Source organism: Lindgomyces ingoldianus (genome assembly GCF_010093535.1).
Source record: "Lindgomyces ingoldianus strain ATCC 200398 unplaced genomic scaffold BDR25scaffold_19, whole genome shotgun sequence".
Taxonomy (NCBI): Eukaryota; Fungi; Ascomycota; class Dothideomycetes; order Pleosporales; family Lindgomycetaceae; genus Lindgomyces; species Lindgomyces ingoldianus.
In genome coordinates, this window is record NW_022985180.1 from 607332 (window position 1) to 678070 (window position 70739).

The 70739-nt window shown below is 36.5% G+C and overlaps 7 protein-coding genes across 7 annotated transcripts; 3 read left to right on the forward strand and 4 right to left on the reverse strand.

Annotated features, from left to right (window-relative positions):
- Nucleotides 1–18937: 18937 nt before the first annotated feature.
- Nucleotides 18938–22611, reverse strand: BDR25DRAFT_288315 (heat shock protein 70-like protein-like protein). The gene is made up of 2 exons (XM_033688381.1): nucleotides 20348–22611; nucleotides 18938–20298 (listed from the first exon to the last, which is right to left on the reverse strand). Exons 1-2 carry the CDS (start codon nucleotides 22390–22392, stop codon nucleotides 19182–19184), a joined length of 3162 nt encoding a protein of 1053 aa, XP_033546709.1. The 5' UTR covers nucleotides 22393–22611; the 3' UTR covers nucleotides 18938–19181.
- Nucleotides 22612–22842: 231 nt separating this feature from the next.
- BDR25DRAFT_304267 (sideroflexin-5) lies at nucleotides 22843–24448 on the reverse strand. Its single transcript, XM_033690174.1, has 5 exons — nucleotides 24230–24448; nucleotides 23971–24104; nucleotides 23817–23911; nucleotides 23235–23766; nucleotides 22843–23179 (listed from the first exon to the last, which is right to left on the reverse strand). Exons 1-5 carry the CDS (start codon nucleotides 24331–24333, stop codon nucleotides 23031–23033), a joined length of 1014 nt encoding a protein of 337 aa, XP_033546710.1. The 5' UTR covers nucleotides 24334–24448; the 3' UTR covers nucleotides 22843–23030.
- A 1758-nt stretch (nucleotides 24449–26206) lies between these two features.
- Nucleotides 26207–29319, reverse strand: BDR25DRAFT_343534 (uncharacterized protein). Its single transcript, XM_033693836.1, has 2 exons — nucleotides 28589–29319; nucleotides 26207–28525 (listed from the first exon to the last, which is right to left on the reverse strand). Exons 1-2 carry the CDS (start codon nucleotides 29108–29110, stop codon nucleotides 26456–26458), a joined length of 2592 nt encoding a protein of 863 aa, XP_033546711.1. The 5' UTR covers nucleotides 29111–29319; the 3' UTR covers nucleotides 26207–26455.
- Nucleotides 29320–30044: 725 nt separating this feature from the next.
- On the forward strand, nucleotides 30045–32335 carry BDR25DRAFT_304269 (PLP-dependent transferase). Its single transcript, XM_033690175.1, has 4 exons — nucleotides 30045–30892; nucleotides 30946–31343; nucleotides 31547–31862; nucleotides 31920–32335. The coding sequence occupies exons 1-4, from the start codon at nucleotides 30383–30385 to the stop codon at nucleotides 32115–32117; spliced, it is 1422 nt and encodes a 473-aa protein (XP_033546712.1). The 5' UTR covers nucleotides 30045–30382; the 3' UTR covers nucleotides 32118–32335.
- A 743-nt stretch (nucleotides 32336–33078) lies between these two features.
- BDR25DRAFT_263294 (pectin lyase-like protein) lies at nucleotides 33079–36640 on the forward strand. The gene is made up of 2 exons (XM_033686810.1): nucleotides 33079–33493; nucleotides 33827–36640. Exons 1-2 carry the CDS (start codon nucleotides 33242–33244, stop codon nucleotides 36224–36226), a joined length of 2652 nt encoding a protein of 883 aa, XP_033546713.1. The 5' UTR covers nucleotides 33079–33241; the 3' UTR covers nucleotides 36227–36640.
- Nucleotides 36641–36877: 237 nt separating this feature from the next.
- BDR25DRAFT_288331 (tRNA pseudouridine synthase D) lies at nucleotides 36878–39442 on the forward strand. Its single transcript, XM_033688382.1, has 2 exons — nucleotides 36878–37450; nucleotides 37500–39442. Exons 1-2 carry the CDS (start codon nucleotides 36926–36928, stop codon nucleotides 39357–39359), a joined length of 2385 nt encoding a protein of 794 aa, XP_033546714.1. The 5' UTR covers nucleotides 36878–36925; the 3' UTR covers nucleotides 39360–39442.
- Nucleotides 39443–43208: 3766 nt separating this feature from the next.
- On the reverse strand, nucleotides 43209–44094 carry BDR25DRAFT_288333 (uncharacterized protein; the record flags this gene model as incomplete). The annotated part of the gene is made up of 2 exons (XM_033688383.1): nucleotides 43209–43768; nucleotides 43824–44094. The coding sequence occupies 2 exons, from the start codon at nucleotides 44092–44094 to the stop codon at nucleotides 43209–43211; spliced, it is 831 nt and encodes a 276-aa protein (XP_033546715.1).
- Between the last annotated feature and the right edge of the window lie 26645 nt (nucleotides 44095–70739).

The following is a 70739-nucleotide window of genomic DNA, read 5'->3' on the forward strand; positions in this document are numbered from 1 at the left end:
CTAACGTTATGTAGAATCTAGCAGTATTTCCTAGAGTTGTTGCGCTTGCTGTTAGTGTTAATATAGAGCTCTAATTTACTATTAAGAGATATTACACTAAAAACACTAACTGTAGTTCTTCTAGACTTAAATGTAGGCTTTAAGTAGCAGCTCTTGTACCCACGCCCAGCTCTTTAACGTACCTATAGAGGCGTAGTATCTAATCCAACCTTAAACGTAGCCTTATTACAAAACGCTATACAAGCCATGTCTTTGTCCTTGTTAAATTAGTGTATTTAGGCAAATTAGAGTTGCTTTTCTTTGTGCACAGCTAACAGCCAAGGCTTACAGCGTAGGCAGAAGGCGTAGTACTTGTTTTTTGCAAGGTATTTCCTTACAGTGCAGGCATAGATCTAACATCTAGTCTTTAATAGCGTCGCAATAGTGTTAAGCGTAGCAAAGGGATTATTTACTGCCTAGCAAATAAGATGCCTCTTAGCGCGTTTGTTAAGCTTTAGAGGCCTGCCTGTACGCAGGGCTTTAGTATAGATGTGTTAGGGCTGCTTTCGCAGCTTCCTAATGTTATACGTAACTGTCGACTTTAGTATGCTAAGATAACGCGTGATTTTGCCAGCGCTCACCTTATAAAGGTGGAACTGCTATATTGTATTAACAGTACATTCAGACAGCTCTTTTCTTAAGGTTTTATTTAGCTTTAGACTTATTAAAAATGGGGTTCTTTTAATAGAGTTATGGTGGGTTGATTTTAGTGCATTTGTGTGGTGGGGGAAGAACTCAGCTAAGTGGCCAATCACTTATGCGAGGGTACTGTACGTAGGATATCAGAAAACTACCGAGCTAGCTACAGGGGCGAGGTGCGACTAAATACATGAGGGAATAGGGGTAACTGCGGGGGACTAGGTCGAGTCATGGTCGGGGCCGATACGGGGACCCTTCGGATAGGATCCGAGCGACCCGAGATGGAACGATTCGTAGAATCGTTACAAAAGTAAGTAAACACTTATTACTATAAATAATAAATTTGCTATATTAATAACTACACTGCTAGTTACTACTAAATAAAAACATTATAACAAAGGCATTATATTAGTATTAGGGTTTTAGTCTATTTCTTAGTAATAAGAAATTTTAGTTAAGATAGTTATACTTATTATATCTTATCTAAATTAGTTTTAAATTAGTTTTAAATATTTTCTATACACTATAAATAAAAACTATTAGCTTATAAAGAGAGGGAGTAGTGTAATAATTCTATAAATTATTCTATCTTAGGTTGCTTAGATCCTATCTAAAGGGTCCCTATATTAGCCCTAACTATAACTTAACCTAGTCCCCTGTAGTTACTCCTATTCCTTTATATATTTAGTTGCATCTTGCCTCTGTAGCTAGCTTAGTAGTTTTCTAATATCCTTTTATATAAGGCCTATAGGTGTTAATAGCATTCCTAGGTTTAGAGTCCCTACGCACTTCTATATGCCTCTAAGTAGATTCCTACTGCATTTAGACCTATTATCTTGCCTGCGCTGTTACAAGGCGTGTGTTTAGTAAAGTAGCTTTGAGAGAGCTTAAAGGTGTCTAAAAAGTCTCTTACTATTAGTGTAGTAAAGGTAATTTAAGATATTATGAAAAGTAATTTAGTAGTTAGTAGAAGTTAATTAAGACTAATAGTTTTTAATTTAGTTAGCTATTTAATTTATGCTTTTAATTAAGCTACTTAGTTTTTTAAAGCTATATTACTATAGTTTAACTTTAAATTTAGTAGGTTTTTAGCTTTAAGTTCTATAAAAAAGGTTTAGCTGTTAAAGTTAGTAGTTATTTAGCTTTTATAGTAGGCATCTTACTTTAGCTATAGCTAGAGCGTGTTACTAATTTTATACTAAGGTCTAAAAGTAGTTAAAAGTTAAGCATTAGTAGTTTTTAAGTTTTTACTTTAGCACACTTTTTATAACTTTTCTATAGGTAATTTTAATTGTAAAGAATAAAAAGTTTTAAACTTAAAAGCTTTAGTTAATAAAAAGTTTTTAAAATTTTATTTATAATAACTAAATAATTTAATATAATAGTGTGTAAAAACTATAACTTAAACTAAATTAAACACTTTTTAAAGTTAAACATAGTTAAATAAATAATTAATATAATATTATTAATAAAGCTGTTACTAGTAAAAGTAAGTTTTCTAATATAATGTAACAGCATAGGCAAGATAATAGGTCTAAATGCAGTAAAAATCTACTTAGAGGCATATAGAAGTGTGTAGGGACTTAGAACCTAGGAATTTCTATTAACACCTATAGGCCTTGTACAAAGAATATTAGAAAACTACTAAGCTAGCTAAGAGAAAAGGTGCTACAAAATACTTAGGTAAATAGGGGTAATTGCAGGGGACAGGGTTAAGTTATAGTTAGGGCTAATACAGGGACCCTTTAGATAGGTTCTAAGCAACCTGAGATGGAACAATTTGTAAGAATTGTTACAAAAGTTTAGTTTATTTTTATATAGACTAAGTAGCATTCTAGCTTTCTGAAGAGCTGCAATACTAGTTGTATATCTTACACTATATATACCTCTACTTCTGTCCATTAGACTGTTTGACCTAGCGCCTATACCGCTGTCTAAGGGTAAACCACGATTCAGCCTTCTTCCCTCCTCCCTACCCGGAGTCACGCCAAGGACTGTACACCTAAGGAAGTCTCCCCCTTTTTCCCTGTACCTAACCTAGGCTCGTGTGCTCAGAGCATCCCTAAACAGGACCCTCCCGAACAAGGATTGTAACAGTAAGCAACTTGCCTGTGGTGTACATTAACTCTGCTAGAGGTACTGATCGCCACTAAGACTCTGCATGAATTTGCCCGCAACAGCACGCTTAAGGCCAGTGATGACTTAAGAGCAGTAGAACAATGTTTAGGACCTTATATAGAGGCCTCCTAATGTACTTTATAGGCAAGTTGCTTACACACCTAAGTTGCTTACTGTAAGGCCGGATGTCCCAGAACGGGCCAGTATGGCCTCACCTGACCTGTTTGGAGGTCGTATGACCTGTGCTTCGTATATAAGCATAAATCCTAACAAGCAAAGCTTAGCAGCAATTTATCTCTCTTACAATACACTCTTATCTTTCTTTAAAAGCTTGCTCTTAGTGCTATCTATGCTACCTACTATTCTATCTTTACATTTAAATTGCTCTATAAGCTAGCATACTGCTTAAAAGCAACATTCCTACATAATAGTGTTAAAGTAAAATGCTAGAGAAGAATTAGATGCAACTAGCGCTTAAAGACTACTTAAAAAGCTAGCTAAGACTACTACTTTTAGTAATACTTAACTAGGGTTAACACTAACACAGGGAGAAATAGAGTAAAAGATAAGTAAAAAAAATAATAAAATTTTTTATAAATTAAGCTTATTAAGCTATCTAGAAGGCGTTTAGGGCCTAGAAGAGGTTAGAAGGGCTAGTGCAGGACTAAGCAACGCACAGTCTACCCCCGCAAATTAGGCTTTAACAGAAGCCTGCGCCTAGCTGCAAGAGCAGCAGGAAGTGTAAGAACTAGCTAAGATAATAAAAATCTATTATTAATTTAAAGTAAGTAATATAGACATGCTTAACAAGTTACTAACTAAGGCATTAAACATTATTATACTAAAACTTACTTAAGACTAAGTAAACCTACTGCGTCCTAAACTACTACACTAATATAAAAAAAAATAAGGCAGACTACAACTAGTAGTGTAAGGATAATAAAGACTATTTTTAAAAAAGTCTATTAAGCTTTGCTTAAAAATTATAGAAAATCTTTTTTAGCCTATAATACATTAATAAGACACTATAATTACTATAGAAAACACACTACACTTATTTAAAGCTTATTAACTTATTATAGTTACTAACATAGCAAGATCTTAAAAATAAGATGCTTAATACATTAAGTACTTTAGCAGAATAAAAAAGAGTAGCTTATAACACTATAAAAAACTATAAATAATAACTTAATTAGTTTCTAACTAAACTTCTAGCCTACCTTAGGCTATTATAGACTAAAGTTAACAAAAAGAGCCTAGATAAGATAATAGCAGACTTTAGTAGCACACTATCTAACAAGATTAAGCATAATCTAATGTATATTCTATAAAGTAAGCAAGAGACGCTAGCTTAGGTAAAAGAGCAGAGTAACATATTCTACTGCTGCCTGCAGAAGGGAAAAGAGCTAAAGTTAAAAAAAAGAAAATATAAAAGTGTTCTACTTTACCTCTAGCTAATAAAGACCTAAAGAAGCTTAAAAAAATAAAAAAAGCCTTTAAGCTAAAAAAAAGCTACAAAAAAGTAGAAATTTATTAAAATAAAAGTTACTTACTAGAATTATAAGCAGCTAGGTTATATTTCCCTAGATTATCCTATAAAGGATAAAAATAAGAATAAGTTTAATAAAAATAAGCAAAAAAAAAAGTAAAGCTAAAAAAACTAAGCTTTTTCCTTCTAGCCTATATTACTTTAAAAAGTAATAAAAAAAAGCTTAGAAACCTTTAAAACTTATTATACTTAAAAAAGTTAACTTTATTATTAGTAATAGTAAGCATAAGGTTATTAGAAGACTTTTAAGCTGTAGTAGATAAAAAAGCTTAATTAAATATCCTATCTACTATAATAGCTAAAGAGCAGAATCTTAAGATTAAGCCCCTACTAGGTGTCTTTCTAAAGGCACCTAATAGATTAGACTTTACTGTCTATAGCTTTATAGTTATAAATATAAAAATTATAAACTTCTAAAAAAAAGTCTAGACTTATAAAGTGCTATTTATAGTAATAAACTTAAAAAAACTCTTAATATATTTAAGTTTACTTTAGATTAATTAGTTTAATTTAAAGCTAAACTTTTATATAAAACATTTGTTATTTAGGGGCGTAAAGAACTATAGTGTGCTAAAGTATGCTAAAGTAGCCTTAGAAGACACAGCAGAGTTTAAGCAAACTATATAAAGTCCTAATATAAATGTCTATGTCTACAGCGTGCTATCTAATAACACTAAAAATTCTTTAGGACCTATAAAGCTCAAGTTAAAACTAAAGTATAAAAAATATGCAGACATAGTTAAGTCTAATAAGATATTAAAAGTACTACTACATAGCCTACAAAATCTAGCTATTAAGCTAGAGGAAGAGACAAAGCCTTCTTACTAACTACTATATAACTTATTAGAGTATAAGTTATAGCATTTTTATAAATATATTAATAATTATCTATAAAAAGAGTAGATTTAGAGGTTTAAGTTTTCTATAAAAGCTTTAATTTTATTTATAAAGAAAAAAAATAAAGGGTTAAGGCTTTATGTAAATTATAAAGGGTTAAGGCTTTATGTAAATTATAAAGGCCTAAACTAAATTATAATAAAAAATTATTACTTACTACTACTTATCTTAGAATCTTTTAAAAGACTTAGAAAGGCAAAGTAGTATATAAAGCTAGATATCTATAATGCATACTATATGTTACATATTTGTAAGGGAGATAAGTAGAAGACAGCATTTTAAACTTAATATAGTTATTTTAAGTACTAAGTTATACCTTTTAGTTTTACTAATGCTTCTATAGCTTTCTAGGCTTATATTAACTAGGCCCTAGTAGGGTTTGTTAATGTAACATGTATTATGTACCTTAATAATATTCTAGTTTATTCTAACACAAAAAAGAAACAAGTTGTTTACATTAAAAAAGTGCTATAAAAATTACATAAAGTAAAGCTTTTTTTAAAACTTAGTAAGTATAAATTTTACACATAAAAGACTAAGTACTTAGAGTACATAGTTTACCTAAAAAAAGTTAAAGTTAACTCTTTAAAAATTAAGATAATTTAGAAGTAGCTAATGCTAAAGACTGTTTAGGATATTTATGTTTTTATAGAGTTTATAAACTACTATAAGTAGTTTATTGCTAACTTTTTCTTAATTACTCTACCCTTTACTAAGCTAACCTAGAAGGGCCTAGACGCAGCAAAAAGTAGTTAAAAGTAAAAGTAGAAAAAAAGTTAGAAGCTTAATATTAGTCTTAAAAGTAAAGCAGCCTTTTAAAGGCTTTAAAACTTATTTCTTAAAGTTTCTATATTAGCTTATTTTAATGCTAATAAAAAAACTAAGGTAAAAGTTAATACTTTAAGAGGTGTAATTTATAGCATTTTAAGCTAATTAGTTTTAAATAAGACTAAAAAAGCTTAATAAAAGCTAATTAGCTTTTTCTTAAGAAAGATAAGTAAAGCTAAGTATAATTATAATACTTATAATAAAAAGTTACTTACTATTAATAAAAGTTTAGCACATTAGTAACATTACCTTTAAAGTCTACTATTTAAACTTTTTATAAACTATAATAATCTTTACTAGTTTATAGAAACTAAAACCTTAAACTACTAGTAAGTCTAAGCCTATAAAAAGATAATAGAATATAATTTTATTATTACGCACTGTCTAGAGAAGCTAAACTTAGTAGATAGACTCTTAAGAAGACCTAACTACATTAAGAAGTTATAATAGCCTTCCTAGAAAAAAAAATGTAGTGTATATAATAAACATGTGTAACCTTTTAAATTAATAAAATTATAATAAGGAATTAATAGTTATAGCTATTACATATTCTTAAAATTCTTTAGGCTTAGCTAGAGACTACTTTAAAAGAGAACAAGGGCTAAAACAGCTAGATTCTAAAAAAGCTATAGGTAAAGAACTAAAAAAGAATAATAATAAAGACCTTATATTAGGTATTAGAGAAGACTATAACAAAATAGACTTATTAAACACTAAAAGTAAAACAAAAGATAAAAAAACTTTAATAAAAACACTTATCTTTAAAATAAGCTAAAACAACATGCTATAGCTAATATAAAAAAAACTCTAATAACAGACTAAGAGAAAGCAAAAGTGTTCTAAAAGTGCTATAACAGCTTATTAGCAGGCTACTTTAGTGTAAAAAAGACGCTTAAAAAGATTATATGTTAATATAATTAAAAAGGGCTTAGAAAAGATATAAAGGCATACTATAATAACTACTTAAGGTGTAGATAATTAGTAGCTCTACAACACTACTTATATAGGCTTCTTTACCCTTTGCTACTGCCTAATAGGCTTTAGCAGGATGTTATAATAGATTTTATAACGCAGCTGCCCTCTTATAAATACTTAGGGTTAGTATACAATGCAATTCTTATAATAGTAGACTGTCTTACTAAGATAGCCTACTATGTGCTAGCTAAAGCTAATTAGGAGGTGTCACGATTGTGCACGAGTAAGGTTATAGAGCTTCACGGAGGTCTAGTTTAATTACTATGTGAGGTATCATAGTAGGTACAAGACGTTGTGTAAGGAACAGAAAAGTTTAGAAAAAAAATTAGTAATTAAATACTTAGCTTAGAAGTCTAAGCGCTTTAAGTATAAATTAAGCCTGTTCTAGGTTTAGTTAGTGTTAAAGTAGTTTATACTTAAGTTTATGTCTATGTTATGTTGTGTTTATGTTAGACATGCACTAATAATACTCTAGTACACGTCTAATATAGTTATGTCTAGGATCTAGAGAGGATACTGTAACAGTACCCCCCTCTTATTAGGAAGGGAATCCTTTACATTAGTAGTTCTAGCATTAGGTTGTCTTTATTAGAGTATAAGTTTAGTTTAGATAAGTATTAAGTGTAGAATTAGGTTACTATAGAGTTCTTTTATAAAGCTTTTGCAAGTTTCTATAATAGTTTGTTATATCTAGTCTATTTTATAAAGTATTTATAGATATGTTTTTTTATTAAACTAGATTTATTTAACATTTTTTATAACATATTCTAGTTTATTATTTATAATAACAAGTTTAGGTAGCAAGTTTAGCTGTTTAGGTAGATAGTTAGATTTAGAGGCTACTTAGCGCAGTAATAATATATAAAACATAGAGTGTATCTTTATGCTGTTAGGTAGAATTAATTAGTAAGTGTGTAATAAGACTATATAAGCTACTGTAAAGAGGCTAAAGTTCTTTTAATTAAGTTTCTTTAATTATTAGTTTATTTAGATATTTCTAGTGTCTAGCTAGACCTTCTTACTAGCTGCATACGCAGGGGCAGAAGTTTAGAATTAGTTTGTGTACTTTTATTAAAAAGCTTAAGCCTATGTAAGCTTTTTATAAACATATTTAGATATGTTTTAGATCTTATTAATAAGTTTATTTATATCTATTACTTATATAAATTAATAAGTTAGTTAGGGGGTATTTAAAAGTAGTTTAAATTTTATTTAAAAGTAGTATCTATAGTTTGCTAAAAACAGGGATACTTATGTTAATTTAGATATTATGTTATTAGCTTTAAACTATGCTATAGCTAACTATTTTACCTAGTTATCTTACTAGTAGTTTATATACACTTATAAGACTTATTTTATTACAGTGTTTATGTTCTTAGTCTAGCTGTTAGTCTCTAGGTAAAAAGCTATAGATAAATAAAAGATAATTTAGAGCTATTTACAGAGTTTGTCCTAAAAGGCTAAGACAAACTGCGTACCTCTGTCTAATATAATTATGTTAGGCAGGCTATAGTAAACCTATACATATTAGTAGAATAACTAGGCTATATTAGGGGCAGTTATAAAAGAACATAGTATTAAGTGTTAATACTTAGTTAAGTAATTAATAACTACTATAATATTTATATACTTTTTAGATAGAAGTAGGTTTATAATAAAATTAATTAATATATCTTTCTAAGCTTATTTAAAGATTAGGAGTAGTTTAAGCAGGCTATTATACTTTTCTTAAAAGGCCTTTACTTTACAGCAAGTATAGCAACATAATATGTATTAGCGTACAGTATAGAACATGTAGGGCTAGTAGTACTCTCTCTATAGTAGGTTAAGAGTCTTTTCTCTGCCTAGGTGTCCTTTAACAGGCAAGTTATGTATAATTTAGAGTAGTTTAATTCTTAGTTTATTAAAATTAAAGATTATAAGTTAGTTATAGTAATATAGCTTACTATTTTAGTTTTTATAGTTAGCTAGTGTTACCTTCTTTAACTAACTAGCGCTATTTTAGAGTAAGTTTAAGGTTTTCTAAATAAATTTATTATTTAGATACTTATTAGTAATAATTTAATTAATTATTTAATTTAATTTATTTAAGTTAAGGTCTAAAAATAGCTTAAGTTAAAGTAGAGTTTAGTGTTAAGCCTTTTACACTTCTTTTTAAGTAAGAATGTTTTAAGATTACTTTATAAAAGCATTTAGTTTCTCTTTATTTTAACTAAAATAATAAGTAATTTTAAAATTAAAATAGAACAAGTATTTAAACTAACAGGCTTATTAGTAGCTAAGTTGTTTTATAGTTGCAAAGTACTATAAGTTCTTATAGTTAGATAAGACCTGTATTAGATGCGCTGCACTTTTTAGTTTAGGTTACTATTATTTAAAGTAGTGTACTATAGCAAGTAATTTTTTATTATAGATTTTATAATTACCTTCTATAGGACTTATTCTTTTTAAGAAGTATATAATAGGCCTAATAGTCCTGTCTAGCTTAGTCTAGAAAAAAACTCTTGCTACTACATAGTCTAAGGCATTAGCTTCTACAAGTATTAGTAGTTTAAAGTTAAAGTAGTAAAGTATTAAGGCTTTAGTAAAGGCTTTTTTTAGCTAGTTAAAAGACTATTAGTAATTTAAGTTAAAGTTAAATTAAATTTTTTTTTTAGTAAGTGTAATTATAAGGCTTACTTACTATAAAAAGTTATTAATAAATTATTAGTAAAAGTTAGTAAATTTTATAAAGGCTTAAACATTTTTTATGTCTTTTAGGTATTACTAATCTAGCATAGTCTAAACTTTAATAGGGTTTATTTAAATGCTATTTATAGAGATTACATATCTTAAATATATAACCTTTAATTAGTAGAACTTGCATTTGTCTATGTTAAGTTACAGACCTGCTTCTTCTATAGCTTTTAGCACTAAGTGTACATGCTATTTATGCTCTAAAAGGCTATTACTATAGATTAGAATATTATTAATATACATAGTGCAGAACATGTCTAGGTAGGGTTAAAGCAAGTTGTTTATAAAATATTAAAAAGTACTAAGCATGTTAGCTAAGCTAAAGGGCATTACTAGGTACTTAAATAGTCTATATTAGGTCTAAAACACTATTAGCTACTTATTACTTTTTACTATCCTTAGCTTATTAAAGGTAGTAATAATATCTAACTTTATAAAATACTTTACTTTACTTAGTTAGCTTAGAGTTTTCTATAAAAAAAGAATTAAGTATTAGTTTTTAATAGTAATAGCATTTAGTCTTTAGTAGTTAATATAGAATTAAAGCTTACCTCTAAGTTTCTTTATAAATAGTATAAGTAACACTACTAGTAAGAAGCTAGCTTAAATAAACTCTTTTTCTAAGTTTTTATTAAAGTATTTTTAGAGCACTTTTAATTTGTTTAGTAACATCTTATATAGTAGCCTATAACTAGGTTGTTTACTAGGCTTAAGAGTTATTTAGTAATTATATAAACATTATATTAAAAGCTTATTAAACTTATCTTAGAAAAAGACATGTAATAAGTTATAGTAGTCTTAAGAGACTATTATTTTTAAGTTAGTACATTTTTAAGAAGCTAAAGCTTAGTCTATATTAGAAATTATAACTGCGTAGATTTTATAATCTAGTTATTAAGCTAGAGTTATAAATAGAGCAGGTTCTATGTAGCAGATGTCTATTTACTGTTTAAGTCCTAGTTTATGTCTAAATTAGGTAAGTAAAGATTTTATAAAGGCTTTCTTTTTATTAAGTTTAAGTAGTTATTAAATTATTTTATGTAGCTTATTTTAGTAAAAAGCCTAGCTTATTAGCCTTACTTAAGTAGTTCTTCTCTAGGTTATTAGAAAGTAAGTCTAAAAACCTTCTATATTAAGTACTACTTAGGTGTTGTTTAGGTGTAAGCGTAAGCATATATCTTAGCATTAAAAAGAGTTAAAGTTTAAAACTTACTTTTAGTAATTAAAAGCAACCTTATACTAATACAGCTATAGTTATTCTAGATTTAGGTTATAACATTTTATGTTTATTACATAGAGCTTAATCTACTCTTTATAGTGTTAGTAAGTAATTATAATAGTTATAGTATAAAAAATAAAACTTTTTTTAAGTTATTTTTTATTAAATCTAGTTAGGTAAATTATTTAAGTAAGCAGTGTTAATTAAAGATTTAGTTTACACGCTAGTTCTTTATTAATGTAACCTATGCTGTTTACTTTTAAGTTAATAAAAGCTTATATTAAAGCTTATATAGTTTTTTATTATAAATATATAGAAATATTAACTTAGTACTTTTAGTTATTAGTAGAGGACTTAGCTTATAAGTTAGTAGAGATCTAGTGTTAAATTAGTCCTAAAGGGCAACTTAGCCCTAGAACAAGCCTTTTTGTAGGCTTCTACTGCTATAGCTGCAGCTATGTTAAAAGTAGTAAGAGAGATTAGAGCTTAAATACAAGTTAAAGCTTTTATAAAAATAAAAATAAAATAGTAAAAATCTTTAATAAGTACTAGCTGCGCTACTTATGTAAACTTAAAAAAAAAAATAAAGTAGTTTTAAAAAATATAACTATGCTTACTATACTTAAAGTATTAACTTTTTTTCTTATAATTTTTACACTTTCTAGAACTAACTAAAGCATAATTTAAATTAATTTTTATTATATTAAGGTTTTTATTTGTAACTATGCTAGTTTAGAGGTGTATTAGGGCTTGTATAGGGAGGAACCTTATGTTATTATTATAAGTAGTAATTAGGTTTACATATGTGTTAAAGTTATTTAGAAGGGGTTCTTTTACTATAGCGCGTTATAGTTTAGTTAAGAGGGAGTTATATAAGGCTATAATTAGACCTATCTTATTTAGGCCTATATTAAATGCAAGTTAGCAGAACTTAGTAAAGTGTAAAGTAAAGCTTTTTTTTTTATTATTATAAAGTGTTTAGGTAACTTAAGGCTGTTAACTTTTTATTTAAGTTTTTATAAGTTACTTATAAAAACACTATAAATTAATCTAAGTTAATAATATTTTTATTTATTAGTAAGTTAATTAAGGCTGTTATATTATAGTTAAGTTAAAAGTAAGCATATAGTAACTAAAAGTGTTTAAAAAGAAATTAGTTTATGTTTCTTTTAAGTTTATATTAAAGCTTATGTAAAAAGAAAGGTAAGTTTTTCTATTTTTTATTAAATAGTAAAGGATTAGAGAGTTAGTTAGATTTTATTACTAAGTTAAAAAAGTTATAGGTTATAGGTAGTGTTAAGTAAAAGAAAGTTAAGCTATCTTTAGACTTTTAAGTAAGCTTTACAGCTAGTAAGTTCTTAGTTTCTACTACTATAATAAAAGTTAAGGCAGAAATAGACTACTTAATAATATAAAGCTGTTTTTTAAAGTCCTTTTAAAAAGCTTTAAAGTTTACAACATAGTAGCTTTTTTATAAAGTAAGCGCTTTTTAAAAGGCTTTTTAGCTTACTTTAATAGCTTAAAGTTATATAAGTACTAAGCTTATTAAATTAGATTTAAAGGCTATTCTTAGCTAAAGTTTTAATATAACATAATGTTATAATTATGCACAAGTAAGGTTATAGAGCTTTATAGAGGTCTAGTTTAATTACTATGTAAAGTATTATAGTAAGTATAAGACATTATATAAGAAATAAAAAAGTTTAAAAGGAAATTAGTAATTAAATACTTAGCTTAAAAGTCTAAGCGCTTTAAGTATAAATTAAGCTTATTCTAGGTTTAGTTAGTGTTAAGGTAGTTTATGCTTAAGTTTATGTCTGTGTTATGTTGTGTTTATGTTAGACGTGCACTAATAATACTCTAGTACGCGTCTAATACAGTTATGTCTAGGATCTAGGGAGGATACCGTGACAGGAGGCTTTAAACCTAGTAAAAGTTTAGTTACAAAAAGTTATTTACTTTTATAAAGTTTTAAAGAACATTATTTTTAATTAAGAGCTAATAATAAACTTAAAGTACTAAAATAGTTTTTATTACTATTTTAGCACATAAAAGATTCTCTTGTTAGCCTACTATCCTAAGACTAATAAGTAGACTAAAAAATAAAACTAAACTTTAGAATAGTACTTTAGATGTTACTATTGCCTAGAATAAGATAATTAAGTAATGTAGTTACTAATAGCAAAGTTTATGTATAATAATAGTGTGTAAGGACGGAGCTCTGTACCACTACGCCAATACAACCAAAAAGGTGCGAATAATCAACCAACGTTAATTATTGCGTACAGAATAGTATATATACCCGTCGTACGTAAGCACCATCTCAGCCTTACACGTAAGCGCCATCCTGGCCTTACATAGTGTACATATAACTACAGAAGTTACTCCTTTCTAAGCATACTACAGAGCAAACCTAAGAGGGCCAGATTAGCCTAGAGAACCCCTAGGTTAGGGGGAATCGCACATAGTAAACAGAGTTGCTGCGAAAGCACTTGCTCTACAGTTAGAATGCTGCTAGAAAATTATTACTATAAATGCGTATTAAAAAAAGTATATAAATAAATAATAAAAGCATATATAGCTACAAGTAAAAGATAAGGTATTAGTCTCTAATAAACACATAAAATTAATAAGGCTAAAGAAGAAGTTAGACTAGAAGTTTTTAAAACTAAAAAAAGTTATAAGCTAGATTAGCATAAAGGTGTATAAAGTAGACCTACCTAATCTAGAAGAAGTTTATCTAGTGTTCTATATTTTACTCTTAGAGCTATATACCTAGAAAGGGCGTCTTAAGTTGTAATTAAAACTAATTATAAACACTCTACACGCTATAAAGAATAATATGTACTATGTAGAGAAAATACTTAACTAGAGATAAAATTTAGTTAGAGTATAAAAATATTTTATAAAATAAAAAAGTTATCTATTTAAAAAAAACTTATAAAAACTTAAACCTAACATTAGCTTAAACACATTAAAAGTGTTCTAAAAAAGCAAAGAAATACATAGTAAAAAATTAAATTATGCTAGTTTAAGTTAAACTTCTTAGAAAAAAAAAAGTAACTTAATAAATTAAGTATAGCTACTTTTACTTTATTTTTTCCTTACTTAAGGTTTTTTTAACAAGAGGTGTTTAATAGCGCTATAAAAATAAAAAAACAACATAGCTTATTTAAACCTAAGATTTCTTATTTAGACTAAGTAAGGCTATTTTAGCATAGAATAGCTTGCTAGAGTTAAGAAGAGAGTTATTTTAACCTAAAAAAATCTATTATGTAAAAGAAACAAACATTCTAGCCTAAAATAACTTATACTAGCAAAAAAAAAGTAAAGTTTAAGTCTAGCAAAACATTCTAAAAATTTTAGGATAAAAGAGCTATAAAGTAAACAAGCTAGAGGCAGATTAATCTATTACTACTAAAAAGTTACACTTTAAGTCTAAGAGACATAATATAAAAGTATTTAACTTTATTAAAAAAAAAAAAAAAGCTTAAGCTAAAGAACCTAAAACTACACTATACTATGCATTCTTAACTATTTTTACTATAAGATGCGCTAGATTACACTAGATTGTGCTATTAGAGCCCTAGATTAGACATTAAGGTCCTCTGTAGGTAAATTTGCAACAGTAGAACAACTATTGGAATATTTCTTATTATACCTAGTTAGCTACCTCTTTTTAGCTAAGGTTTAATCCTAACTAGCTTTATTTCTAATATTATTAGCCTTATTATGCTCTTTAAAGACACAGCAGATTACATTAGCAGCTTTAGCAGCATTAACATAATAATGTTGCTTAGCTTTAGTAACATAGACACCTTTAATACTATATTTCTTTTATTATGCTAGTTAGCGCTAGAATAGTTAAGAATAGCGCACACTTACTTTTTTAAATAGAGTTATTATAGCTTTATCTTTATTAAAGTTTTTTTTAAGCACTTTACACTTCTTCTCCTCTTTCTTAGCAATATTAGCTTTAGAGTAGGCGCGCTTTTTAAAAATAACTCTAGTCTTAGTAATTTTACCTATAACGCCACTGTGCGCGTATAGATAGTTGTTGTACAATAGGTGCTAAGAAGTCATCATCCTCTCGCTTAACTTACTATATCGGGTCAACCCACACACCTCAAAATTTTCCGCACCACTTGTTCTCCTCCTTCTCCACACTACTACTATGCCTTCCCAACCTAAAACTGCTTGCTGTAAATATAATAAGCTTACCCTTACTAGCATCTAGGCGCTCTCTTGTATTAGTTTTAGCCTTTTAAAGATATAGAAGACTTTTTCTATTCTAATTCTGTTAATTAAGTTAATACTTAAGTAGTTGCAAAAATGTAAGAATAAGCCCTAAAAAAAGGCCTGTTGCATAGAGAAACCCCTAAAGCTTAATAAACGCGTAAAGTAATAATTAGTATAATACTTAAAGCAGTTTCTCTTTAAAACATATAAAGTACTTGCTACTTCTAGAAAAACAACAACTGCAATCTACGTTAATATAGTAAAGTAATACCTATAAAAAAACAAGTACTACACATTTAAACTACGCGCTAAGCCTTACTTTAAGCCCTCCTATAAGCTTAATTATTGTTGCTAAGGTGCCTACATAAAAACTTAAAATAATAACAACTTTAAATATGTCTACTTCTCTAATAAATTAACTTTTAAAGTAGGACTTATCTCTACCACCTAATACTGCAAGTAGAAGAAGGGAGCATTATATGTGTATAAATCTTAATACCTAAAGCCTACTTTTAAGAGTAGGAGAAGCTCTATTAGAGTATAAGCAGCTATATCCTAGGATTTTAAGTTAGAGCTAGTTATACTGCCTTAAAGTAAGTAGATAGACTTAAGAAGATACTATAATAAAGTCTTAGCTACTTACACGCAGCTATTTTATGCTAAAGTCTTTAAAAAACACAGTATTACATTATAGCAAGAGGATAGGGCTTTATACTATAGGTTAAAGATAACTACAGGTTTCTAAGAAAAGCTTTGCATAGATTATATAGTGTAGCTAGCATAAAGTTCTAATTTAAATCCTATTAAGAACCTCTAGCGCATTATAAAGATTTAGATTTTAAAAAAAAGACACTAAATAAGTAATATTAAAGAGATAGAGTCTATCCTAAAAAAGGAGTAAGATAGGTTAAAGCTAGAAGATTAGCAGAAGTGTATATTATCCATGCTCTAGCGCGTCGCTGACGTTAGGGCTGCCCAGGGAGGCTCCACCTGCTAGTGAATAATTGCTACTCTAAAAGATTCTCTGTTATTAATTCTATTATATAAATTAAAAGCTTTAATTTTTAATTGCAATCTATCCCTAAAATCCTTATAGAAAACTGCGTGGGCAGATCGTATTCGCTTGCGCACGGTGCGGAGGATGATCACTTCCTAGCACCTACTGTACAGGATTTTATTTTTACTGTAAACTATTAAAAGCTAGAATAGGGCTAATTAAGCTAGATTATGCTGCAACAGAAAGACTTACACCTAAAAGAACTAAATAATAGTGTTTACTTATAACATAACTATTACATTAGCCTATGCTAACTAAGTAAGGTTAAGTAGATTAATAAAAGCTAAAATATTAAGCACAGTGTCTTTAAAAGCTTATTATTTAGGTTTAAAAGTAATAGAGAGCTATCTAGGGTTAGCCTAGACAGACTGCGCGTAAATACGCTAGAAAGAGCTAAAATACACACCTTAAAGCACTTCTTACTAAATTTAAAGTAATAAGTATACTTAGTATACTTAATTTTCTCTTTTTTTATGCTATAACATAACTTATTATCTATAAGTATATAATAGCTACTACTCTTATCTGTAATGCTCTTATAAGACATTTTATTAACACATTAGACATAAAAGTTATTAGAGCGCAAGTTTATATTAGTAAAAGCTAATTAATTTTTTTTAAAAAAAAACTATAGCTAAATTATAATAAAGTAGGCTATAAAAGTTTATTTTAGAGTTATTAAGTAAAGTTAAGCATAAAAGAAGGAGCTAAAAGCAGATTAGGCAACAGGTAGGCGTAAGCAGAGTAAGATAGGACTATTAAAGCTTGTTAGCACCCCTTTACACTAGATTATGCTAAAGTAGCTTAAAATATACTTACCTTAAAAAGTTTAAAATCTTCTAAATTCTAAGCTATAAAAAAAGTAGAAGTATAAAGAAAATAGATTTCTAGAATAGTTAGACTTTATATATACTGTCCTCACTGCTACTCTATTAGTGTAAGATATACTGCTATTTTACTTTTACTTTTACTTTATACTTTTACTTTACTTTTACCTAATAACTCTAAGTTATTTTTAAATAAACTTACATAAAATTAACTAAAATAAGCAGAAGTAAGTTTTTAAAGCATTATATAACACTTTTTTATGCTACTTAGGCCTATTGTTATCTGTTCTATTCTCTAAGTTATAGGACTACTATAAGAGGGGATAATGTAAGGCTAGATGTTCTAGAACAGGCTAGTATAGCCTCACCTAACCTGTTTAGAGGTTGTATGACCTGTGCTTTGTATATAAGCATGAATCCTAACAAGCGAAGCTTGGCAGCGATTTGTCTCTCTTACAATACACTCCTATCTTTCTCCAAAAGCTTGCTCTTAGTGCTATCCGTGCTACCCAGGGTTGCCACTTTTATAGTAATTACTATTCTAAAATAGTAATTACTATTTTTTTAAAAAGTCTATAACAGCTTAATTACATTAGCTAATATTCTAAAAACCTAAACTTAGATACTAGGTATACTAAAGTATAGATATATAAGATTAGATTCTACTATATAAATTTGTATCCCTAGTAATAAAGAAAAAAAGAGAAAAAAAGCAGATATAGTAATAGTAATAGTAATTACTATTTTTCTCTCCTTTTTTTCTCTCTTTTTTATTTATTATAAATGTATTAAATATAATTTTTAGAATTTAAATTTATAGATTTATAGACTAGTTTACTTAGCATCTATATATTAATTTTTAGAATTATAGCTTATGTAATTAAGTAATAATAACGTTTTTAAAAACATAGTAATTACTATTTTAAAAATAGTAATTACTATAAAGTGGCAACCCTGGTGCTACCTACCATCCCATCTTTACACTTACTTTTACTAAAACTTTACTAAACTACTTTTCTTATACTAATGCATTTCTAATACTACTACTTAAATGTGCTAAAAAAAATGTTAGATATAGCTTATACTCTAAGCTTTTAAATAAAATAAAAAACTTTTAAAAAAACATGCTATAGTTATTTATTATTTTTTATAAAACTTTATATATAGCTGTAGTATATTTTTTTAAAAGTTTTATATTTTATTTAAAAGCTTAAAGTATAAGCTATATTTAATATTCTTTTAGCATATTTAAGTAGTGTTATTAGAAATGTATTAGTATAAAAAAAGTAGTTTAGTAAGGTCTTAGCAAAAGTAAGCAACTTAGGTGTGTAAGCAACTTGCCTATAAAGTATGTTATAGAATTTAGAGCAATAAGGACTTTATGTTGGCGCTATAGAAAGGGAAGCATGCTACGCCTTAAAGAAGGCACTGTACAAACTAGGCCTAGAGACAATAACTTGCATGTAATTTTGGTGAAGAATGGATTGTGGAGATTTAGGATTGGCTATAGCTCCCTATTTTAATAGAGCCACAATTGCACAGGCTGTGCGCACGATGTTTGAGCTCGCTGAAGTCAAAGTACCCCTCATTTGGCTCGCCACACAGAGTGGCTCCTGTCGCAGGGATACACGTTATATTGTTTTCTAAGGATTTTAGCATCTGGCCTGTTGTGGTGGTTGATGTGCACCACGAGGTGGGTAAATGGAAGGGAGATGTTTCGAATGCTGCTGGACGTTTTGTTCACTACAGATACGACTGCACGATTTTGACCTGTAACGCTGCAGTTCTTACTTGAAATATTACTCTGTACTAATATATCTAAAACAGGCTTTGAATTTCAAATTAACTGAAATGTTTCGGAGAAAAAGGTGATACAGTATCCGTGCATACTGAGATCCTCTTACAAGCATAGCACCACACCACATATTCCTAAAAAAAAAGTAGCTATATCCCATAAACTCCTACCCATGCTGTCTACTGGCTACGTATACACCTTAATACTCACACCATATCTATGCCCTTCCATCGATACTCTTTCTTTTCCATCCCACACACTCCTCACAGTTCATCATGGCGCTTCCCCTCCTTCTCCTTCTCCAACCTCTCCCTCCCTTCTCTCGTCGCCCTCTCAATCGCCTCCATGATATCTTCCTCTGTGGCATCCTCGCCTAGATCTAGCTTGACCAGCGGCCTGCCACCTTTATCCTTAAGCTCCTTCTTATCGCCGATATTACTCAGCTTCACGCCTTCGCCCTTGATGCCCGCCTTTTCGAGCGCTTCTTTGAGTTCTTCGTCCGAGGGCTCAGCGGCGGCTTTCCTCTCCTCCTTGGTTTCGGCCTTATCTTTATCGTCCTTAGCCGGCTTCTTCGGCTTTTTCGGCTTCTTAGTCTTGGGCTTAGGCTTAGGCTTCGGCTTCGGAGGTTGTTGCATCGCGCGCATTTTCTTCATCATCATCTCCATAACCGCATCATTCAGTTTCTTCGTCTGATCTTGAAGATCCGTAACACTGAACGCAGGGTCATCACTTTCTTTCAGTTTATTCTGCACCGCCTGCTTCTCCTCCATCCACTTTTTTGCTTTATCCACCTTCTCCTCTAAAAGTTTGAGGTCATCAGCAGTATAGATATCGAGCGGCGACGTCGGCACAGGCGAATCCGCAGTCCCAGAGTTCGACGGTTTGAGCATATCTTCTTCCTCTAGATCCGCGAGCGGGTCGGCAGTGGTAGATGCGGCTTCCGCGGCAGACGAAGTTGCCGATGCTGCGAATTTGCTGGCTTCTTCGGCGCTCTTGGATGCTTCTGCGGCTTTTTCAATAGTTTCTTTGACCATGGGCATGATGCTCTTCAAGCTGTCGAGGGCTTCTTGGAAGGTCTTGATGGCTTCGGGTCGCTTTGCGGCCTCATCTTTCCTCTTGAGAATGGGGTTTACGAGGGCTTCGAGGTCCTTTAGTTTTGCTTTCAAAATGTCTTCTGTGGCGTCGTGACCCTCGGCGTAGATCCAATCGGAAGATGCGCTGAGCTTTTCCTCCAGCGTGGAGCGCTCCTGGTCTGTGGATGCAGCTATAAAGTCTTCGTTCTCAAGGAGGTCGCGACTACGGTAGGTAAAGGCTTCGAGGGAGTTGAGGACTTCTTCACGGACACGACGTGCGCGATCAGAGGAGTCAAATGCAGAGAGTCTAAATACTGTCAGTAAACGCTAGCGTGAACTCGTTAGAGTCGACTCACCTATCTTGCATCCGCTTAAATTCCTTGCGTGGATGCTTTTCGTATCCTTGCTGCGTAACATGGAATGTGATTGAGGACTTGACCTCCTTCTTCTTGCTCCCACCAGACTTTGCCGCTTCCGTTGTTTCTGGATCTGAGGAGGTAGATGGCGAAGTAGATGAAGACGAAGACTCGGAGGATATAGCGGACTGTAACTCTGAAGAAGAGCTCTCGGCCTCCTTTAAGGGTTCCTGGTCTTTCTTGCCACCCATACCAAACAGGTTCTTGACGCCCTCCATCATACCACCCTTGGTCTCTTCCACCTCAGCCTCGCAAGTAACCCAGGCAGAGGTAACCTCAGGGGCACCGGTAACAGGGCTCAACCTGACCTGGACGTAGTTGTTGAAAGTCTCCCTGTCACATCCATCCGTATCAATCATCTTCGTGACTTGTCTAGTCAAGTTTCCACTCTTGAAATGAAGGGCTGGCGACTTGACGAGTTCTTCTGCGCCACCAGGCACAGCTTGATACATGGTAAACTCAAACTCGCCCATCATCTGGAATGGAAGATCCTTGGTAGCTCCAATCTTCGATGTCGGCGTGAAGATCTTCTGGTCGCGATCCTTGATATTGAACATGTATTGAATACCGAGCGCATATCCCTGGGTATCGATGTCACGGATTTCCTTGACGCGGAAAGACGGGCTGAGACCAGCAGCTTTGAAAGCAGCACCGAACACGGCTGCCTCATCGGCGTTGACGTTGGCCCTAATCTTGGATTTGCCAGCGAGTGTCTCCAGACGATTCTGAACAAATGGAGTGCGAGATGCACCACCGTGAACAATGACAGAGTCAATGTCCGCAAAGGTAAGCCCGGCGGTCGCCAGCGCTTGGTTGACAGGTCCGTCCACTCGAGCTGCAAAATTAGCAGCGAGCTCCTCAAACTTGGAGCGGGTGACCTTGTATCGGAAATCGACGTCATCGAGGAAGCTCTCGAAAAGGGCGGACGTCTGCGTGTTGGCGCTAAGAACCTGGCGAACCTTCTCTGCCTCTTTCCAGAGCTTCGCGGCGGTCCGTCCGTGGGTCTTGATCCTCTCTGTAGTAAGCTCTGCGCTCTTTGCGCCAGGAAGCTCAACGAAGGACGAGATCATGTCGTCGACGAGAAGCATGTTCAAAGAATCGCCCCCTAGAGTCCTGTCCCAGCCGGTGCCGAGAACGTGTACCTCTTGAATAGTCTTGTTGAACCTTCCAATATCCTTGACCGTCTTGCCCTGGAACTTCAGGACAGTCGCAGAGGCTGACCCAGCGCCCATGTCGAACACCAAGTGGACTTCGGCTTTGCCTCCGTCATTGACCACAGGGAAAGTCCGACTAGTAGCATAATTAATGCCGACAGCTAATCCATCCGAAACCATGCCCAAGACCTTCAAGCCTGCAAGTCTGGCCGCAACCTCCAGCGCCCGTCGCTCATCCACTGTATAAAACGGCGGAACCGTAAACACGACATCCTGAATATCCGTCCCCTTACCCGCCAGCGCCTTCGCATTCTCCTTCACATTCTTCAGCTCCATCGCCAGCAGCTCCTCTACAGAGAAGGACTTCTCTCCCTCGGCGAAGATGCCGCTCTTCAACGCAGCCGTCTTACGGCCCTCTAGCTCCACCACCTCAAGCGCTGGATATCGCTCCGTATAAACCTTCACCGCATCGCCCTCTCTTGGTATACCCAGCAGCCCTTTCAAATTCGGGTAAACATCGCCCGGAAACCGAGCGGCGAGAGCCACAGCATCAGAGCCATAGAAGCGCTCGGGGAAGGAGTCAGCGGCCAGGGTTCCGCTTTTCAGGGGTTTAAAAGCAACGGCCGAGGCCTCTTTTCGCTTCGAGTCTTTGGTGAGGACGATCTCGAGCGGGATGCCCGGCTTCACGAGCGCCGCTTTGATGTATTCTGTTCCGAGATCGATGCCCAGGACGGCGGACGCGGCGGATGCGGTCGACGAGAAGAGGAAGACAAGGCCGAGCAGAACCGCGAAGGACGAGGGAGAAGCTCTCCGGCGCCCGGGGGGTGCCATTGTGCGTTGAGAATGCGGCTGTAGAATTTCTGTGAGAGGGGGTGGCAAGGTGGGATGCGAGATTGGCAGAGCCGACCCTCGAGATCAAAGGCGTCTGTCAAAGACAAAAGACGAGAAAATCAGGCGTCAAAAGAAAGGAACGGGACGTCGATCCCAGTAAAAGGATGATTGCACATCAAAGTACCATGTGCGGCGCGGAGGTGAGGTCTGAAATAAATGTCAGAGCTACCCTGTCGTGGAGCTTCAGACCACCTGGCGTTTTTGTCGAGACAAGAGGCCACATTGACCGTAGCCCAGCCTCCCGCTTTAGGCCACGAAAGAATTATCGCTACAATGATGAGTCAAGTAGTCACCCGCCTGAAGCTTGCAGAACTAATTCTAGGAGAATTGAAGCTGTTCTCTGGTTTCGTCTCGACTTTGTACTCTGAGAGTTAACCTCGGCGGTTGACCAATCAGAAGCATTTATTCTCCTTAGTCATGACGACCTGGGGTGTTTCCATAAGGTCGAAGAGTTCCCTCCCTCTATACGTGTCCTTCCGATGGCTTAACGGGAAGCTTGCCGCCAAGTTCTAATATACGCCAGGCCCCCCCCGATCACCAGTTCTATTCTATATATGAACGGAAGTCCCACATTTCCATCATATGCCACGGTTAAATTCTACCATCCCGTCCTTCCCACCATAATCATGGAATTCAGCCTCAAGTGACTTGGCACTGATAGTTTGACGTTGAGGGAATGCTGCGAGTGCGAGGGGTAGAGCAAAGATTGAAGTTGTGAGGATGAGACCTAAGTGCAATATTCATTAGCTTCGATACTCCTCCCCAGCTGGCTGCATACATACCCAGATTCACGGGCGTGGTCATCCTAGACCTCCTCTTCAGCCACTCAGAACGCTGCAGCCTGACTAGAATGAGGGGTGGCAGGACCATGATCGGTGTCGCATTGATGACTCGACTGAATGCGGTCTCGCTCACTGCCAGTGTCGCGGCTTTCTTGCTCTTTCCCAATGGCTTCACTTTATCCTCCCCGGCCTCGACTCTTCGCTTCTCCTCATCTGTCAGCACCGGATAGACGTCAATCCCCCGACGAATCTCCTCCCCACGCATGAGGAACACGTTCAGAGCACCCGCGCTAACCACAGCAGCGAACGGTACCAGGCGGCCGAGTACCACCCGCGCGTTTGGAGACAGGCGCTTCAATCTAGGCACAAGGGCGTTCAGGCTGACAGCGACGCCGCATGACGCACTGACTGCTAGACAGTATGATTGTATGATGGCTTGGGTGGAAAGCGGGCTTGATTTGTTCGCGTTGGAAAAGTTGATCGCGACGTTGAGAGACTGGTTCGTGACTTGCCATGCCAACGTTCCTGCAGTCTGAAATATCTTAGCGAAGCTCCCATGCTCAGCTGTTGTGTAGTGTGTACCCCGAGTCCAGGCGTTAGCATCCCCGCCGTGACAACAAGATTAGATAAGACGAAGCACGACATTCGAAAAGGCAGAAAGACAGGCTGTCCAGTATCTTGCATCTGGTCAGCGGACTTCCCTGGCACACTTTTCAATTGCTCGTGTGACCAATACCTGGATGTATCGTCGAGTCGATTATCTTCTTCGCTTTCCATAGCCCTGGCGTCATCTCTTGTATCTCCCCCTGCTTGTACGCGATGACGAGTTGCTTTGCATGATCAAGTCCGGCCGAGGAGGTGAGGAGTGTTCTATGGCGCGAGCCGTCAGCATTGTCGCATCAACGATCCTGTATTTACATCGACGAGAATTAATGATCGTGATACTCACCACACTTAGGAGAAGCAAGAGAATGTTCTTTATGATGCTGACTCACCTGGGATCTGAGATATCTGCGGAATGTCTTACCCGTCCCCAATAAGTGCTCAGATCGTACTGGGAAACGGGTAGGTCGCGGTTGCCAGGCAATGAGGAAGTCATTGTGGGGTTCGCGAGCACCTATCGGCAGAGGGTAGTCAATTGATGTAATGGGATAGTTTTACGCTCTGCTCAACGTGGGCAGCTCGCGTGTAAAAGGAGGAAGCTCGAATCTCGAAGCTCGAAATTTTGTAAGGAGGATGACAATATCGGAACCACGCCGTCATTGGCGGTGTGACAGCCGGCACGGGCGTCGAACGCCGTGTCAAAAAAAGCGGGTAAGCGAACTATTCAACCTTGCCGTCACCCAAATAACATCTAACATGCCACAACATCTCTGTAAGCCAGCTTAGAAGAACGGAAGGTAGACATCAGCACATTCCCGCTAGAGACGGAGTTGGGTTGATGAATGCACATCAGCATTTCCTCCAAAAGCAGAGAAGAGAAGGCTAGGTGTTGTTCGACGCTTTTATTGTTAGGCTACTCATTTCCTTAGTTGAAACATCATCCATTCACCTGTTTCTACATCTTCATACAAGTCCCATCCATCAAGTTCATGCTAGGAAACTTCCTTCCATGCTTCCATACTTTCATGCTACCATGCTTCCATGCTGCCATGCACTCATGAATTGCCCAATCCACCGTAGATTCTACTTAAATTCCTCGTACCCAAACTTATTCAGTCCATATACAAAATCTGAGGCATCAATGACTCCCTTGCTTCTAGACCTCGTTCCATTCATGCATCCAAAGCCCATGCTAGTATGCAACATGGACCAGTCCATACTTCCAGGCTTTGATGTGTCGTTCTATCCGTGACCTAATCACTACCTACTGCCAGATACAGTCCAATAAACCCATTTCATCAATCAAATAAATATTTGTTGAGTAGCTCTATCCTTAACCTGAGCACATACATGCTGCCATATAGAGTGCAACCAGTAGTTAATATTTGTCAGTTTGAGTGAAGGATAATATGATTCTGCTGCTGCTCAGAGATGAAGTGATGTCGAGTGGAGTAGAATACCACAAATGTAGGAGCTGAGAGCGCGGTTGGATGAAGAAGCAACGCGAAGATTGAGAAGAGGGAGTAGCAAAGTAGAAAGCTACGAAATGTTTGATTGAGGGGACCCATTCATTGAACGTACAAACTCTTGATGGGTTGGATGAGACTTCATATCATATAAAACCAAAGTAGTTTGAGAAGTTGAGAAGATGAGGTGTCAACGGAAACAACTAAAGGTGGACGAAGCCTGAAAAGGCTCCATGTGATATGAGGGTAAGTTGAGAAGTTGAGAAGGCGAGGTGTCGACCCAAGAGTTGAAGGTGTTCTGCGAAGAAGTGATACCTCTTGGTAGATGGAGGTGAAAGACCTCAAGTGATGAGATGAAATGAAAGAATATGTGAAAGGGAATGATGTGTAAGTGCAACATGATGTGCAGTGGTAAGGTGCTCGAATGAGATTCCAAGGTTGAAACTCAAGGTTGTTGTTGCAATTGAGGTACGTAAAGGAATGGAAGAAGGTCTGCTCGAGCCTGGAGCATTCCTAAGTATCTGGCCGGCAAATGAAGGGAAAGTAGATTCCAGATCTAAGTCCAAGGGAGGAAAAGTGGCGCCATCTCAGCGACGCGCTAGTGTCAGATTGAGTAAGGCGCACAATTTCTGGCAAGATATCACCTTCCATGACCTTGAATTGACCAGAAAAACGGAAAATTGCACGGTCATATAGCGATAGCTTCCAGCTTTCCTGAAGTGGTGTAGCGGTAGCCGAATCTGAACAACTCTTCTGTGAGGTTGAGCACAGGCCCTCCTTCGAGCACCATCGTAATTCTCCAGAGCTATATCGGTACAGTCATTACAGAGCAGCTAACCCTACGCAATACGGTGAGATACGGATATGAAAATTGATATGAAATATTTACAACTTCATCTCTATATCAAACATATGCACTTCTTAGTCTTCCTGACAACACTCTACTATGCATTTTTTGCCACGAAGCAATATATACAGCCACATTCATCCATGGAGAGCTACCCCAATGTCATAGCACCCAATGCATTAAATCCAGTTGCTAACCAATGCAGTGCGCCGTTCCAAATTTAAACGTGATTATCAAGACATGCAAGTGCTCGCTTTTATTATCCCCGATATCCTACATCAAAGCGTCTGTACACAACCATAAACTCATTTCTTCTTTTTCCCATTCTTTTGTTCGGGCAGGTTACTTGAGGAGAGAATCGCGTCGAATGTTTTGTTCGGGTCGTTGCTTGACTTCGGTCGCATGGCCGGAGAACTAGCAGGAGCGACACCAGCAGGCAGAGGGAGAGCTTCGAGGCCGAGATTCATCACGCTTTCTCTCCTTCGGTCAGGGCTCTGTGATCGCGACCGCACGGCTGAGTTAGGTGTAAGGAGGGATGGTGGAGGAGGAAGCGGCGCTGCGTCCATTGATTCGTGAACTGCTGCGTTGAGCACCGCGTCATTTTGAGACCATACATCGGCCATCTTCCAACAGTGCGATCTACGGTAAATACCTTCCACACCATGTTCAACAATGTGGGCTGGAAGGTTAACGACTTGAGAGCCTCCCGCGACCCCAAACCAGGTTCGGGTCTGGTTCGTATCGTCACGTCCCCATGGAACGCCAGATTTGGGTGGCTCACAGAGGAAGTACTCCACCCCATCTGCAAACCTTACACCGGGTGCATCCACGGCAAGCATCGGAAGAGACTGTAGAACGGCATACAAGAACAGCCACTGTCCGGTACGCAACTCCCAGAGCTCTTCCATGGTCTTTCCAGAAGCTTGTTTTAGCTCAAATTTGCGGAAAGCATCTAGGAAAGACGTCTGTCGCTCGGAGTCTAGATTGTGCGACTGTCGGACCATCGCGACCATCTCATCTCCTTTCAGCTTTTTGTTCCGCGCCTTCGTATCTTTCTTTGCGTCCCCGGATGGATAGTCTTTCCTGAATCCTTTAAGCGAAGGATACATTGGCAAGTCGAACGGAATCGGCGGTTGCACTGGCGGTGTGCTTCGATCATATTCGCTCATGACTCTTCGTAGAGCACGATAAGCAACGGCTTCAAAATCGGTTGCCTCGTCCTCAGTGGTGAACCCATCAGCCGTTCGAGTTGTAAGGTTGGTCCGATCTACAAGCAAGTCGTACAGGTTGGACATGTCATCATAAATGTCTCGTAGGACTAAACGATTCAGGCCGCTCGTTGTTAAATCGTTCTTCTTCGACCTTGCTTTCGGGATCCAAGAGCCGTATTTGGACTTGTAGTAGTCATGGACAAAGGATCGCGTCCCCATGAAAGCAGTCCTCCAGCTCTTAAACTTTACGACCTTCCTCTCGTCCGACGTATCGCTATTCATGAGGCCAGAGAACAAGGCAGGGAAATCAAAGTTACCCAGCTTCACATTAATGTTTTTCACCCGATTGTCAAGGTCCATGGAAGCTCGGCCCATTCTGTTCAGTGTCTTATGGCTAATTGACTGCATCTTGGGATGTTCAAGGGCTTTAATATCTTCCCACTTGCCGACGCCGTGCACGAACCCTTCTGTATATAGGCCCATGGATCGCATGTGCTCACCAAGAACGATAGCTTCAACCGTCTTTTCGCGGCTGGACCGGACATCTGCGAGGTTCAACTCCTCAACGTAGCTGTCAAAGCTGGATGCAGCAACTTCACCGTACGTGGATCCATCGACATTGGAAAAATGGTAGCTTTGCAAGATGTCGGCAATTCTCATGAAAATCTCAAATATACCGGGGTGTCTCTCAGTTGCAACAAGAGACTGGCCAATTAGAAATGCGAAGAAATTACGATAAGCAACCAAGGTGTCGATATCTTTGGCCGTCAACCGTGGCTCCTTGCCAGTGGCTGCTACGGGAGAATTATCGGTGCTGAGGGCGATGGGTAAGACAATGTGTATCTCTGAATGGTCATCTTCCGTAGCGTCACTCAACGTTCTCGAGCCCTTCGAGCCATCGGAACTCCCTTCGGGGAAGGCTGGATCTGGTGAAGCCGTTCTTGAGGGAGGGTGATTTCCGGCAGAGGAATTTCGAAGCGTTCGGTCAATCAGTTGATTCTGAGTAGGAATGGAATCACTGTACAATCGACCGTGGGCGAGTCGGGTCAAGTATTGGGAAGCCGCATAGACGGAAGAATCTACACGGAAAGAGGGACCCTTGCCGTGGCTCCTGGGAAAAAGATAAATGAAAGTATCGCCCTGTTCATCCCAAAGCTCAGGCACCTGTAGTAACAACTGTTAGCACATCCCTGAGTCCGTAGTCACTAGATTTGTGGAAGAATATACCTTCTCTCCATTCAACAGCATAGCCAAGTTGTATGGAACCTTTCCGCGGTGCCCAACCACCCAGGCTAGAGGACCCTGACCGGACACATTAACCTGCTCGTCGCTACTCTGTCCGCCCCCAAAGAGCCTGCTTCGCCGTTTCAACTTCTTCAACCCGTCCGCAGGAGTCAACCGGCTGCTGCCATTGTCAGGGGTGCCAGGCCGACTGTTTAGATCTGAGTGAGCGGGGGAAGCGCTTCGTGAATCTGGGGAAGAGAGGGGAGGCGGGGGTTGAAGAGCGGCAGGCGCGGGTTTGACAGGTGTGATAGTAGGTTGCTTGAGGAAGGCGTAGTCGGGCACAGGTGGAGGAGGGTAAGTAGGGGCGAGGTGTTGGGCAGAAGAGACACGGCTTTTGACAGCCTTGCTGAGTCGTCCGCTTGAGTCCGAGGATGCTGCGGAGCCCATGTCTTGGTGGTCAGGAGCGGACGACGAGGAAAACAACGACGATAGCCTATGGCTCGAACGCTTCTTCCTGGGGTCCATGATGGCGATGGAGGATGAATATAGTAAATAGGACTGCGTGGCAGAGGAAGAAGAAATTATCTATTTGGTGAGCGACGTCAATAACAAACAATGCGCCATGCACAAAACAGGCGTCGTTGGAGGAACATGTATGAGAGAGGGTCAAGAGTGGGAAAGCTAGAGCCTAGTGGATTTGCTTTATTATGTACAGAGTGCGGGAGCAAGGGCGGAGGCAATGGATTGGCTTTGAATGAGGCCTTCCATGCACTTCGCTGCGGCGTCGTCATTTTCGCCGACCCCTGCTACGAGCCGCTTGCCGGGCTAGACCGCCCCAGAGTGCACGCAAATCATTCACCCTCGTAGCGCCACGAGTACCGCTGAGTCTGTTTCTTTTCACGGCTGCCATGCCCGCTCATTGGGTTTGACGACGATGTTGAGATATTTGTGGCACAGTTCGCAGTACCAGGCTGTCAGCCTCCAGCCGGGAGGTTAAGATCTCCCGACTGGGTGTCATGGAGCCAGAGAACAGCGCATCCTCTGGGCCTGCGCCTTGCAGCTGGAAACAGGCCCCAGTTTCCATCCATGATCTCACACAAGCCTTTTTCATGGCCAGTTGCCGTGCCTCTTAAAGTCAGGCACCTTGCCGTCACGGCCCGCCATGTGTGTGTTAGAATGTCAATCTCTCTGTTGGAACCCTTGCGAACGCAATCCAAAGTTCACAGAGCTGTGCGCTGCGACTCGCACGGCAGCAATGGGTCAGCATCATCGAAGATATTTCCACCGGTGGAACAGAAAACTAGCCGAGCAGCTGTGCGGCCGCGTCTTCTTTAAGCAAGTCCACGCTGGTGAAGGCATTGATTCTATTCGACTGAGATGGCCTCAGCAGTGACGTCGCGGTCCCTTATCGATAACACTCGTCACCCATGCCGGAAGACTCAACACCAGCATTCATTCGCCGCTTGATTACCTCCTTGTACTAATATGCTCTCCAAGGAGCAAATGGGTTCTGCTAACACACAGTCATCAGACAAGCGCCTCCCCTCCTCCAACGTTATTTAGGCCGCATGTTTCTGGCCCCTACGACATTTGCATTGGACCTGACCAGCAGTAATCCATTGTTAGGTACAAGGACTGGGCGCCACATACGAATCACCCACTTTAGACTATCCCGTATCCTACCCGACCCTTGAGGCTGAGGGTAAAATCTCCTAATACACTAGCTCTTGAATCAGCATTTGTCCCTCCGTCAATATTTATTCAATTTTCTTACTCGCTACAAGGTAGAAGAGAATTATGGTGGCATTCTCGGATATTGGCGGCTCTCGGAAGAGCTCCAAGAAACTTATCAACCTCCTGCGCGGCTGGCCCAATACTTCGCTACTGCCCACTCACCTGATTGAGAAGGCATCTCACAATGCTTTGTCGAACAAGGAAATTGCGTTCCCGGGGATGCTGTACGGTCCTGATCCGGGAGATCCGCGCTTACGCAAAAACGTCGCGTCCTGGCTAACCAACTTCTATCAGCCCCTGGCGCCAATACCTCCAGAGCGAATTACTATTACGGGGGGTGCCTCTCAGAATCTAGCATGCCTTCTCCAAGTCTTCACGGATCCAATTTATACGCGTAATGTATGGATAGTCTCGCCGGCTTATATGCTAGCTTTCCGCATTTTCGACGACAGCGGATTCCATCAGAAGCTCCGTGCAGTGCCCGAAGACGAAGAAGGTATTAATATTGAATTTCTAAAGAAAGAAATTAGGAAGAGCGAGGACAAGGCGAGTGCCGATGGGAACAATGCGCCGGTAACCTCCATTCAGCAAGGCTCATTTTACTTTCATCGCTAACCATTTGTTAGCATGTTAAACCACAACGTGCTTGGGGGAAAATATACCGACATGTCATCTATGCGGTCCCAACTTTCTCCAACCCGTCGTTCAAGACGATGACTTTAAGGCGGAGGCAGGAGCTGGTAAAAGTTGCGAGGGAATACGATGCTCTCATCATCACAGATGATGTGTACGACTTCCTACAGTGGACGTCAAGTCTCAGTGCACAGACACAGTCTCTGGACAAGGCTGTATTGCCTCGGATAGTCGATGTCGACAGGTATCTCAACGGCGGCGCCGAAAGAGAAGGCGCTGATGGCTTTGGCAATGCTGCCTCCAACGGATCATTCTCGAAGATATGTGGTCCGGGACTGAGGACTGGATGGGTCGAAGGTACTGAAAAACTAGCGTATGGGGTGTCACAAACGTATGGAAGACTTTTCAAATTTTCATGCCACAAAACATGGCTGCCCTCTTAACGACTGTGTCGTCAGCCTCTTTCAACGTGGAGCAACTGAGATACTTGCTGACCATACGAGTGATTTGGATCTGCGGCCTGGTGCAACGGTTGTGGCTGGCGATCTAAAGCCCCAAAGCCCCATCCCAAAACAACAGCTAACGTCGTTACAGAGGAACAAGCCGGTCTGGCGGTTCTCCCTCCCAGCTGACTGCCACCTTCGTGGCCGAGACATTGGAATCCGGTGAACTCCAGCGCTACGTGTACGAAACACTCCAGCCAGCGTATGGGGCACGCTATCGCAAAATGATTACCGCCATCAACAAAGAGCTGATTCCGTTGGGTTGTACAGTCCCCCAAACAGATCGAGATGTGGTCGGTGGATATTTCATTTGGCTAACACTTCCGCATCCGCTCAAAGGCGCTGTAGTAGCGCAACGTGCGAAAGACGAGGAGAATCTCATCGTTGCTCAAGGAGAAATTTTCGAGGTAAGAGGCGTCCCAAGCTCTAATTTCTAGCTTCTAGAAGATGCCAACGCATTCTAGGTTCCCGGAGATACCGATCATGCTCATTTCGAATATGACTTGAGAATGTGCTTCGCATGGGAAGACATCGAGCTTCTCGGTGAGGGCATCGAACGACTTGCATGTGTCATTCGTTCTCTTCAAAATGACCAAAAGGAAAATAATTCAACGATGCAGCTTGCTACAGAAAATCGTGGGGGCGCAAAAAACTTCTGGTGAAGGAGGAGCAAGGTTATTTGTCCTACGTGTACTGCTGTTATTTCCGATGCATGTGAGGTTATTAACAGCACATCACATTGCGAAGAAGAATTATGGAACGATAGAATGAAGAGCCTATGATTCGCGCCGGAGAGCTCAAAGGATGCATGCGTAGATTTCATTGGGTGATAAAAGTGAACAAAGGTAGTGAAGCATTAATAATGCACGCCCAACGATCTCCTCAAATCAAACGCCCTTGCCAGTATGTCACTCCTGAAATAAAAGTGCACTCTAATTGTAAGATAACCCCGGCATTTCTGGGGTACGTGTTTCTCAACGGATCTGGTCGTGATGCGCCGATTGGCACATGATCCTGTACCGTGGCTGGAGATGGGTCGTGAAGCTCTTGGTACTGAAAAAGCGTGCGCTTTGTTCTAAACAGCTTCCTTTGTCCGTTAGGCCGTTGAAAAAATGGTTCTCATTTTGCTCAGCTGCCCCGCATTCATCGTGAAATGAAGGATGTGGTGGCCGCATCGCTCTGACTCCAAAGTCATCTGTCCGAGGCAACTGATGAGCAGCCCAGTTCGGCTGGTCTCACCGTCGGTGAGTGTCTCTCCGTTTAACTAACGAACACAAGTCGCGAACTCCGCGATCAGCCCTGCTTTTGTTGGCCAATATCCAAGAAAAACACCAGCACGATATCTTGGGCGGCCTGTTGCGTCGAGTTGGCCCTATCCCCGCCCTACCTCTGGTGGCCAGCGTCTGGCGAAGAAGCGCTGGCAGATAAAATATGTCCGAGTGCGACCAGTTAGCTGCCAGATGAGGCCAGGCAAAGAGTAGCCTGAGACATGCAGTCTGTTTCAAAGCTTCCAGACCCTGCCTCGGCTGTGGCTTGAAACGACGCTTGATCGGCAAATCCTCCAGGAACGAACAACACCTCCTCACAGGATCCCGGACAGGTATATCACAATCACTGGCCACGGCCCACCTGATGTTTCACCCGCGGCACCAGAGATTGAAAGACACGCACCACACTCCCTGTTCCCAGCGGTCGCGCTAGTCTAGGTACCACCATCAGGGCTCGCTAGCCACAAGGTTGCATTCTCTGCAATTGCTTCTAGACACCCGCAGAGCGACGGGGAGGTATGGCCACAGTCCCATATGATGAGGCAAAAGAGAATGATGGCTTGATGAATGGATCGGCGACGGCGACGGCGAATGGAGATGGCGAGGCAGCGAGGCGCTGGCAGAACTTGAAAAATGCGAATATAAAATATATATCTGTTGCCAGGGATGAAGAGCATTGGAGAACAGAGCAAACAGCACATCGCGGCGATCTGCAACTTGAAACAGGGACGTTTGGAAACAAACGCTGGCGAGACCCCCGCCCAAGTATTGTGAGTAGCCCTCTTCGTATTCAATTGTATATTAGCAATGCTTGCCCCCCTTCCATTTCTCTCTTGCCTATGCAGCCTTTGTGTTGTTGCTTGACAATTGTATTGTGTTGACCATATTCTCTATTCTTCCACTGTCACTCTTTTGTTCACAATACGCTCATTGCCTTCTATAAGAAGCCCCTTTTCTTGAGACTGAGTCTCTTCCCCCATAAATTTCTGTCCGCAATTCCTGAGAGTCCACCCCTACTTTTCGCTATATTCCTCTGCACCAAACAAACAAGAATATAGCGGTAGCACGTCTTTGCAAGGCACTGACGACTTTATCTACAACAGTCCCTTCACTCTGTTTTTTGGACTCTCAAAAACTTCCACTTCGATCTACCTACCGCTATCATGGTAACTATCAGCGCTGGAGCGCTCCTCCTCACACTGCACGTCCTTCTTTCTGCTACATCCTCTTCCGCAGCACCGGTTGCACAAGCTCCCGCAGGCGGAAGCTTCTGGATGGGCTCTATCGAGCGAAAGGGTGTACCGGCTTTCGGCAACAACGCCAACTACCAGCTATTCCGCGACGTTACAAAGTATGGTGCAAAGGGTGACGGCTCTACCGATGACACAACGGCTATCAACAAGGCTATTTCTGATGGCAACCGCTGTGGTCAGGGCTGTGACTCAAGCACCACAACTCCCGCCATTGTCTACTTCCCTCCTGGTACCTACGTTGTCAGCGAACCCCTGTTACAATACTACTATACCTCAATGGTTGGCGATGCCGTACAGGTGCCGACTCTCAAAGCCTCTGCTAGTTTCAAGGGTATGGGACTTATCGACGCAGATCCCTACATCGTTGGAGGTAATGGAGCCAACTGGTTCACTAATCAGAACAATTTTTACCGTCAAGTCCGCAACTTTATCATCGATGTTAGTGCTGTTCCTGTCGAAACTGGTGTCTCTGGTATCCATTGGCAAGTTGGTCAAGCTACGAGCCTTCAAAATATTGTTTTCAACATGGCCAAGGGCGCTGCTGGTGCGAACCAGAAGGGTATCTTCATGGACAATGGCTCTGGTGGATTCATGGCTGATCTTACGTTTAACGGCGGTGGCATTGGAGCTTTCTTGGGCAACCAGCAATTCACCACCCGCAACATGACCTTCAATGACTGTGGTACCGCCATCTACATGAACTGGAACTGGGTCTGGACCTTCAAATCTGTGACAATCAACAATTGCAAAGTTGGACTTGACATGGCTGAGCAACCCCAAAACCAGACAGTTGGCTCCGTCCTCATGATGGATAGCCACATTACCAACACTCCTATTGGTGTCAACACTTCATTCTCAGAGAACAGCATCCCCACCACTGGAGGCACGCTTATTTTGCAGAATGTCGACTTCTCCGGCTCGAACGTTGCTGTCCAGGACTTCACGGGCAAACAAATTCTTGCTGGCAAGAAGAAGGTCGCTTCCTGGGCTCAAGGCAATGCTCTGGCTGCTGGTGGTACTCAAGGTCGCGTCCAAGGCGACACTTCCGGCGCACCAGAGATTCCACCGAGCTTGAACGGAGTGAATGGTGTTTTCGAGCGAGCCAAGCCTCAGTATGAGAACATCGCCCCCAGTTCGTTTGTCAGCCTCAAGACCGCTGGTGCTAAAGGCGATGGCAAGACTGATGATACAGCCGCAATCCAGAAAGCGATCGATAGCTTCCAGGAAGGCCAGGTCCTTTACGCTGACCACGGCGCCTACCTCATCCAGAAGACAATTACTATCCCCGCTGAGAAGAACATCAAGATGGTCGGCGAGATCTGGCCCCTGTTCATGGCCACTGGTGAATTTTTCAGCAACATGGACGACCCCAAGCCCGCCTTCCAAGTCGGCAAGCAGAGCGGTGACAAGGGAACCTTCGAAATGAGTGACTGCATAATCACGACAAAGGGACCCGCTCCCGGCGCTATCCTCATGGAGTGGAACATTGCCGCCGACAAGGCCGGTACTGCTGGTCTCTGGGACACCCACTTCCGTGTTGGTGGTTTTGCTGGCACCGATCTTCAATCATCAAACTGCAAGAAGAATCCGACTGCCCAGCATGAAGCTGATCCCAAGTGTATTGGTTCTTTCATGCAGCTACACGTTACGAAGTCTTCCAATGGCTACTTCGAAAATGTCTGGCTCTGGACTGCTGATCACGAACTTGATCAATCTGACCATAGCCAAATCGACATCTACAATGGCCGCGGCATGCTTGTTGAATCCCAGGGCCCTGTCTGGCTGTGGGGTACCGCTTCTGAGCATTCCCAACTTTCCCAGTACCAGTTCCAAGGTGCTAAGGATGTCTTCTATGGGGCAATTCAGACCGAAACACCTTACTACCAACCCAATCCAGCAGCTACGGCTCCATTCAAGACGAACTCCAAGTACTTCGACCCCGACTTCAGCAAGTGCACTACCGATGGCTGCAAGTCTGCCTGGGCTGTTCGTGTCCTTGACAGCAGCAGCATCTGGGGCTACGGATCCGGCACCTACTCCTTCTTCAGCAACTACGACCAAGTCTGCGTCACCAACCAGAACTGCCAGGAGAACATCATCCAAGTCGACAACTCCACCAACGTCAACATGTTCGGTATCTCCACTAAAGCCTCCGTCAATATGATCACGCAGAACGGCCAAGGAGTCGCTAAGGACAAAGACAACCGCTCCAACTTCTGCGCTACCCTAGCCATCTTCGCCCAAGCATAAGCTGCCTTCTTTCTTACCCCTTTTCCACTTCAGTTCCTCCGCGTACTGAATGGAGCCTCCTTGACAGAATCCCACAATCTTAGCATACCCTCATAGACTTTTCACTTCTTTCCCAACAACTCCCCTTTCACTTTCACTTCGCACGAGAATTGAATCAGGAACATGGGCCCCTATTATAGCATATATATTTTGTTTCCCCTTTGTTTGTTCTTTCCTTTGCATTACATTATCAAACAAACCATGTCTTTCGACCCCCCTTCGTGTCCACGTCAGGGCTACAGAAATCGATCGCATACGGGGAACTCATCGAGAGACATCACATCACAAGCAACAATTGCATTAGGCAGAGCATATCATATACCCTGATACTGGCGTCTTTCGGGGATAACGATGGGACAGGCGGGTTGATTTTAGCGTGTTGGTATTAAAAAATAAATTTTTTGATTCCAATATTAGATTTTGAATTTTATGTTGTCTAGCTCCCGTTTATTTGCGCGTGATGTTCAAAAGAGGGAGGATATGTTCCACTTGATTCCAGAATGGTTTTAAGCATCGTCAACAAGCCTCAGGATGTGCTCAATTAAGGCCGCCAAAGGTCCGTGCTTAGCTCGCTGAAACTGCCCCCCAAACCTCCCCTTACCCTCTTCACCACATCATCCGCACTCAATATCCCTTCAATTCTGCTACCAACCTCCCTAAATGGCCTCCCCCTTAAACCCCCCAGATCCAGATCCCGATCCCGAATCCCGCCCACACAAACGTCCACGTCTCGACAATTCGAATTTTCCTCCCGCTACCCTCGCAATGCCCATCTCTAACCTCACCAGCGAGGCCGAAATCGATAGAGAAGTCAAGGTAGGCATTACGGAATATATCTGTCCGGATAATTTGGGGTTCAAGGGCGTGTTTAAGCAGCGGTATACGGATTTCTTAGTAAATGAGATTTTGCCGAGTGGAAGGGTTTTGGAATTGAGGAGTGTGGGATTGGGGATAGAGGTGAAAGGGAAGGAGGGGATTAAGAAGGGATGTGCTGAGAATGAGGGTGCGGGAGTGAAGGAGCGACTAAGTATTGTAGAAAAGGCGGAGGTTGAGCAGATTGGTGACGAGGGGTATGACAAAGAAAACAATGGTGTGGAGGAGATGGGCGAAGAGAAAAATGGTGAAGATAAGAATTGCGGGGAGAAACAGAGCCGGGACAAAAATGGGGTTGAGAAGTTCTTCACAGTATGCTCTACTGTATGACTACATCTTTTCCAAGCTGATATCTATAAAGATCCCAGAAAACGACCTCAAGATGCTGCATACCATCTTGGGCGAGGTGACCACTGCTCAAATCGAATCCCTCGTTTACAAAATCAAGAAATACCCTGAACGTAAAGGCCGCGACTTCGATGCAGTCGTTTCTAGCGATCCTGTCATCAACAAGGATGAGCGCACAGTAATCCACGAGACCCTCCGTCGATTATTTCCCTACATGCTTGAGTCGAGTATGGATCAAGACCAGCGTATGAGGGTTCGGCCTCGGCCAGTCCAGGAACGTGGCAAGAAGAAGGGCGGCAAAAATCCAGAGAGGGATAGAGGTAGAGACCGTCACCGTGGTAAAGTAGGTTGGGAAGAGCTCGGGGGAGAATATCTGCACTTTACTTTATACAAAGAGAACAAAGACACCATGGAAGTCATTGGCTTTTTGGCCAGCAAAACGGGCGGTATGAATAATTATGGTTATGCTGGGACGAAGGATCGACGAGCTTGCTCCGTGCAACGAGTTAGCGTCAGACGCCAAACCGCCGAGAGGTTTGCTCAGCTTGGAAGGAATCTCTGGAATTCGGCGATTGGCGACTTTGAGCATCAGGACCAGAAGCTCGATCTGGGCGATCTTGCCGGCAACCAATTCATCATCACCCTGCGGGACTGTCATTTCGACAACGAGGATGGGCTGGATGATGCAGAGCGATTGCATCTCGCCAATAGAGTAATTTCGAAGTCCGTCCAAGACTTTTCAGAAAAGGGATTCATCAACTACTTCGGTCTCCAACGCTTCGGTTCCTTCGCCGCCACAACAGATAGTGTCGGCAAGAAGCTTCTTCGAGGCAACTTTGAAGGTGCAATCGACGACATCTTAGTCTACAGCGAGAGTGCCGTCACAGCGTACGATGCCAAAGAGACAACCCCGGCAATCCTCATCTCGCAAGACGATAAAGAACGCGCAAAAGCTATACATATCTGGAAAACGACCAAAGACGGCAACAATGCCCTCCGAATTCTGCCGAAGCGATTCAGCGCCGAGTCAAGCATAATTCAGCATCTGAGTTCAAGGAACAAGGGAAGTGGGCAACATGATAGGCGGACCGACTACCAGGGTGCACTGAGGACTATCCAGAGGCGGCTTCTAACTATGTACGTTCATGCGTACCAAAGCCTTGTCTGGAACGTCGTTGCGGGAAAGCGGTGGGCAACATTTGGCGACAAGGTCGTTGAAGGCGATCTTGTCCTCGTGCACGAACATAAGGATAAGGAAGTTAATCAGTCAAGAATGGAACTCGACACAGTCGACCAGGATGGTGAGGTTGTTATCAACCCATCGGGCGCCGACAGTGCCATCAGGGATGAAGATCGCTTTGAGCGCGCGAGACCATTGTCCAAAGAAGAGGCTGAGAGTGGGCAGTACAGTATCTTCGACATCGTGCTGCCCCAACCAGGCTTCGATGTCGAGTACCCCAAAAATGCTATCGGCGGCTTCTACAAGGAGTTTATGGCGAGCGAACAAGGTGGTGGTCTCGACCCGTACGACATGCGCCGGAAATGGAGGGATATTAGTCTGAGTGGTGGATACCGGAAGTTCCTAGCGAGACCGCTTAAGGAGCTGGAGTTTGAAGTTAGGGAGTATGTAAAAGAGGATGAGCAGTTTGTCGAGACGGATTTGCAGAGGGTTGTAAAGGAGCAGGGTATTCAGCTTGACTGGATGAAACAGACGAAGACTCACAGAGATGGCATGCAGGAGGGGGAGAAGAAGTTAGCGGTCATCTTGAAACTCCAGCTGGGCTCTAGCCAGTATGCTACGATGGCGCTGAGGGAGCTGATGAAGAAGGGAGTGAAGGCTTTTCAGCCTGAGTACATGGGTGGAAGAGGTTAAGGTCAATGGACCTGGTATATATCCACACCCTCCCTGCTAGGTAGGGAGCACTCATGAGCAATAGTTGACTTCTGCTCTTCTTCAAACTAACCAAGAATCAAGTTTCACTCTACGAGGAGTCGAAGGACTGTGCCCAGAAACTTGAGCGGTAAGTACTCAATGCTGGCTCCCTGGCTGTGCTGCGCTGTGGTGTTGTAACGTGATACTTACTAGCGCCTTGGTCGCGTCGCTCCTCCCGTGGAGAAACTCCGTCTGCGCACCTGGCAATCTTTCAATATTTTCTTGCAACAATCCACGATCAATCTTCACTTTTCGAGCATCCTCTAGGTCCCTTGCAAGCGGTTTTGTATTAGCACATGTAATGACCTTTTCCGAAGACATTTTTTTATCCTGGATTGTATCTTGCCGTCGGCCTGGTGCTACAGGATGGTCTCCATGGCACGCCCATTTTTTGCTTTTTCATGGGAAGGCGGGTTGAAGACCTCGGGACTCACTCTGAGCATACCGAAGCCACAAGCCATTCTAGCCATTCTCAAGGCAAATAACCGTGGACAACCCGGGTATGTCAGCCACGAGAGGCATTCCAATACTGTCAAGCAATAAAACGGCCAATGCGCTCTGTGGCGTAACGAAAGCTACGGTCTAGCCCCTCTCATTCTGCATTTGCGGTGTACGCTAGGACCACTTCCTGTTGGTCCAAAGAAGGTACAGATCTGAGTAGCTGGAAACAAGAATACCAAGCGACCAAAAACGGCTGGAAAGGAAGAGTGCTCCATAAAAACATCCGCGACATGAAGATCAGCTTTAAGAACGCGGCAATGTTATGGATGATTCGGAAGAAGGCATTAGTCCTCCAAGGGATCGGCCTTGCCAGAAGCTCCTGAAACACACAGAAGCGGACTAATCATGCCCTGTTCTTAGTTGATAGTCTATTCAAGACTCCTTGTCCAGGGATTGGGGATGGGAATGGTATTAAGACGGCCCACAATATTCCACAACTTGTCGTCCCTTCCACTGAGATACTAGATGACTAGGTAGTAAATAAGACAGGTGGGAATTATCCAAGAGACCACGTCTAATATGTACTTCACATTTCTTACGAGCGAAGTAAAATGCGGATCATCTGCACTTGACATCGCTAATCGACAAAATTCCCACAGCAAGACTGTTCCGCTACGTGGTTTTAATATAGCTCTTCCGGTTTGTGGGCTGAGAGAGCGAGCTTCATCGAGAAACCATTGGCTTTTCAATTTCCCAGAGCGATGAGTCCGCAAAAATCTAGGGCCAGTATACTATTGTCGATGGAAGCGATTACGCGTTCTACTTATATCTAATTATCGATTTTCGCTAACTGGGGAGAGGGAACAAAGACGGAAAACACCCACATTTATCCGGAATGCCTACAATTCGTAGCTTTCCGAAGACTAAAGAATCTACTCCGCTATCAATAGGTTACCTAATAACTTGGATTTTGAAATCTTCACTCAATCCGAAATTCAGTTTCTAGACCAAGAACGAGCTTCTTCGTGCTCAGGGTTGTCCCATCGAATTGAAGACTCCAACTTAGCTAATCAAAGAGTTGCACAGCACAACCACCCTAGGGTTTAGCGAATCACTCCAGACGCAACGACTTGGACTAGGTCAAGCAATCATAGAAGCAAGAAATGGCGACCAGTGAGGATACAACGGGATATCGCCTAAACACTCAGAACCTCTATTATTCGCCTCAGAACTCAGTGGGATTCGCTTTCTCGTACATGCATTGAGGGGCTTCATGTGGGGTACTGCACGAACTTGAATCTCTGTGGACAGCAGGAGATGTCAAGCAACGATTATCATTGGCCTAGAGCAAAGAGCTGAGGGTAGTCCTTTGAAGTTCGAAGGGAGGAACAAGATGCGAAAGGATGTTAACTATGGGGAAAGGAAGTGTTAATATCACGAGACAGAATGTGACCATAAAAGTAGACGCATTGCTCGTTCGTTATGTGAATAGATGAGGTCTAAACTTGATCTCAATCTAATCTTTCAGCGTGTCCGACACGTTCTCGAGGCCCAGTTCCAGTGGTCCAGCCTTAGAATTTAGGAAGCATACCGAACCATTTGCCAATCACATTGTTGTCTCTACAGCAGACTGGACCTAAGTTGAAGGCTATTGTTGTTCAGTTATGGAGTCCACAATAATGTATGCTAATTCATGGCGGTCTAGAACTTCTCTAGACTAAAAGCTTCAAATGCATCGGATGGCTTACTGGAGATGCCATATTCCCCTCTCAAACTATTCAAGACTATTCAAGTGATCTTGTGGCCTGTGGCCCTAGTTCAACGGGTGGTGGGAGCTCGTTATTCGGCTAGGATAGCGGGTTCACAGGAGATAGGCATACGGGACATTAGGAGTCTCGCGAATAACACTGGTCGAATGGATAACGCCGCGAACCTATCACTATAAGCTTTTTAAGGAACCTAAGCTAGGGATAGGCTTACGTGAGAAAATGCGCTCCTGTACTTCCTTCCACGACAATCTCCTTCCACAGACCACTTTATTCAAGCTTCCTCGTCAGCTTATCGATGTTTACTCCGTTCCATTAGCAGCACGCCAACGGTGATGTGTAGGAAGATATGGGTGAGCGTGAGTGGGAGAAGTTATTGATTGATTGTAGGCCATAGGCCCCCTATATATAATGAATATATCCTCGGCCTGGCCTCGTGTTCCCGATAGCGTCGTATCCGACCCTTCCAGGCCACGACTGGCCACAACCGATGCCGATGTCTGGGCACGGGGAAACACGGAGAGGGTGTCAAGCTGTGACCGTAGAGATCTAATTGTATCTTGGAGATCTGCATTTTTCCCGTTGAGAAATTGCTGTTCTGCTGTGCTACAGTTTCGTTCAGGCTCGCGATGAGCATCACCACATTGTCTGCCTACTACCGCTGCCACTACCTTCTCCTGCTCGGGTGAGATAGATTCTCGCTCGGGTGAGACGAATACGCGTTCGGTGGAACGGTCGCAGCTCACTCTCTGCGTCTGCGGGCCTTTCGTTCTGCGATAACTGCGCTCTGGTGGCTCCGATTATGGTCTGTATCGCCAGTAGCGCTGTTTGTCAGAGTTTACAGTATCTGCTGGGCCTCATGCTCCTTCGCGCTCGGCTTCCTCGTGCGTCTTCTCGTGCCGGAGGCGGTGTTGATGGAGCACCTTCAGGAGTTGAGGTGGCCATCGGGGCTCAGGCACGTTGTTCAGCCCCAGCCCCTTACAGCGGGAACATCAACGGTTCAGCCAGCATTTAACGCCTCTCATCACTACGCCTCTTACGCAAGAGTGTGAACGGTGCGGATCTGCCGCCCTCCCTGTTAGGGCTGCCATTCCACCATAACCTTAAAACACTATTGGGGATAAGCTTAACCATTGTTCATGTATTTCAGTCACAGATCTTAGAAAGAACCACTGTAATGTGTCCTGAAGGGCCTACCGCCACCACTTCTCTAAACCATGCCGCACCTTATCAAGGGCCGACTTCTCCAGTCAGGCATTTTACCTTTTCGGCGTGGTATCACCAGTATTCGACCTTTGGGGTGTGTTTTTAGCTTGATGGTTCGGTAAGTGATTAGACGCGTACGTGACCATGAGCGGAGATAGGTACGGGCACTTGATTATGCACCGCCAATATAAAAGCCCGTGCTGTACACTAGGCTCGCCGGTATTTGTCAATACCTCAGCCATGCTTTTCCATGAGGATTCTTTGCTCCAGTTAGAATTGTATCGCGTTGATTCTCTAGTACCTATCCTAGCCTACCAATATATTCGATGCTCTATCTTTTCTAACACCTCACAGTCCCCAATCATATAATTCCAACTTAGAACTTTGCTGGAGCGTTGGAAACAAATACCGACAGAACCGCCGCATAAGCAGCGGATACCGCCATCATCTCAAAGCTGGATACCTTCAAAAAGAGCGACACGAGAAATGATAGAATGAGAATGCAAACCGAGACAACAATAAGCTGGACATTTTTTGAAGACTCGTGTGACAAGATAGCTAAGGGAGTTACTAGAAAAACAGCCGTCAACGCTGCAGTCGTTACACGTCCGATAACCTCAGCTATCAATATCGTGTTCTGATAGGACCAGCGGTGGTGTCCAGAAAACGACCCGAGACCTTCGTCATTGCTCTGTGACTTTCTCGACAGTTTCCAGTACCGAAATTCTCGCAGGTATCTGTGAAACCAGCGCTGGAATGGGTCCGTCCTGGATCGCGTCCCCAGGTCCACCCTGAGCAACCTAGTCTTGTACACTTCGTACAGACTGAGGTCACCGTGCATGCTGGACAGCTTCTCGTCATCGATTAATGAGAATGTCTCCATTGTCATAATGTTGTTGAAGGCTGCGAGTGCTTCATCTGTTGAGTTTTTGTCAGCTTGGGCACTCCAAGCGTAGATATCGCTCCACACCATATTGTCTAAGAAGGTCACGCAGTTTTAGGATAAAGCTTTGATTTATACTATCGTTGATATTTGGTACCTCTGTGTCCCTCTTAACATGATTGAGGCCCAATCGGTCAGTGGGCGAAGGGCTTAGGCCCTGGCTCAGGCCGACCTGGTAAATGGTATGATCCATGTTGGCGATCTCATGTTCGAGGAGGCGGAGGTTTAATAGATGCGTAGTTTTGAAACGACGGAAGCCGTGGAGCGTAAGATTATTGTCGGCAGTACTAGCTATCCAGCATTTGCGAAACCTCTCCATATTGTCTTTAGAGGTAGGAGATATAGGCTCGGTCGGTGATTCAGCCATAATACAGTTATGCTTGGAGGAATCAGGTTGATTGAACAATCTTTGAACGAAAGTGGGGTATTTGAGCTTTGGGAAAACAAATATAACATTAGAGGGTACAAGACGCTTTTACGGTAGCGTTACGGCGTCCTTGTGGCTGGCCGTCCAGTCTGGCCTACTCAGCAAAATATTGTAAAGCCAGTCGGCGCAAAACTAGCTGCGAGCATCGCTGACCGGTAGTAAATATTCCTGCGCCTGATTGACGCCTAGTGCTGTCGAAAATGTGAGGCAGCCCATCAACACTCGAGACGCGGAGGCGTGTTGTAGCACAGCCACTGACGGACAGTCCAATGACGCATCTATTATATGCAAAAATCGGGGCCTTTCTTGGCACTGCCCTCAGGAATTTTTTTCCCCTACTAAAATTATATAAGAGATTAAAATTTTAACAAGATCTACTATATATTAATAAAAACCTAATAGAACTACCTTAGGTAAGTTAAAGCTTTTATTTTATATAAAGAAGTGTGTATACTAACTTTTTTAAGAGTAACAACGTGTTAGGTTATAATGTATCGCGCCTATAGCATCTCTAGCCTTCCTTGTTAGCTCTAACAACCCTAGTATATTAAACTAAGTAGTTAAGAGCTTAATAATTACATTTATATAAACATTTATTAGTTTCTTTTACTTAGGTAGTCTAGAATTACTATTACTAACTATAAAGGCTACTTTCTTTATGCAGTTTAAAATGTAGAGAATAACTTAAAAAACTATAGTAGCGTCTGTAAACTACTAACTATAAAGCTTAGAAGACCTACTAAGATTAGTAATAAAAATAAAAAAGCTCTATTTAAGAAATTAGTCTATAGTAAATAAAGATACTAGAATAAACAAGTAACGTACTTTACAGGCGAGTTGCTCACACACCTAAGTTGCTTACTTTTGCTAAGACCCTACTAAACTACCCTTTCTATACTAATGCATTCTCTATAACACTACTTCAACGCGCTAAAAGAATATTAGATATAGCTTACACTCTAAGCTTTTAAATAAGACATAAAACTCTTAAAAAAATATGCTATAGCTATGTATAAAGTTTTATAAAAGATAATAAATAACTATAGCGCTAGACAACCTTTATAAGCTAATTCTACAGCTAAATTATAAAGGCTAGGTAATAAAAAGAAGCAGGTAATTATTAAGACTATACTTAAGCTATATGCATAAGAAATTTCCTCTTAGATAGCATTTATAGCTAATATAGCTAATTTTTTGCGCGCTAAGCATAATCTAGGCTATGTTTACATAAACTAGCTTAGTACATTTATAAAGTGTTATTTAGAGCTTAAAGTAACATTTAAGTGTAAGTATAACTATAAAAAAGCTTTTTATAAGAGTTTTAAAGTAATTTAGAGTAGGTTTAGCCTTATAGAGAATATTAAAGCTAAGTATAGCATCTAGAATAATAACATGTATAACTTTAGTAAAATAGAGTTTATAATTAGCTAAATATTTTTTAACTATACTTATACTTAAAACTTTACTTTAAGCTCTAAATAACACTTTATAAACATACTAGGCTAGTTTATGTAAACATAGCCTAGATTATGCTTAGTGCGCAAAGAATTAGCTATATTAGCTATAAATGCTATTTAAGAGGAAATTTCTTGCGCATATAGCTTAAGTATAGTCTTAATAATTACCTGCTTCTTTTTATTACTTAGCCTTTATAATTTAGCTGTAGAATTAGCTTATAAAGGTTATTTAGCACTATAGTTATTTATTATCTTTTATAAAACTTTATATATAGCTATAGCATATTTCTTTAAGAGTTTTATGTCTTGTTTAAAAGCTTAGAGTGTAAGCTGTATCTAACATTCTTTTAGTGCGTCTAAGTAGTGTTATAGAGAATGCATTAGTGTAGGAAGAGTAGTTTAGTAGGGTTTTAGCAAAATAAGTAACTTAGGTGTGTGAGCAACTTGCCTATAAAGTACGTTATATTAGTTATAAATAAAGTAAGGTGTATATATCTTTTAATCTACTATTTTTTGTTACCTTAAAGATTATAAATAAAGTAAGTGTACATTATAGCTTTTTTTTACTTAGCTATAATAAAGAGCTTTAAGAGCTTTATTATTAATCTTTTTATTATTTTACATAAGATAATTTAGTGTTTTTTAATAAGTTAATTTTTAATAAAAAAGACTAGCTAGTAGTATAAGGCTTATAAGCCTATAAGCTATAAAAGTTAATATACCTAGAATATACAGTGTAGGAAAACATAGGCTATTCTTTTAGCCTATATAGTAACGTACTTCACAGGCGAGTTGCTTACACACCTAAGTTACTTACTTTTACTAAAACCTTACTACACTACTTTTTTTACACTAATGCATTTCTAATAACACTACTTAGATGTGTTAAAGAAATATTAGATGTAGCTTATACTTTAGGCTTTTAAATAAAACATAATACTTTTTAAGTAACACACTACAGCTATTTATAAGGTTTTTTAAAAAATAATAAGTAACTAACACACTAAATAACCTTTTTAAGCTAATTATATAGCTAACTTATAAAAGCTAGATAATAATAAAAAGTAGGTAATTATTTAGCACATACTTAAGCTAAATATATAAGGATTTCCTCTCTAGCTAGCAGCTATAGCTAATATAGCTAATTCTTTACACGCTAAGTATAATATAGGCTATATTAGCATAAACTAGCTTAATATGTTTATTAAGTGTTACTTAAAGCTTAAAGTAAAGTTTAAGTATAAGTATAACTATAAAAAAGCTTTTTATAAAAATTTTATAGTAATTTAAAGCTAGTTTAACTTTATAAAAAATATTAAAGCTAAGTATAGCATCTAAAATAATAACATGTATAACTTTAATAAAATAAGGTTTATAATAGGTAAAATATCTACTAGAGCAGTTATTATAAATTTAGAGAGATAAAAATAGCTAAAAGCAGTCTAGCTAGGTAACTAGAAGTAGATAACAGCTATCTAAAGCATTAATGCTAAAAAGTAGGCTATTTTACTTTTTATTATCTTTTAAAGTAGTAACTACTTTTTAAACTAGTATAAAAAAAATCTACTTTAAAATTAAGTTATATAATCTCTAAGCACAGCTAGACTACTAATTAGCTTAGTCTAGACTAGTTAAAGCACTTTAACGCGCATATAAAGAAGTATACTATTAGCAGCTACTATTTACTAGTTATTAATAGCTATAAAAGCTATAACTTACTTTATTTTTAGTAATACTATAAAAATAATAAAATTATTACTATTTATATACTTTTTTACTTATTACACTTTTTATAGCTACTTAATGTAGTGTAAGGCCAGGATAGCGCTTACGTGTAAGGCCGAGATGGTGCTTACGTGCGACAGGTATATATACTATTCTGTACGCAATAATTAACGTTAGTTAATTATTTACACCTTTTTAGTTATATTAGCGTAGTAGTATAGAGCTCTATTCTTACATAATAATTAACTAACAATAAGGACAGTTGCGCGTTTAACCCACACCTTAGACAGCTTTGCTAGTTGTTAGACTAAAACGTAAGGCGGCCTCTTCTAGCGCCACGTTGTAGCTGCTAGGAGGTCTAGTGTGTATGGCTTAGCTGGCGTGGTCACTGAGCGTTGCGTCGTGTTTATCTCGCGCCTCTGGGCCGCAGGTGGTCAGCCTCTGGCCGGTAACCGAGACATGCGCATAGGCGCCTCTGAGCTGCGGGTAGGTCATGTGACGCCTGGGACATGCGTCTGCTAAGAAGGGGGATAATGTAAGGCTAGGATAGCGCTTACGTGTAAGGCTGAGATGGTGCTTACGTGCGACAGGTATATATACTATTCTGTACGCAATAATTAACGTTAGTTAATTATTCGCACCTTTTTAGTTGTATTAGCGTAGTGGTACAGAGCTCTGTTCTTACATGTAGGTTGTTTTACTTCTTTAAAAAAAGTGTATAAGTGCTAAGCTAAAAACCTTATAACTACATAACTAAATTACTTATATTATAAAAATAAAGTTTTTACTATGCTTTAAAGTAGCTTATAATGCTATAATTACTTTTAGTAATATTTAAGAAAAGTTTTAAAGCGCTAGATTAGTTTCTTTTAACTTATAATAAGTTATAATAAGTCTTAATATAAAGTTGCGCACTTTATTACTACTACTACTTATATATAATAAGCTTTAGTAGTTATAAACCCTAAGTAATACTTTAAAACTTAGGTTATAATTAATGCTTATAAAAATAAAAATTTAGAAGTATATAAATAGTTTACTAACTTTTATAGTTAAGGTGTTTAAAAAAGTTTTAAAAAGGGCAGTAATAATTATATATAAGCTAGTGTTAGTATAATAGAAAATTACTAAGCTTTAAGCAGCTAATAAGGCTACTATATAACATAAATTACATAAAAAAAGCAGATTAAGGCAGAAAAAACTTTAATAATTTAAAAAAGCCTACACTTAACAGCTCTAAAAGAGTTTAAAGCGCGCAGTAATAAAAAAAAGGTAAAGAAGCAGGTGTACGCTAAAGTAGGTAAGCTATTCTAAAGGCGCTGTAGATAGTGCAATTAGACTAGGCATAACACATAAATGTGTAAGCAAGAAGTAGAAGTAGTATCTAAATAATATTCTAGGCTGTACTGTACTATATAGTGCTAGAGCAGGTTGTTATAGGCTATAATAGAGTTTATTAGGGTAGGGTCTTAGCAAAAGTAAGCGACTTGGGTGTGTAAGCAACTCGCCCGTGAAGTACGTTAAACAGTTACCTGCTTTATATAGAAATAAAAAAAGTTATTTTAACTATAAAAAGTTTATTAATTAAATTAAGTAGTACTTTTTTTTACACTTTAAGTAACTTATAAGACCTAGCTTATAGTTATAATTTTTAATAATGTCTTAATTTATTAAAATAAAGCTGTTATAACTATTTTTAAAGCTACTAGCTATATTATCTGCTTTTTTTTACTATACTTACTTAACTATAGTTTTATTAAGTTAACTTTTAAAGTATTAAAAGCTTAGATTAAGAAGAACTATTTATACTATTAGTAGTAGTATATAAGCTTTAGCCTGTTTTTTAAAAGCGTAATTAAGAGTAGTAAGTGTAATTCTTTTACTAGAAAACACTTTATATATGCTGCTAGTAAGCTATATATTAAGCTAAAAAAAAAGCTTAATTATATAAAAGCTAAAATTTATGCTTAATAAGGTTGTAATAAGAATTTTAAGGATAATAAAGACTATAAGAAGGTTAGGCTATAAAATAATATAGATATTAAATTTTTAAAAAACCTATTTAGCTACTTAAAACTTTGCTTTTATAAAAATTTTAAGTTTATTAAATTATTTTTTTAGAACTTAATTTTTGCCTTACTATTATATAAATATTTAATTAACTTTAAGTAGTTTAATATTTAAGTTTAAATTAATAAAGTTTTTTATAAAAATATTATACTATTTTATTTTTTAACTTAAACAGCGCTTTTACTACTACTATGTATAGTTTACTTTAAAAAATTAACATTTTTTTAAGATTTTTTAATGTCTATCTTTAATTTGTTACTATATTCTATGCCTGTATATAGTTTTTATAATTTTTAAGTAGTTACTGTTTAATAAGCTAGTTAAAAAACTCTTTTACTAACACCTATAAATTATTTTTTCTGCTGCTAGTAATAGAGCTTAAGCTTGTTAGATTGAAGCACTGTTTCTAGGCTTCCTAAGATGAATGATAGGTTTTAGATATGATGTATCGAATGATTATTTATTGTATTAATTAATAGATCTTTCTTTTTCTTTTTGTCTGCTCTGCTCGTGTTGCTCGGCTTTGTTTTTCCGGTCCGAGTCCCTCGCGCACTAGCCCCATGCGCGACTAGCTGCAACATGCAGCAATTTGCAGCAACATACTGTTTAAGCTTATTGCTTGTACTATGTAGCAGCTTTCGTCCAGCGTTCCTCCTGTCTTGACAGTAGGTGCGCATATCTAACAAAGCTTAGTATAAGTATAGGTTATTTAAAAGTCTCTAGGCAGAGAGTCTCTAGGCAGAGAGTACCTATTAAGAGAGTAAAAAGTAGATAAAGCATATTTAAAGGCGTAAATAATAAGTTACTAAAACTTAATATATTATTATTAGTTAACTAAAGCTGTTATTAAAGCTGCTGCTGTTAAAAAGCTTATTATTTTATTTTTTAAGCTTTTTTTTATTTCTTAGCAGCTTTTTTTATAGCTTATAGTTTCTTTTAGATTTTATGCTTTTTTATAGCTTTTATTATTTTTTTAGGATTATTTTTACTACTTAAAAATAATAAGAAGCTATAACACTTTTTTTTATTACTTATTATATAAGTTAACTTTTAGCTAGTTACTTATTAACATTTACTAGTATTATATAAGCTTTATTAGTACCTAATTTATATATGCTTAGCTTTTAAAAAAGTTTTAAGCTTATAACTTTAAATTTATGTCTCTTACAGTGTAGTGCTTATAGGTAGCCTAGTAAATGTAGTAAAAGTACTTAAAGTTATTATAAGTTAGAACATAGCATTTTTATATATAAAAGATCTAACTCTAGCTATTAATACTAGTAGTAAGATTCTAAATTTTTTAGTAAGTATAATTTTTATTTAATAGCTACTATGTTTACTAGAGTAACTTTTCTTTAAAAGCTAAAGTAATAAAAGAATTAGATAAAGGCTTATTTACTAACTAGTTATATAAAAAGGCTTTTATTATTACTTTATATATAAGCTTTACTTTTACTTTAATATTTACTTTATTTATGCTTTTAATATACTTTATATAGTTTTTAACACTAGTAAGTAACTACTACTTTTTTTTAGCTTAAAGTTCTTTATTATTTAAAGCTGCTAGCTAGCTCTGCGCTTATTAGCTTTATATTAAACTATATATAAAGTAACATAGAAATCTTAACCCTTTACATACTCTTATACTAATAAGCTTTTAATTATAGTGTTAACTTAATCTTTTACTTATAAAAGTAAGAAAAACACTTATAAGACACTTTTATTTACTAGCTTACTATTAGCCTTATTACTATTTACACATATTAGATATTGTACAGTAATGTTAAACTCTATTACCTGCTTAAAGAGAGAAGACTCTCTAGCAGCTACAGGAGTAAGAGTAGGCTAAGATAAGATAAAAGTTAAAAGTAAGCTTTTTAGTAGTAAAAAAAGCTTATTACTAAGTATATTAGATAAAGTATTAGGCTTAAAATAATAAATAGAAACTATAAAAATAACTTTTTACTATACTAGAGTAGAAAGAGTAGATTTTTTAGTAGCTTTTACTACTTTTTTAGAAGAAAGCTTACTTTTTATAGGCGCTAGAATATAGTAAGCTTCTTTTACTTACTTTTATTACTAAATTAACTTATAACACGCTAGCTTTTATTTATTACTACTAGTAAGCTTCTTAGGCTTTTTTAATAGGCCTTGCGCCCTTGCCTGCGTAGAATAGGCTTGTCAGATATGCGCACCTACTGTTAAGACACACAACCTAGCAGCTAGACAATAGTAGATTAATCTTTTACATTGTACAGCAAGCTCTGCTACTGTACAAAGTAAGAAGAAGATAGTGCAAGGCGCACACTAAAGCTATTAAAGCTGCACAACCTAGCAGCTAGACAACAGCAGTACCTGCGCAATTTACTAGAAAAGTAATTAACTATACTATTATAATAGAATCTTATTAGTAACTAATAACTCTATATAATAATAAAAAGAATAAAGAATAAATCTTATTATATAAATAACTTATAAAGGATATAAAGATATTAAAGGCAACACTATAGAATAAGACTAACCTAGAGTACTAGAATAATAAGATTAACATATTAAAAGCTCTAATAAGCTTATAAACTTAATTATATATAAGTTACATAATTACTAATTTACACATAATAACTTAAAAGGGCGCTACTTTTCTAAGTTTATACATAGAGGATTTTAAAAAATAGACACTATAAGACTTTTTAGCACTTAGCTACACATTTAAAAGAGAGCTTATATAAGTGCTAAAGAACAAAGAAATTACACTATAGCTAGACAATAAAAGTACTTAAGCCTAGAAGCTGTATAATATAGCATAAGAGAAAGTAATTACACTAAAAAGGCTTTATACATAACCTTTATTACTATATAAGGCTCTGCATAGAAGCAGACTAAACATAATGCTGCTATTAACACTAAATGTACTAGCATTACCTGCTTCTACACCTTAGCTAGCACTACACTAATTACTGTACAAACAATACATGCCACCCTACCTAACGCCTGCTCCACACCCTTAATTGTACACACCACTGCCTACAGTAGTGTATGCACCACTAATACCACCTGCACAATCTATACTACATTACAACCTATATAAACTTCTACTTTAGAAGGAAACTACTAAAGAAAAACTTCTAGCAGATAAAATTATATAATTTTAAAAAGTATAAAAAATAATAATAACTACATAAGTTAACTATATAACATTTTTATAAATAAAATAAAAATCTTTATTAATTTATGTTAACAGCTAGATATCTAAAAAACTTAGTACATAGACATCTTTCTAGATATTCTAAAAAGTTAGGTAAATATGTACTATATGTATAACATAGGCTCTAGACATAACTAGAAGCATTTGTATAACACCTTAAGTAGTTACTTTAACACTAATGTAAACTATAGCTAGTACTAGACAGACTAGATAATAATAACCTTTACATAATGCTAATAAAAGAACTTTAATAAGAGTTTACATAAAGTTCTTAAAGTAATAACGTACCTAACAGGTTGGCCGGCCACACAGGTTGGCCGGCCACTTTTGCCAAGCCCCCACCAAAACCACCCCATTCTCTCGCAAAACAGCCCACTTTAGCCCTGTATAGAGTAATACAACATAAGATATTATTTAGAGTCTACTTCTACTACTTGCTTACATGTACGCAAGTTATGCCTAGTCTAATTACACTACCTGCATTGCCTTTAACTTAGCTTACCTTCTTTAGCGTGCACCTGCGTCTTTAGCTTCTTCCTATTACTACGCGCTCTAAACTCCTTTAGAGCAGTTAAACAAGCTTTATTCTTAACTATTAAGGTCTTTTTTGCCTAAATCTGCTTTCTTTTATATAATCTATGTTGCGTAGCAGCTTTATTTGCTGCTTAAAGCTCTATAATCTTATAGCCTACTTTATTGCATTAATGCCCTAGATAACTGTTGTCTACTTTTTATTACTTTACTATATTACTTTTAGCTGTCCTTGTCTCTCTAAAGCTGTAATAACTGCTCTAGTTAATATCTAGCTTATTATAAAGCTTAACTTATTAAAGTTATACCTGTCTTTATTCTAGATACTATACTTAGCTTTTATGTTAGCTACTAGGCAAAACTAGCTCTAAATAACCTCTAGATCCTTATAAAGCGCTCTCTTATAATTATACTTATAATTAAACTTTATTGTAAACTTAGGGCAGTGCTTAACCCACATACTAGTCTAGTTTAAGCTAACCTGGCCTAGATTGCGCTCTGTGGGCAAGGAATTAGCTATATTAGCTACAGCTATAAGCCTAAGAGGAAATCTGCGCGTAATAAGCTTAAGTATGTACTTAACAACTACCTTCTTTTTAAGCTTAGTTAGATTCCTTAATTTAGGCTAGCATTCTGCTTATAAAGGCTGTCCAGCGCGTTAATTGCTTAGTGTTGTGTAAGAGACATTATAGATAGCTGCAGCGCGTTCTAAGGAGAGTTTTAAGTCTTGTTTAAGAGCCTAAAGAGCAAGCTGTATCTAACATTCTTTAGAAGATTTAATCTAGTGTTGTTGTTAAGGCATTATGTAGATAGGTAGAGTTTAGTAGGGGCTTGGCAAAAGTGGCCGGCCAACCCGTGTGGCCGGCCAACCCGTTAGGTACGTTATAAGATTGTTCTTACAGAACCTCTCTCTAATAGTTATAGCTCTTTGTATAAACAGAACGTTAAGAAACTAGAGGTAATAAAAAAGTATATTATAAATAATCTAAAATATAGCTTTATTAAGTAGAGTTAAAGCCCTTTTACATCTTCTATCTTTTACATATAGAAACTAAATAGTAACTTATATATTTATGTTAATTACTATAAACTTAATGCTATTGCCTGCAAGAATGTGTATCTAATACTACACATAGATAAACTTTTATTAAGACCTATAAAAGTAGCTATTTTTACTAAGTTTAATATTTACACAGCCTTTAATAAGATTAGGATAAACTTAAGCTTTAAAAAGTGTACTACTTTTTAGACATAATATAAAACATATAAGTGTAAAGTTTTACGTTTTAGATTGTGTAATAGCCTAGTAACTTACTAGCGCTATATAAATAACATATTAATTAACTATTTAAATAACTTTTATATTACTTATTTAAATAACATCCTTATCTACTTTAAAAACAAAGCAACTTATATTCTTTATATTAAAAAGAGTTTAAAGAGACTATAGCAAGTAAGATTATAAGTAAAGATTAAAAAAAGTAAATTTTATATTACTTAAATAAAGTAACGTACCTAACAGGTTGGCTGGCCCCACAGGTTAGCCGGCTGCTTTTGCTAAGCCTCTACTAAAACTACTCTATTCTCTCGCAAAACAGCCTACTTTAGCCCTATATAAAGTAATACAACATAAGATATTATTTAGAGTCTACTTCTACTACTTACTTATATATACATAAGTTATGCCTAGTTTAATTGCACTGCTTGTATTACCTTTAACTTAGCTTACTTTTTTTAGTGCGCACCTGCGTTTTTAGCTTCTTCTTATTACTACGCGCTCTAAACTCCTTTAGAGTAGTTAGATAAGCTTTATTCTTAACTATTAAAGTCTTTTCTGCCTAAATCTACTTTCTTTTATGTAATCTATATTATATAGCAGCCTTATTTACTGCTTAAAGCTTTATAATTTTATAGCCTACTTTATTATGTTAATGCTCTAGATAACTGTTGTCTACTTTTTATTACCTTACTATATTACCTTTAGCTGTCCTTGTCTCTTTAAAGCTATAATAACTACTCTAGTTAATATTTAGCCTATTATAAAGCTTAACTTGTTAAAGTTATACCTGTCTTTATTTTAAATACTATACTTAGCTTTTATGTTAGCTACTAGGTAAAACTAGCCCTAGATAACTTCTAAATTCTTATAAAGCGCTTTTTTATAATTATAACATGGTCTACAAGCGAATGTTCAACACAAGCGAGTGTTCTGTCCCACCACTAAAACGCAGCTAACCTACTACTAACTGCAATGCATTAACAACTATACAATTAATTATCTTTAAAAGAGGCTAGAATTAACCTAGCTATTTAAGCTCTTAATAGAGACACGTCTTTAACTAAGAGGCACACTGCAGCACTCTATAATGTTAATTAAATAGCTCTCTGCCAACAACACGCAGGGATAACTATGCAACGCGACTGTACAGCTAACAACAAGAAGCTTACAAAGCTAGAAGAGAAAGTAATTATTAAGCATATACTTAATCTAGATTTCTAAGGATTTGCGCCTACTCTAGGTGCTATACAAGAGATGGCTAACAAGCTTCTTACTAAGCGCAGCGCTCTACTAGCAGGTATTAACTAGCTATCTAACTTTGTTGCGTGTACACTAGCAGTTAAAACTTACCTTAGCTAACTATATAATTACTAATAAGTAAAATGCAAAGATCTAGTAATTATAAGTAAGTAGTTTAAGCTTATAAAGGCTACATAATTAAAGTACAGCATTATAGATTAGGACATATATAATTTTAATAAGATAAGCTTTTAGATAGGAGTTATATTAAGCTAAATAGTTATTATAGGCACAGATAGACATAATTAGCTAAAGGCTATATAGCTAGGTAACTGTAAATAAGTGACAGTTATTGCAGGCATTAACGCAGATAAGTAGGCAATACCTATGTACATAATTTTTAAAGGCAAGCATCACCTATCTGCTTAGTATAAGAATAAGGATATACTAAAGGACTAGGCTATTAGTGTTAGCAACAACAGCTAGACAACTAATAAACATAAAATTACATAGCTAGAGCACTTTAATCTATACATAAAAGATTACTTAGTAGGCTTATAGCAGCTACTTATTTTTAATAGCTATAAGAGCTATTACTCTATTAAATTCCTAAAGCTTTATAAGCAGAGGCGTATTATAGCGCTCTGTATGCTAGCACACGCGTCACATATTCTATAGCTGCTTAACATTAGCTGCTTTTTGCTATTAAAGCGCGTGTATAGTACTAAGATTAGCTAGTTAATCTGCTACTAGATTAACTATATTAATAAGCTAACTTTTTTACTAGCCTTTAAGGCAGCATTTAGTTACTTAATTATAATAGATAATATCTATGTAGGCTTTAAAGCTACAGGACTAGTTTTATTTAACCTAGAGCTAGTGCTTTTAAAGCTTAATATACAGCTACCTAATTAGCTAGCTACTCTACTACTAAATACTGCCTAGAAGGCTTAAACACTTAGTAATTTTTATAAAGTTAAGGCTTAGTTAACTTTACTATATAATTAGATTTAAAAGCATTAAAAAAAAACTTTTTTTACTATGCTTAATCTAGCAAAGCAGCTAAGTAAGAGCGCTACTAAGATAGCTTATATTACTGTTTTATAGCATAATTAAGCAGCTGCTCTAGAGAGAGCCTATAAGGCAGCTATAAAGTGTAAGCAGTGTAAAAAAAAGTAAATTTAAAAAAAAGAAACTCTAATAAGTTATTAGGGCTTTAAGTTAAGTACTTAGAAGCTTGCTAGTATAGCAGAAAGTAGTAAAATGCCTTAGAAGAAGTTAACTGCTAAAAGCAGCGCAGCGCGCGTATAGCGCTATAAGCGCTGCAACAAGCCTAGGTATAACTCTTGTACATGCAAGGATATTAAATAATTCTATAGTAGTTTATTTTATATAGTATATTTTTGCGTTGTTAAATTAATAGTCTTTAAAGTTAAATTTAGTAGTAGGACAGAACACTCGCTTGTGTTGAACATTCGCTTGTGGACCATGTTACTTATAATTAAACTTTATTATAAACTTAAAGCAGTGCTTAACCTACATACTAGGCTAGTTTAAGCTAACTTAGCCTAGATTGCGCTCTATAGGCAAGGAATTAGCTATAGCTATAAGCTTAGAAAGAAATCTATGTGTAATAAGCTTAAGTATATACTTAACAACAACTTTTTTTTAAGCTTAGTTAGATTCCTTAATTTAGGCTAGCATTCTGCTTATAAAGGCTGTCTAGCGTGTTAATTGCTTAGTGTTGTGTAAAAGATATTATAGATAGCTATAGCGTGTTATAAGAAAAGTTTTAAGTTATATTTAAAAGCCTAAAAAGCAAGCTATATCTAACATTCTTTAGAAGATTTAATTTAGTGTTGTTGTTAAGGCATTATGTAGATAGGTAGAGTTTAGTAGGGGCTTAGCAAAAGTGGCTGGCCAACCTGTTAGGTACGTTATCTTAGCTATATACTTTTAAATAAAGGACTAGAGGTTAACCTATAAAAAGTAGAGGTGCTACGCAACTAGCAGGCGCTTACTACTATAATAGGTGTAAAATCCTTCTTAGGCTTTACTAAATTTTATTAATAATTTATTCTAAAAAATTTTTATATAGTAAAACTAATTATTACGCTTTAAAGTTCTACTACCTTTTTTATATAAACTTTAGAGTGTAATATAGCTTTTAAAAAGCTAAAGTCTAAGCTACTAAAAATACCTACACTTGTCAGATATGCGCACCTACTGTCAAGACAGGAGGAACGTTTGACGAAAGCTGCTACATAGTACGAGCAATAAGCTCGAACAGTATGTTGCTGCAAATTGCTGCATGTTGCAGCATGTTGCAGCAAATTGCAGCAAATTGCAGCATGTTGCAACATGGTCGCGCATAGGGCTAGTGCGCGAGGGACTCGGATCGGAAAAACAAAAGCCGAGCAACACAAGTAGAGCAGAAAAAGGATCGATAAATTAATACAATCAATCATCATCCCATACATCATATCCAAACCCATCATTCATCTCAGAAAGCCTAGAAACAGTGCTTTAATCTGACAACACTTTACTATTATAACTTTGTGTTGTAAACTAAAATTAAAACTAACGCTTTTAATAAGGTAGTAGTAGGAGTTCTATTTTAGAAACATGCTAATAAAAATTAGTGCTCTGTTTTATTCTATAGTAAGGTCTTATCTAGTTTAGAGCTAAACTAAGAAATACATAATAAGAGCTAAACTAAGAAATACATAATAAGAAGCTATTTATAATTATTACTACGTTTAAATAATAAAAAGCTAAGCTTATATTAGCAATAATAAGCACCCTAGTATATACTAATTATTAGTTATTAGAGTACTTTATAATAATAAAAGTGCTAAATGCTTGTTAGGTTTATTAGGCTAAAAAGTTAGCTTAGTATTACTTCTAAATTAAGTACACCCCTAGTAAAAACAACACTAGGGCAGACATTCTTAGCTATTATAAATAAGACATAGAAAATTTAAAAGCAGCTTAAACTAATAACTAGTTAAGGGTTCTTTTTAGACTGCACTAACTTTACCTCTAAATTAATAAGAAATTAGCCTAGTACTATATTACTTAAATACTAACTTAAGTAACTTTACTAAATGTTATAAAAAGACTAGACTAAGTTGTCGCGTATACTAAGAGCCTTGGCTAGGGCTTAGAGCCTGGGACGCAGCTTAGGATCTAGAGATATTATGTTCCGAAGCTTAGTGTATATAAGGAGAGCCCTTAGCTCTCTTAGATAGCAGAGTCACTTTATCTAATCTTCTAAACAGCTACTGCTAGGCTATTTTATTCTCCATAGTTATAGGCCTAGCGCTTTAAGAACCTAGGACAATTCTTCTTACATAACTATAGCGCTAGTAAAAGCTGTTTAGAAGCTCTCTTATCTTTATTACCTTTAAAGCCTATGTTATAGCTAATGAAGATACTCCTCTCCTAACAGGAGCATACTAGCTTAAGGACTACACAAGCTAGCCTCTCTAGTTTATCTAGCTCTAGTTCTATGCTCTTAGCAAAAACCTATAGGACATAATTAATCTAGATAGACTAGACGCTCTAAATCCTATAAACAGCGCTCTAAAGATGCCGATACTTAAAGCAATTACTGCTAAGAACCTACTAGAAAAGGTTAACATACAGTACTAAACTAATATTACTAAGTACTAAGCTTAATTAAGTAACTAGGCTTCTTATGCAACGCGTTTTTAGACAATCTAGAACTAGGTTAATGCAACTATTGCACTAGAGCTTCTAAGGCCTATAATAATGCAGCTTATATTAAAGAACTAATTTACCTTATAGGCACTTATATAAGCTTTAAAATAAAAGCTAGCACTAATAAATGCAAGCATAAAAAATCTTATATAAGTAAAGTACAAAGCTTACTTTACTAAGGCAAAGCATAGCACTATAACTTTAAAAGCTTAGTACTAGCAGTAGCATTTTTTATACACTAAGGTAAAGACTTATAAAATTCTTAATGTAAAAGGCTAGCTAGCTGCACAAGACTTCCTAGACGCCCTAGCTCTAAAGCTTACACTAGACTAGGCGCGCTTTATGCACTAAAGAGTTATAGAGGCTAGCGCACTTAGTAAAAAACCTTTAATAATCTAAAAAATTATTAAGATCTTCTTAATAATGCTTTAAAAGCACTTTCTATGTGTAAGTAACTAAGGCATAAGTATATTTATAACACTTAGTAGATAATTAAATAATAATTTAGCCTAATTTATTTTAGCCTAATTAGGCCACCAGTGCCTATGCAGAGCTCTAAGGTAATCTTATTATTTATAAAAAGCAGTAGACTGTAGAGACCTTATATTAGCAGTTACTAAAAAGCTAAAAAAGCTTAGTAAAACTACACATTAAAAAATCTTTAAAAGGCTTAAGTAAGTGTAGCATAAAGAAGTAAAAGCTATACTACTTAAAAAAGGCTATGTAATTTTAAATAAAGCCTTCTTTACTTTAAAAGCTATTAAAGGATTAGATAAGCTAGCATTCTTAAGAAGCATTATTACTGCACTTATTAACCTAGCGCTTTTAGTAAAACTAGAAATGCATATAACTATAGATTTTAACACTTACCTACTCTCTATAAGCATAATTCTAGATAATAGAAGTACTATGCACTTAGTAAATAGTATAAAGCTGCTTATACCTAAGTTATTTAAAAAAGCTTAAGGTTTACACATAGTAGAAGCTAGCACTTAGTTATTTCTAATTTAGAGAATAGAAACTAAAAAGCTTAGAAAAGTGTTAAATAAAGCATAAAAAAAGCGCATAGAAAATTTTACACTATAAAAAGTAGTTATAGTAAAAGGATTTTATATTAATATTATCTTAAAAGCTTATTTAAGAGAAAAAAAACTATAGTATTTAGAACTTAACTATACACTGCGCATAAGCACGCTAGAAAAGAATAGAGTACTTATAACACTTTACTAAAAACATAACCTTATATTTATTAAATATAAAGCTGTCTTTTTTTACCTACTAGTGTAAAGTGTGCTCTTAAATTACTAACACTTATAGACTATATTTCTACACTTAGACTTAGAAGAGCTCTAGTATGCGCGCGTAAGACACCTAGGCTCTAAAGCTCTGCAGGCTCTAGTTAAAAGCATAAGAAATGTATAAATAATAAGTATAAAGCAAGTACACTATAAGCACTACGCAACAATACACGCTAAGCAGGTTATATTAAAAAGACTAAAAAAGCAAGCTCTCTACTTATTCTAAAGAATTACATAGAACATGTTTAATATGCTATTAGAGCGCAGCAGAGCTCTATAGATAATAATTATTAAGAATGTTAAATAGGCTCTAACAGCTAGCTGCTTATAGTATAAGCACTTAAGTAGCAAGAGTAAGAGTGGTGTACAGTGTGCACAGCGTACAAGGTAGGTAAAGTAAGGGCAACATGTTTCTAGTTCTATTACTCTTGTCTTTCCTCTATACAGAGAAAAAGGGGGATATTTAGATGTTTACGCACAGAGGTTCACGCACAAGCATTATGTAACATAGATACGTGATCCTGCTTATGCGCGATTACTTGTATCTAGGCCGCAACGCTGCTGCTGTGTACAGACACTAGCAACTTTTCTTTTTATCTAAAAAGTTACTTTTTATACACGTTACCTCCCTTCTATTTGTATAGGTCTATTTAATTATGTTTTACCTTTACTTTACCCCTATTTATTAGAACTTGCCTTAGTAATGCTGTGTGTTAGAATAGGCTAGTTACACTATATAAATAGCTTTTTTTATTTTTATTTTTTACTTTTTAAGCTTTGCTGTATAATCCCCTAGCTCTTTTCTCTTTTTATACAGTGCTAGCAGTAACAGATCCTTATAATAAGAAAGATAAGTATGTATAATATAAAAAAAACAAAACAAAGAGAAATAAGCCTTATATAAAGGCGTTATTAGTCTAGTTAGTCTAAAGCATCTTTGCGCACAGAATCTAGCTAGTCCACAGATGCTTCTATCTAGACAGAGAGGCAGTGTCAGATTTGCGCACCTACTGTCAAGACAGGAGGAACGCTTGACGAAAGCTGCTACATAGTACAAGCAATAAGCTCAAACAGTACGTTGCTGCAAATAGCAGCATTTTGCAGCATGTTGCAGCAAATTGCAGCATTTTGCAAGCTAGTCGCGCATAGGGCAAGTGCGCAAGGGACTCAGATCAGCAAAACAAAAAGCTGAGCAACACAAGTAGAGCAGAAAAAGGATTAATAAATAAACATAAGAAACATAATTAATTAATTATCTTATACATTATATCTAAACCTATTATTTATCTTAGGAAGCCTAGAAACAGTGCTTTAATCTAACAATTAAGAGTCTTAGTGCCTCTATTAATACAAAATGGCCACCCAGCCTTCTTGAGATGCGACAGTTGTCCTTCGAGACCACACCGACTACAGAGCCTGGATGATGCAGCTGCAATTGAGATGTGTAGCGCACAGCATCTGGCCGCAAGTGGATCCTAAGTTGACTATCCAAATGATCTCCAAACTAAGAGCTTTAGAGATGCTGCTAATAGCTAAGTTTTCACTAGCCTCTAATGTTAAAACGCCTACGCACCTAAATAAGCTATTAACAAGCAGTGTTAGAGCCTTTAAAGAAGCTATTAAATACTATAAGATTAAGGCTAACAAGTATAAGAGTAACAGACATAATTATAAAAGAGAGCAATTAAGCCTTTAACAGATTATTGTCTTCATCTAGTTAATAGTTAGCCCGCATCTGCAGCGTACATGCTGTTCCCTAGATTAACTACTTAGACAGTAGATTATAAACCTTAAAGCTATAGTAGGCGTTAACAACTAATTTAAACAAGAACGTGTGTGTGACTAATATAATGCATCCCTAAAGCTGCTAAGAAACGCAAGCATATAGGACCTGTAGCTAGCAGAGTATGACTACGCTGCTACAGAAGCAGAGACACAAAATGTTCTAGAAACAACGCAGTTTAATGCTGTAGCAAAGGACTTTCTAACTACTATAAATAAAGTTGCCTCTTATTAGTCTATAACCTTTTAGAAAAGTAGATAGTTCGCACTAGACATAAATTAAAAAGAAATAATAAAGCGCTTTTAAGAACATATAATGTTAAATTATCTAATATATATAAAAAAGCATAAAGCTGCCTTTATAACAGATAACTTATTATACCTTACTAAAAGTAAAAAGACTACCTAGGGCACAAATAAAGACGCCTGTAGTGCAGAAGTTACAACATTAAGAAAACAGAGTAGACCTTAACATTAATGTTATTAAGAAAATAATAGGAAGTTATCCTTAAGCTAGAAACCTGCTAAAATAGGAGGCACTAAATGTCCTACATGCAGACACATCTATGCACTAAAGGACTGCTTCTATGTCTATCTAGACAGAGCACTAGACTAGTAGATGCTAAATAAGAGAGTTAAAGAGCTTATAGCATTAAAGTGTAAGCATAACTTAAAATTTTAAGGCCTACTAAGAGGGCAGTGTAAACATAATTTAAAGATACTAATCCTAAAGAGTTTACATACACCTACGCTAGAGATACAAGAAGACTAACTTAAAAGCTAGAAAGTATTAAGAGTTAAGGCAGCTGCATTGCTAGCTATAGTTAATTTAAACTAGAACAGATATCTGCTAAGAAAATTATTTATCCTTAACTTAAGCTTAACATGCTACATTATAAATAATCTTAATTAGATCTACAACTATTATTTACTAACACTAAAAGACTTTATCTAGTCTAGAAACTCTTACATATAGATTTAAGGCTATAGATTAATTACACTAAGCCTAAAAAGTAAGCATAGAACACACAGTTAAGCATACAGTCTTGTACTACATAACACTGCACTGTGCCTAGACCTGCTGTGCAACCTAGTCTTGTTCTGCCTACTGCAATAGAAAGGAATCTAGTGGGATACACAAGCAGAGCTAACTACTTTAAAGGCCTTAGACAGGATAATAATTAGAGATCTTACAGAGATCTATAGCTAATAGGTGTTAGAGTACTATCTACTATAGGAGGGCTTATATTATACACACATAATTAACACAAGAACTAAACATAGTCTATAAAAGGCATTAGTAGAGCTATAGCATAAGCGTCTAGGACACCCTAGACTAGCTACACTTTAACACCTTATACAGCAAGCTAAGGAGGTGCAAATTAAAGGAATTACAACAGTTTAATGTAACTTATATAGTAGAGCTAAGATATAATAATAAATTAGCTGCACACTGTAAATTAGTAACAGCAGACCTAGTAAGAGACTGTTAATTAATTTCTATGCATATAAAGCATAAAGTATTACAAAAGAGCAGAGTTAAATACTAATTACTAATAAGTATTCTAGCCTCTAGTAAGACCTCTACTTTAAAGATAATAGGCTTACTAAATTAATTATTAAAGCTTTTATAATCTTTATCCTCTTTTTAAAGAACTATTATAATATTACTATAAAAGTTATTAAAGCTAATAATAAGATTATAACAGTAAAACTAGAGGTAGAACGCTAGCTAGCATTATATAGAATAACTGTTAAGCCTTTAGCACTAGATACATAAGCCTAGAACAAAGGAGCTAAACGCTTAGGGGGTGTGAACAAGAAGAAGTCACAGGCTATGCAACTAGATGCTAACCTACTATAGGATGTATGGCCATACATTACTAGAGCAGGCGTATACCTATATAATTAGACGCTAAACTATGCTAACAACTAAAAGACACTATACAAGATCTTCTTTACACAAGCAGCTTTAAATAATAGAGTTATTATGTTAATCTAAAAGCTAAGCCTTACACATCTAAAAGCCTATAGCTATAAAGCATTTATAATAACTAATAACACACATTAGAACAAATCTAAGCTACAGAGGCTAGACCTAAAGGCGTAGATTAGATATCTAGTTAAGTACTAATTATTAAACATCTACTGCATATAGATACTACTGCTAGTAAAAGTAATCTGTACATGTAATGTTATCTTTAATAAACACTTAATCTTTAGTAGTAAGCCTAAAGACTTAATAGATAACCTTATGCACAATATAGTAAAAAAAATTGCTATATACATTAGAATAATTAAGCTTCTAACACCTAGTTATTAGCTAAAAACAAAGTTATTTTATAAAAATAACACTATAGATAATACATTAAATTTTAACAAAGTAGACCTACTAGGCTACTATTAAGAAAGAAAGATTAGAGATAACTATCTATCTCCTCTAAATACTCTGCTACCTGCAGCATTGCTTATGCAGTTAATAGCTAGAGCAGCACTAAAGCTAAGCTAAATAGAGTTGTTAAAGACTGTACTATAGGCTGCAGCCTTTATAGCTAGCATAAGATCTAGAAGTGTAGGAAAGCATAGCAGTAAGACGCTAGATAAAGCAGCATTAATAAAGATGCTATCTAAAAGGAAGACACCTTATAGAAGCTAGCTGCTACTTCTGCTATTAACTTAAAAGCAACTAGAGGAGCACCCTCTATATAAGATGTTTAAGGCAGCAGAAAGAACGCACCTAGACAGTTATTAGACAATAAAATCCTAGACAGAGGTCTAGACAAAGCTAATTAAGGCAGCTAGACAGCAGATCCTAGATTATATGTAGGTGTACACCTATAAGCTTAATAAGCACTATAGATTGCAAAGATGTAAGGCGCAACTAGTAGTCTACAGCAATTAACAGAGAAACATTACTACATAAGATACCTACGCTGCTACCCTAGTAAAACACTTATTTTAAATGCTAATAGCAATATCTGTATGCTTTAACTTAGAGCTTAAACAATACAATGTAACTAACGCGTTTATACATGCAGCAATTAACTGCAATATCTACATGCAGATGCTAAGAGGCTATTAGAAACTAGGTATAATACTAAAGCTTTAAAAAGCACTATATAGCCTATAAATTTCTTCTCTACTTTAGTAATGCTATTTTATAACAACTTTTAAAGGCCTTAGGTTCTTAGCTGTCCTACATAAACTCTACTGTATAACTAAAGCTAGAATATTTATCTTCTTCTACATAGACAACCTTATTATTGCGTACAAAAAAGGCTCTAAAGCAGATGCACAGCGTGTAGTAGACTAGTTACAAGAGAAGTATACCCTAACAGGAGGTAAGGACCTATAATAGTTCCTAGGAGTTAAGATTATTAGAGATTAACAGTAATAAATAATTTAGCTGTTATAGGCATTATATATTAACAAGATAGCTAGGCTAGCTAACAGAAAGGACCTGTAGCACACTACACCTATAAGTAGGATTAAACTTATGCTGCAATCTAGTTTTACAACCTTATTAGAAGTAAATTAATATTAGCAGAAGATTAAATCTCTGCTCTTCGCAGCAGTCACTACAAGACTAGACATTGCCTTTACCACATCACGCCTTGCACAGTTTCTCACGAATCCCGCATCTGACCATTAGGATGCAGCCGATTAAGTCATCCTGTACCTACATGCGACACAGACGTACGCACTTTAATTAGGAGGAGAAGACTACCTTGTAGTAGTAAGCAATGCGTTATTTATAGACAATACACTAGATAGGAAAAGCTTTTAGGGCTACATTATTTAACTATTTAGTAAATAGATTACATAGCAAGCAAATAAACAAGATATAGTTATAATGTTAATAACAGAAGCAGAATTACTTGCACTGTTCTAAGTTGCTAAGAAAGCTATGTTTATAAGAATGCTCCTTAACAAACTGTAGGTTAAGCTGCTTAATTTAACTATTATAATTTAGTGCAACAACAAGCAGATAATTTAACTAGTAAATAAAGAGATATCTTAACTTTAAATAAAGCTCTAACATGTTAACATCTATAACTACTAGCTCTAACAGGAAGTCTCTTAATAAACAATTAAGGTTGTCTATGTCCCCTCTAGTAAGATGCTTGCAGATAGACTTACTAAAGCGCTTCTAGCTAGTAAATAGCTAAGCTTTCTTCAGCAAATTTGGCTAGTTAACGTTAGGGAGAGGATAGTTAGTTAGAAAGCAGATATGGAAGAGATTAAAGCAAGAATAGAAGCCCTAGAAGCATACTAAGGTTGCGCAATTAGGAACCAGCTTAAAGCATGTCTAAGCTAAGGGGGTGTGTCAGATTTGCGCACCTACTGTTAAGACAGGAGGAACGCTTAACAAAAGCTGCTACATAGTACAAGCAATAAGCTTAAACAGTATGTTGCTGCAAATAGCAGCATTTTGCAGCATGTTGCAGCAAATAGCAGCATTTTGCAGCATGTTGCAGCAAATTGCAGCATTTTGCAAGCTAGTCGCGCATAGGGTAAGTGCGCGAGGGACTTAGATCAGCAAAACAAAAAGCCAAGCAACATAAGTAGAGCAGAAAAAGGATTAATAAATAAACACAAGAAACACAATTAATTAATTATCCTATACATCATATCTAAACCCATTATTCATCTCAGGAAGCCTAGAAACAGTGCTTTAATCTGACAGGCAGTTAGTTAGAACTAATAATTAAAGAGCCTAGTTTAGTGTTTTTTTTATACATACATTTACTAAGTTATTTTTACTATTAATCTACTTAATTTTAGTAATTTCCCTTTTTTTATATAATTTATAAAGTAATATAATATTAATTATAAGTTACTTTTTACTAGTAGTGCTTAGCTTAATAAGGTAATTATATAAAAACCTTAAATCTATATAGATTACTACTAGAATTAGTAGTAGTTTAAGTGTTTATATAATTTACTATAAAGTTGTACTAAAAGTAATTACATTATTAAACTTTCTAACTATTTTATATAGTTTACTAGTAAAAACACTTCTAGTTACTCTTTTACACTTAGTAGAATTCTAGTATATAATATTACCTAGTATTTTAAAGTAGTTACTTTACTCTATATAGTCTTTATTACTTAATATAATTAAAAATTCTAGCTATAAGCTAAGGTTTTTATTATTAGTAAATAATTTATTTATAAAGATAAATAGCTTTACATAATTAAGCTATAATAGTAAAAAGGTAAAACTACGCTTACTATTATCTATCTACTATTAGATTTATGTGTTAAGTGTGTTAATGTTATTATATAAAAGGTCTATAGTTTATGTAGTAATAAAAAGGTTAAATGCTGCCTCTAGTTAATATATAAATGTAATATATGCCTCTTTTATATATTACTTAACATATTATTATGCAGCATTCTTATTTTTTAAGTTAATTATATAAAGGTAGCTTACTTATTTTTTCTAAGTAAGAACTACTATGTTATATGTAAGTTTAATTTTTTTACTATTAAACTTAATAAGTTGCTTTTTTACTAAAATAGTTTTACTTTTTATATAAAACTTTACTTTTTATAGTTTTTTTTTTTTTTACATAAAATTTTTTATTATAATGCTTAAAGTATTGTCTATTTATAAGCTAGTAATACTAAAAGTGTGCTTTTCTTTATTAGTAATTAAAAAGTAGAGGTTGTATAAAAAGATGTGCATACGCAGCTTTTTTTTATAGTAGTTATAGTATGTTTTAAACTAATATAGTCCTAATTTAGCAGCTCTATATAAGAGTTATATAACCTAGAGTATTATATTTAGTAGAAAGCTCTAGCGCATCTTCTTTAGTAGCTTTGTGTACAGCGTGCGCATAAGCTTATCTATTAATTAGATGTATGCTTATGTAATATTACATAGTTTAAAATGCATTCTGTATGTAGCTTTTAGGCTTACTTTTATAGCTAAAAGTAGTTTCTAACTTATCCTCTAAATAGTTAGTAACTAGGTAAGGATTTCTTTTTTTTTTTTATCTAAGTAGCTAGTAAACACTAGGCAGGATTTTTTATATAGTTAAGTTATTTTGCTTTTTACTTTTTATATAAGGTAAAAGTTAAAAATCTAACCTTTATACTTTATTAAGTTATACACTATAACTTTAAAAGTGCTATTAGTAATTAAAGTGTTTATCTTTATATAGTCTAATTTTTTAAATAGTTTTTTAGGTATAGTAATTACACTGTTTATATAAAGCTTAATAAATAAGGCCTAATTATTCTTTTTTTTCTAGGTTAGAAATACCTAGTCTAGACTTTATGCAGGTTTTCTTTGCTTTTTACTTCTTTTAGTATCTATATTTTTTCTTTACACTAGTGCAGCATTGCTATTCTAAAGGGCTTAGTTTATAGTAGGCTTTAGTTTTACTTTTATAACATTTTTATAAAGCTATTTTTTTTTCTTTTTTTTTAGAAAATCTTTTTATATAAAGATTAGTTTATTTAAGTTATCTGTTATAAGTAAGTTATTTTTTTTTCTTTATAGTATAGTTTAACCTGTGTATATTAGAGCTTTAGTAGGCTATTTTTTTTTTAATAATAACATCTTTTTCTTTAATGCTCTTAATCTTGTATAGGCTAGTCTAGCTTTTTTTCTTTTTTTATGCTATAATCTTTAAGCTAAGAGGGAGGTTAAGAACTTTATATGTTATAAAGCTATTATAAGTGTTAATTATATAATTAATGTTTACTTTTATATAGTTTTTTTAAAGTATTTTTATTACTTTTTATATAGCGCTTACTTATGTAATAATGTCTAGTAATAGTAGAGAGTTTAGGTTAATTCTTAAGTATGCCCTAAAGACTAGCAGTGTGGGTACTAGACTATGCAGGCTAGCTGTGTTGTTTAGAGCCTTAACTGCTATCTATAGGATAGCCTTATTATTTATACAGTCACCTAGCTTAGTCTTTAAGATGTTAAACACTTATTAGAGAGGTGCGTGTGCGCGCTTAACTTTTCTAACTACTTAATATGCTTTTATAGGCATCTGCCTACATGTAGCTTTTATAATTTTTATATAAGCTTAAAAATCTTCTAAAGTAAAGTTTATACTAAAGTTATACATAATGTAGTCTAAAGGTCCTTAATAAGTGTTAATCTAGCATTTACGTAGTGCATTCTAAGTATCTTGTGCAGACATAAATTTTAGAAATGTAGCAGCCTAAAATAATATGTCTATATTAATAACATATAAAACATTTTTATTATTAATTTATATAATATTAATAATAACTTTATAGTTAAAGTAAGTGTTATTCTTAATTATAAACTTAAATCTTTATAAAGCTTAGTTATATAATTAGCAGAGGTAGTAGAACTTCTTAATCTCTTCTAGCACTGCAGCATTAATGTTATAGCTAGCGCTAGTTAGCATTTTTTAAAGTCTTTTTATATAGGGGTGTCTAAATTAGCAGTAAAGGCAGTAGAGTTTTAATTTAGTAAAGAAAGACATAAATTCTTCTTTACTAACATTAAAAAAAAAGTGTTTTTATTTTTATATAATAAGTATAGTAGTTTTATCTTTACATATAATAACATTTAAAATGTTGTTAAAGTATGCTCTAAGTTAGTTAGCATTTACTAGTAATAGTAAAAATAGTGTTAGAGTTTCTAAGATGTAGTATGTAACTAGACTAATTAGGTTCTAGATTTATACAGTACTAATTAATCCCTTTAGTGTTTAGCCTTTAAAGCTAATATTTGTTTAGCTAAGTGTTTAATTAATTTTTATACATAAGTTCTCTTATATATACGCCTTAAGTTAAGACTTACTAATAGTAGAAATTTTTACTACACCTATGTCTTATAGTTTGCCTTAGTATACTATATAGTATTAGTTATTAAGGATAAACTGCTTAGCATATTTCTTAGGTTTAATGCTGTAGATGTCCTCTCCTGTTGCATAGTGTAAATAAGTAGTAAAAGTAAAGTAGTTAATAGCTTTTTTAGCATCTTTACTTTTTTATTTTATTTTCTTTATATTATGTAAATTATTTTTTTTAAAGTAACTTTTAAAGTTTTAGATGTATAAAGTAATAGCTTTATATAATAAAGTCTTATTATAAAAATTTTTATATAAGGTAATGTACTAGTTCTTTGCTTATGTATAGTTATTATAAGAGTAGTTTAATAACTAACATTTTTTTTATAGTAAATAAAGCACTTTTTTATCTACATGTAGTTGTCTCTAAATTATAGCCTA

Bases quoted from the DNA above. Each gene is read 5' to 3' on its own strand.
- BDR25DRAFT_288331 (XM_033688382.1), top strand. From the start codon at position 36,926: ATGGCCTCCCCCTTAAACCCCCCAGATCCAGATCCCGATCCCGAATCC. The intron at 37,451-37,499 runs GTATGCTCTACT...ATATCTATAAAG, and splicing joins GGGTTGAGAAGTTCTTCACA to ATCCCAGAAAACGACCTCAA.
- BDR25DRAFT_304267 (XM_033690174.1), bottom strand. From the start codon at position 24,333: ATGACTTCCTCATTGCCTGGCAACCGCGACCTACCCGTTTCCCAGTAC. The intron at 23,912-23,970 runs GTATTGGTCACA...ACCAGATGCAAG, and splicing joins CGACTCGACGATACATCCAG to ATACTGGACAGCCTGTCTTT. The intron at 23,180-23,234 runs GTATGTATGCAG...TATTGCACTTAG, and splicing joins GACCACGCCCGTGAATCTGG to GTCTCATCCTCACAACTTCA.
- BDR25DRAFT_304269 (XM_033690175.1), top strand. From the start codon at position 30,383: ATGGTGGCATTCTCGGATATTGGCGGCTCTCGGAAGAGCTCCAAGAAA. The intron at 30,893-30,945 runs GTAACCTCCATT...ACCATTTGTTAG, and splicing joins CCGATGGGAACAATGCGCCG to CATGTTAAACCACAACGTGC. The intron at 31,344-31,546 runs GTATGGAAGACT...ACGTCGTTACAG, and splicing joins GCGTATGGGGTGTCACAAAC to AGGAACAAGCCGGTCTGGCG.
- BDR25DRAFT_263294 (XM_033686810.1), top strand. From the start codon at position 33,242: ATGGCCACAGTCCCATATGATGAGGCAAAAGAGAATGATGGCTTGATG. The intron at 33,494-33,826 runs GTGAGTAGCCCT...TATCTACAACAG, and splicing joins GAGACCCCCGCCCAAGTATT to TCCCTTCACTCTGTTTTTTG.
- BDR25DRAFT_288315 (XM_033688381.1), bottom strand. From the start codon at position 22,392: ATGGCACCCCCCGGGCGCCGGAGAGCTTCTCCCTCGTCCTTCGCGGTT. The intron at 20,299-20,347 runs GTGAGTCGACTC...GACAGTATTTAG, and splicing joins TTTAAGCGGATGCAAGATAG to ACTCTCTGCATTTGACTCCT.
- BDR25DRAFT_343534 (XM_033693836.1), bottom strand. From the start codon at position 29,110: ATGGACCCCAGGAAGAAGCGTTCGAGCCATAGGCTATCGTCGTTGTTT. The intron at 28,526-28,588 runs GTATATTCTTCC...TTGTTACTACAG, and splicing joins TGCTGTTGAATGGAGAGAAG to GTGCCTGAGCTTTGGGATGA.